The following is a 72089-nucleotide window of genomic DNA, read 5'->3' as shown; positions in this document are numbered from 1 at the left end:
TCTAAATATACCATCATGTCATCTGCAAAGAGTGATAGTTTGATTTCCTCATTTCCTACTCTAATTCCTTGAATCTCTTTCTCGGCTCTTATTGCCGAGGCTAACGTTTCTAGTACTATATTGAATAGTAATGGTGATAGTGGACAACCTTGTTTCACTCCTGATCTTACTGGGAAAGGTTCCACTTTGTTTCTATTGCATATTATGCTTACTGACCGTCTTAAATATATGCTCCTGATTATTCTAAGGAATAATTCATTTATTCCTATACTCTCAAGTGTTTTTAGTAGGAATGGATGTTGGATTTTGTCAAATGCTTTTTCTGCATCTATTGAGATGATCATATGGTTTTTATTAATTTGATTATTAATATGGTTAATTATACTAATTTTTTTCCTAATATTAAACCAGCCCTGCATTCCTGGTATGAATCCTACTTGATCATAGTGTATTATCCTGGGGATGATTTTCTGAAGTCTTTTTGCTAATATCTTATTTAAGATTTTAGCATCAATATTCATTAAGGAAATTGGTCTATAATTTTCTTTCTCAGTTTTCGATCTACCTGGTTTAGGTATCAGTACCATGTCTGTGTCATAAAAGGAGTTTGGTAGGACTCCTTCATTCCCTATTTTTTCAAATAGTTTATATAGCATTGGGGCTAATTGTTCTTTAAATGTTTGGTAGAATTCACATGTAAATCCATCTGGTCCTGGGGATTTTTTCCTGGGGAGTTGATTAATAGCTTGTTCTATTTCTTTTTCTGAAATGGGACTATTTAAGCAATTTATCTCCTCCTCTGTTACTCTAGGGAGCCTATATTTTTGGAGGAAGTCATCCATTTCACTTAAATTATCAAATTTATTGGCATAAAGTTGGGCAAAGTAACTCCTTATTATTTCTCTAATTTCCTCTTCATTGGTGGAAAGATCCCCCTTTTCATTTGTAAGACTAACAATTTGATTTTCCTCTTTCTTTTTTATGATCAGATTTACCAAAGGTTTATCTATTTTATTGGCTTTTTCATAAAACCAACTCTTGGTTTTATTTATTAATTCAATAGTTTTTTTACTTTCAATATTATTGATTTCTCCTTTTAATTTTTGTATTTCAAGTTTAATTTCTGGTTGGGGGTTTTTAATTTGGTCTTTTTTTAGCCTTTTAAGTTGTAAGCCCAATTCGTTAATCTTCTCTTTCTCTATTTTCTTCAAATAAGCCTCTAAAGATATAAAATTTCCCCTTATTACTGCTTTAGCTGCATCCCACAGATTTTGGTATGATGTCTCATCATTGTCATTATCTTGGGTGAAATTATTAATTGTTTCTATAATTTGCTGTTTCACCCAATCACTCTTTAAGATGAGATTATTTAGTTTCCAATTACTTTTTGGTCTATTTATCCCTAACTTTTTACTGAATGTAGCTTTTGTTGCATTGTGGTCTGAGAAGAAGGCATTTATTATTTCTGCCTTCCTACATTTAATTTTGAGATCTTTATGTCCTAATATATGGTCAATTTTTGTATAGGATCCATGAACTGCTGAGAAGAAAGTATATTCCTTCCTATTGCCATTCAGTTTTCTCCAAAGGTCTATCATACCTAGTTTTTCTAATGTTCTATTTACTTTTTAAATTTCTTTCTTGTTTGTTTTGTGGTTTGATTTGTCTAAATCTGAGAGTGCAAGGTTGAGATCTCCCACTATTATAGTTTTACTGTCTATTTCTTCTTGCAACTCTCTTAACTTTTCCTTTAGAAAGTTAGATGCTATACCACTTGGTGCATATATGTTTAGTATCGATATGGCTTCATTATTTATACTACCTTTCAACAGGATATAGTTTCCTTCCTTATCTCTTTTAATTAGATCAACTTCTGCTTTTCCTTGATCTGAGCTAAGGATAGCTACCCCTGCTTTTTTGGCTTTACCTGAAGCATAATAGATTCTGCTCCAACCTTTTACCTTTACTCTATATGTATCTCCCTGCTTTAAGTGTGTTTCCTGTAAACAACATATTGTAGTGTTCTGATTTTTGATCCAGTCTGCTATCCGTCTCTGTTTGATGGGAGCATTCATTCCATTCACATTGAGAGTTAAAATTACTAATTCTGTATTTCCTGCCATCATATTATCCCCAGATTATGCTTTTTCCCTTGACCCCCCTGAACCCGTTCCCCAATATTTAATTTATAGACCCCCCTTGTGACGTGCAGCCCTCCCTTTTTTTTTTAGTATCCCTCCCCCCTCCCTCCATGTCCCTTCCCTTATTCCCCTTTTCCTTTTCCCTTTTCCTCTCCCCCCTTTTAATAAGGTGAGAGAGAATTCTCTGAAAAACAAATATGACAATTATTTACTCTTTGAGCCTCTTCTGATGAGAGTAAGATTTACACAATGATTCTCCCCCTCTCTAAATTCCCTCAGATATGGTGTATTTTCTATGCCTCTTCCTGGGATGTACTTTCCCTCTTTTTATCACTCCCTCCCCTTTTTCTGATACTACCACCTTCCCCTTACTACACTCCCTCCTTTTTTTTTTCTTTTATATCAGTAAAATAAAATTATCCATGCGTACTTTCTATATACCCACAACAGAGATATAGTTCTCAAGGGTTCTGTATACCTTTTTCTGTTTCTCTTCAGTCTTGTGGATGTAGATCAAATTTTTTGTTTAAGTCTGGTTTTTTTCTTAGAAACATATGGAATTCCTCTATTTCATTGAATGACCATCTTCTTCCATGAAAAAAGATGCTAAACTTAGCTGGGTAGTTTATTCTTGGTTGCAATCCTTGATCTTTTGCCTTTCGGAATATCAGGTTCCAGGCCCTTCTATCTTTTAATGTGGAGGCAGCCAGATCTTATGTGACCCTTATTGTGGCAGCTTGGTATTTAAATTGTTTTTTTCTAGCTGCTTGCAGGATTTTCTCCTTTGTGTGGTAATTCTGCAGCTTAGCCACAATATTCCGTGGTGTTCTTTTTTTAGGGTCTATTTCAGAAGGAGTTCGATGAATTCTTTCAACATCTACTTTCCCCTCTGTTTCTATTATCTCTGGACAGTTCTCTTTGATAATATCCTGTAAAATAGAATCTAGGCTCTTTTTTTGGTCATAGTTTTTGGGAAGTCCAATGATCCGCAGATTATCTCTCCTAGATCTATTTTCCAGGTCTATAGATTTTCCCAGTAAGTATTTGATGTTATTCTCCAGCTTTTCATTTTTTTTTTTTTTAATTTTGTTTGACTGATTCTTGGGTTCTCAATGAATTATTCATTTCTATTTGTTCCATTCTGACTTTTAAGGAGTTATTTTCTTCATTCACAGTTTTTAGTTCTTTTTGTAAATGCCCAATTTCATTTTTAAATTAGTTATTTTGTGCTATTGAATTTTTTTCCATTTCCCTAATTTTTTTTTGAGAATTATTTTCTTTTTCAAATTCAGAAATCCTATTTTCTTGGGACTTTTTTATCTTCTCCAATTCAGAAATCCTATTTTCTTGAGACTTTTTTATCTTCTCCAATTCAGAAATCCTATTTTCCTGTGATTTTTTTTACCTTTTCTAATTCACTAATTTTGTTTCCCTGCATCTCCTGTGAATTCTTTATTTTTTCCAACTCCAATTTCATAGCTTCTCTTTCCTTTCCCCATTTTCCTTCAAACTCTCTTAACTTTTTAATAGTCTCTTCAAGGAGAGAGTTATGTGATGGGGGGCAGGAATCGTTCCCCTTTAGGTTGTTATCTGCTGACTCTCTGCTGTTAACTTCCTCGGGGTTGGATACCCGCTCTTTGTGTAGAAGGAATCTATGGTTTTTTTGGGCTTTTTGCTCATAATTTAAAAATTTTTTGGGGTCTGTCCCTGGGGTAGGAAATTATTTATTTACTTCTTTACCAGCTTCCTCCCAGACGGGATGGATGCAGCGGCCCCTGTGCCTGAGCTAAGAGAGAGCTCTGGGAGAGAGTTCCCCACCCCTCCCTGGAAGTGCCTCAGAGGTGACTAGCACTGCTGTGCTTTGAGGGCGCTGTGTTTTAGTGGCTTCCCTGAGGTTCGAGACTGAACAGTAAAGGCGACTCAAAGCCTAACCTATGCGTCCCGGTGGGGCGTGGATGTCTGCAGCAGGTGACGTGAAAAGCCCCTGTGCTCAAACTGGAAGTGTCTGCCAGAAACCGCGGTCCCTAGTTCAAAGGTTCCGCTATTCTGGGTCTTCAGTTCCACAGCCTCCAGCCGAGCCAGGCACTATGAGTTACTGCCCCGCCCACTCTTCAATCTCTTAACTACCCTGAGGTAAAAGCCTGGATTGCCTATGTTGGCCACACCCACAGTGCCGAGATCTGCTGAGTGACCCCCGGGATCCGGGAAGATCCAATCTGGTTTAAAATTTTAAAGTGGCTTGATTTCTCTTCTGAACTGTTGTATTATAAGCAGAGAAGATCTAACAGCCTGTGTCAGATTCTTCTATCTCAGTGGCTTCTCTGATCCCAGAGCCCTCCCCAGTGTGAGTGGAGCAGTGTGCCACTACCCCACCGTCTGTGCTGACCTCTCTTCTTCCTCCCCTGGGAGCCGACCTTTCCTGTTGAAACTCCAGATTCTCTTCAGCTGGTAAGTCGTGCTTCCAGTCCTTGTGGATTCTTTCAGTCCAACGCTATTTCTGAGGCTGATTATATCTAGTTGGTTGTGAGGGAAGAAAGGAGCTTACACAGTTGCGTGTATCTTCTCCGCCATCTTGGCTCCGCCCCCTATCCCATGCATTCTTAACTTACAGAGGTGAGGTGAGAGGCATTTTCACATGTTTCAGTAGATAGAATGACAAATTTGAAATTGATGATCTGGAGATAAACCTCAGCTCTTCTACTTGACACCTGAGTTACCTTAAGCAAGCTCTATCTCAACAAAATTCAGCTTTCTCTTCTATAAAAGAAGAAGATCAAACTAAATTTTCCCTAAGTTCTGTTCTGCTATAATGTGCCACTAAATATTTACCAACTAGCTTTCCATGAAAAAAAATCAAGCCACATACTTTTAAACTTTATTTGCTTTATTAATAATTCTCTATTACTTTCCCAAGTCCAGAAATTTTTTTAAATGTGGATCTGTAACATTTACAGGGATTAAATGCTATACTTGCCTCTTGATAGGCAGTTCAAGCTGTCTTTAGCATACTTCTACTTCTATCCCTAACTCTTTTTTTTTTTTAAAGCAGAGGTTGAACAAAATCATTGTTTAGATCTTTTCCAGTTCTAAATCTTAAGATCTTACTTGTTTTTACTAAATTGGACCTTCCTTTTGGTCTTGTACCTCATTCACAAGATAGAGAAATGGAATGTAAATTGGACCCCTGATGATTGTGTAGCAACAGACAGCAGCCAAAGGTTATTGTCCCAGTTCTGCTATGGTACAAATCCAAAAGTTTTCTGTATTTTGAATGGAATCTGATTCTCCAAATTCATGGGATTATTATACATATAAATATCATTAATATAGTAATTATGATAATATTTTGGTCAAACATTCCAAATCTCACATATCTGCCTAACACACTTTATTGGCTCAACAATATTAACCACAATACCAGTACTAAAAGTCTGACTGAAAGTCATAGAGTCATAGAATATGGATCTTAAAAATAATCTTAGAAAGAAATATAGAAAGGAAGAAGAAAGGAAGGAGGGAGGGAAGGAAGGAAGGAAGAAAGAAAGAAAAAAGAAAGAAAGAAAGAGAGAGAGAGAGAGAGAGAGAGAGAGAGAGAGAGAGAGAGAGAGAGAGAGAGAGAGGGTGGGAGGCAGGGAGGAAGGGAAGGAAGGAGGGTAAGAAGGAGGGAACAAAGGAGGGAAAGAAAAAAAGGGAATGAAGGAGGGAATGAAGGAGGGAAGGAAAGAGGGAAAAAGAACAAAAAAAGAAGAAAGAAAAGAAGGAAGGAAGGAAAAAGGGAGGGAGGTGTAAAGTCCAAGTTAGCTCCCTGGAGGCCTCAGGATCAGCCAGGATCAGGATAAGCAAAATTCCTTGGTCTTTAGGGGGAGAAGTGAAGGAGATGGAGAAAACTTCCACAAGTTTGCCACCAACCTTCCTTTTCCTGATGCTGCTGTAAAGTGTGTCTGGCTTGTCTCACACCACCTCCTAATCCAGTGGTCCTCAAACTTTTTAAATAGGGGCCAGTTCACTGTCCCTCAGACTATTGGAGGGCCAGACTATAGTAAAAACAAAAACTATGAACCTCAGCCCAGTGCCGGAAGTATGTATTGCTAATGTGAGTTTAGGTTGAATGTTACTTCCAGTCTGATTTTGCCATAACCTGACGGGTTGCATAAACATCCTCAGGGGGCCACATCTGGCCTGTGGGCAGTAGTTTGAGGACCCCTGTTCTAATCCTTCCTACCATTATCTGTATACAACAAAACATCTAGCCAGCAGGGAACAGTGAGAAAGAGCATTTTTCCAAACATATGCTAATCTAATCATTGTTCAAAAGGTTATTACCCTTAAGTGCTCTGTTGTCTATAGCACACCTATTCATAGTTTAAGCCTTTTACATGAAGGAGGGAAAGAAGGAAGGAAAAGGAAAGAAAGGAAGGAAGAGAAGGAAAAAAATAACTTAAGCATCTATTATGCTCCAGGCATAACCCTGAGAGTTAAGTGCTATTGGCATCCTCATTTTCCAGTTAACAAAACTTAGACAAACAGAGATTAGATAACTTTGTCAATGTCCATAAATCAGTATGAGTCTGAAGTCAAATTTGAACTCAGGTCTTCCTGATTCTAGCTCAGCACTCTATCCTTTGCATCACTCTGTACAAATGCATTCAAAGAGTACCAAGATTGAAGATAATGGAGAATAAGCATTATTATGCTTATGTACAGCATTGTTGAAGTGTTTTGAATTTCAATGTTTTGGGGTCAGTTGAAAAAAAAATTATATTTTAGAAAATCAAGTCTTTTGGGAACTAATTCCTAGACTGAGAAGAAAGCCATAGGAACATAAAATGTCAGAGCTAGAAGCGATCTTAGATTCCAATTAGTTCAGCTTCTTCATTTTACAGATTAAGAAATTGAGACTCATAAACATGAAGTGATTTGACCCAGATTGCCTGGCTAGAGAGTGGCAGTCACTTAGATTTGACCCTAAGATTTATATTATCTCACAGATTATTTTTTTTTCCCCCTGAATTGTTTTCTGAATGAGAAAGTTGTAGATATAGGATGAATCAAACTACCTACTCCTCTCTGTACTGGAAGATAAAGAGAGCAGATATTTCAACAATTCAGAGGCCAAGTATTCTTCTGATCCAGGAGTTTTATGATCTTTCCTGGAATTCTGGATGCTTTCTTGTTTCACCAATTAATCAGGAGTTCCTCTAGAAAGAATTTACTCTGTTCTCCACTCAAACTATTCTCCATCTGAGCCGAGGATGTTCATGTTGATAAATTGATTCAGGCTGTGGCAAAAATTTGAAATGTGGAATCAGGGCTACTGGGCTGGCAGGAATCCCCTCTTATTTTACAGATTAAGAACCTGGAGCTCCTATCTGAGGTCCCTCACAAAAAGTGACTAATGATTCTGCAGCCAAAGTTTGAACCAAGGCCTAGTGACTTTGAATTGAGTGTTCTTTCCCAATACACAGCAGTCCTCCCTAGTAGTGTGTTATTAAATATTTAAGAACATGATCTTTTGAATGAAAATGTATATACAATTCAGAAAGGCCTGGAGAATCTTACATGAACTGATGCTGAGTGAAATGAGCAGGACCAGGAAATCATTATATACTTCAAAAACAATACTATATGATGATCAATTCTGATGGACATAGCCATCTTCAACAATGAAATGAATCAAATCAGTTCCAATAGAGCAGTGATGAACTGCCCAGCAAAAGTACTCTGGGAGATGACTATGAACCACTACATAGAATTCCCAATATCCCTATTTTTGTCCGCCTGCATTTTTTATTTCCTTCACAGGTTAATTGTACACTATTTCAAAGTCCAATTCTTTTCGTACAGCAAAATAACTGTTTTGACATGTATACATATATTTATTTAATTTATACTTTAACATGTTATATATGTTAAAGTATAAATTAAATAAATATATGTATTGGTCAATCTGCCATCTGGGGGAGGAGGCTGGGGGGAAGGAGGGGAAAAATTGGAACAAAAGACTTGGCAATTGTCAATGCTATAAAATTACCCATACATATATCTTGTAAATAAAAAGCTATAATAATAAAAAAGAGAAAAAAAGAAAATGTGTATACAATCTACTTTTATATTTATTCTATATTATTAAATTTTATCCATCACTTCCTTAAATGAAGGCCATCTACAAACCAAATTGAGTCTTGATTTGTCTCATTTATTTCTAATATTTAAATGAAAACATTGAATTAATATATATATATATCACACTTTATTTTTTTTTATTGTTTTAACATGTTTCATCAATAAAATAAGCACAGAAATTAATCAGTGATAAATATCAAAGATTAGAGTACTATTGGAAAAAATACCTTGAATTATGTCTTTCCATTGTATCAATGATTTTATCAATATAGATATATTTTTCAGAAGTACTATACAATGTGCAAGAGGCTTCTTCATGGCCTTTTATTTATTGATTTTCACATTGAAAATTTAAGCAAGCAAACTTGTTCCAATTCTTGTTGGAATACCCTTAATACTTAATACTTAAGACCTCAGTATCCTCAAAGTTTCCTTATATATAGGTTTCCAAACTTGTCCAACATGTCTAAATATTTTGTTTCCCATCAGCTTATTCATTTTATTTTGACTCCTTAAAATTTATGCCCTTATAATGGGTACCTTCTGGCAGCCAACTCCATTCCTTCCACTTTTTTTATTTTCTTTTTTAAGAAATTGTCCTCCTTTACCACATTAGATTGTAAGCTTCTTGAGGACAGGAACTATCTTTTTCTCATTTATATTCTGATCCTTTAGCTTAATAAATGATTATTGATTATTGATTATCTACTATTTCTGGCTCTTCTTTTGGGGCCTAAACAAAATGCTTCACATGACAATTCTTCAAATACTCGAAGAAAGTTATCAGGTCCCTCTTTAAATATTTTTATTTTCCCCCATATAATTTAATATTTCTCCCCCAAAAACTCTAATTCTCTTTCAGACTTCTCTCTTTCTATTGAGGGCACTCAATAGAATGGCATACCTCTGATTTTTCAGGCTTGCAACTTTGGGGTCTTCTTTGATTTGTTACTCTTCCTCAATTCTCCCAGCCAATCAATCAATTTCCTTACCAAATCAACTTATTTATCTTTCATAAATCTCTCCTTCCTTCTTCACATACAACAACCCTACCTCCCACCCCAGTTCTGGCTCTCTTAGAATCACTATATGTCAAGAGTCTCCTAATTGGTCTTCTTGTTGGTAGTTTTCTCTCTTCTCCAATCTATCCTTCATGCAGCTGCCATAAAGAAGCTTGAAGTTCAAGTCTTTTGTCAACTGTCATGGATGATAATAAGCTTTCATTCCTAAAAAAAACCATCATTTTTATATAAATATTTTTCTTGTCAGACCCCACCCATATTTTATACAGTTGAGTTTTTGAACCCAAGAGTAAGGCTTCATCCTTCCAGCCTGTTGAGATCTTTTTGAATCCCAATTCTGCCTTATAAGTTGTTAAACCCTACCACCTTCCTATCATCTTTAAATCTGATAAGTATGGCATGGGGTTTAGTTGTTGTTTTTTTTTTTTTTTTTTTTTTTTTTTTCCTGAGGCATTGATATAGTTCCATTGACTTTGGTTTATTGAACAGATATAGGCTTTTTTTTTTTTTTTAATCTCTCTAGCCTGTTGAAAAATATTCAGAATACAATTCTTACATATAAATCATTAACTGGCCCTATCAACTTCCTGTTATTTTCAAAGTGGATAAACATGCTGTACTTTCTAATTCATTCATTTAAGACTTTAATAAACACATTGATCAATCCCATGGATATCATTCCATATTATAAGTGTCATCATTAATCCCGTTTAGATTCCTTCAGAAAATATGGACTAAGCAATAAGAATGGCCTAGAAGATTTAAATAGAGTTCAGATGATAATGAAGACCTGGAGCTGATTAAAGTATTCTATGAAGTGCTTGATTTTAGTACTTAGGGCAGAGGCACATGTTTTAGAGTAGAGATATTTGAGATTTAGCAGTCTGGATTATTTAAAAAGATCCTCCAAACATAGGACTTTGGGATAAAAAAATCAAAGAATCTGCATTTAGATGACATCTCCATTTGCTATCTCTCTGACTTTGCTAAGCCCCTTCTTATCTCTGAGACTCAGTTTCTCCACTAAAAAATGAACAGATTGGACTGGATGAATTCTAAATTCTCTTCTAACTCTAAATCTGTGATCCTAAAATGACTAATTATTGATTCTGTGACTTTTTACCTCTGCAGAAGCCAGCTTTATTTAAGTATTTCTATTTCTATAAAAGCTGTCCTTTATCAATCTTGATAAAACTGCAATTTCTTACCACAAATTGCCCCATTTTCTTTAGTAAGCACCAAGGGTTCTGCTTTCTGGTAGCCAGGAAAGTGCTATCCAACTACAGAAACAACATAAAACTTAGAAACTCTTAAGTGATCCTGCAATGGTCTTTGCAATGACCTGTTCTTTTCCTCTTACTTCAGTAACCACAAGATAAACCAACTTTGGTACTCAGGAAAGTCTGAACCCCAGCAGACATCCTGAGGCTGACTGACACCATAACATGTTTCTGTTTCCATTTTTAATTAGCATGTTACAGCATTCACAAAACCCAAGCATTTTTGATAAAGTTTTCAAGAGCCACATCCCAAACCGAACACTTTGCCTCATAAAGCTATAAGCCTTACCTGCCAAACAAAAATGCACAAAAAATTATCATTATTCCATAATACCTCTATGTATTTCAGTTTTCATATCAATGAAATGAGTGGTTTAATTTATATCAGGGTTCTTAGCCATTTTGTGTGTCATGGACTACTTTGACAATGTGGTGAAGTCTTTGAACCACTTTTTGAAATAATATTCTTTAGTGCTTTATGCATTGATAAATACTGAAAGACAGCTATTTTTTAAGTTTGTCAACTGCAGATTAAGAACCCCTGGACCAGATAATTATCTCTAAGATCTTGTCCTACTTTTATCAGCCTAGGACTGGGCACTTAGCTATCATGCTAACATGTTCTTTTCTTTTCTTTTCTTTTCTTTTTCTTTTCTGAGGCAATTGGGTTTAAGTGACTTGCCCAGGGTCACACAGCTAGGGCATGTTAAGTATCTGAGACCAAATTTGAACTCAGATCCTCCTGATTTCAGGGCTGGTGCTCTATTCACTGCACCACCTAGCCCCTATGTTGTTTCTTTAAGGCTCTCATCTTAAGGACTGTTATTTTTATCCTATGTCCTCCCAAAAAAAGACAATTTTCTGTCTGGACAATTCACCCTCCGTTCAGCTTTATGAGAAAAATATGAAATTTACATTATAGTTTGACTAAAGGTAAGTGACAAGTACTTTAACCAAATCAACAATGAGTTCAGTCCAAGTCAAATTAGTGAAGCCAATCTCCTTACTACCCTTTTCTAAAATAATCATTCTATTACCATCCAGCACTAAAAAGTTTACCAAAACTGTTCCAAAAGACAGCAAAACCCACAAACCAAATTCTCTAGATATTTTAGGATACAATTTCTTTTTGACTTACCAGAGGAATTAGACTTAAAAAGACTAGACTATGAAGATCTTAGCAGCAAATAGGGAAACTGAGCCCACTTAGAAGATATACTGATATCTATTTCTTTAGCCAAGATTCATGATGAAATAGTCATTATTTATAAGTACTTTCTATATTGTGGCATAAAAAGCAATAGACTGATATTCCAATCCCAGCATTGGCACTTATTAGTTCTGTAACCTTGTATAAATTATGTTATCTCTATGAGTGAATCTTAATTTCTCCATATTAAAAAGGAAGATAATATCCCTTGTTTTTACTTTGAACATATTGATGTTTTAAGAATCAAAGGAAATATTGGCTATGAAAGGACAATGTAAAATGTAAAATGTCATGTTAATATAAGAGTAGCTTCTGGAGATCCTTCAATCTGACCCCCACTCAGCTAGATCAAGGTACATGGTACTCTTAGGATAATCATCTATTCAAACCAATGATCCTTCTACTACTTTTTTTTTTTTTTTTAAATAAGATTAAGAGGCATAATCATGAATTCAAAGCAAAGATATTTCTTGGACTGAATTACAAATCAATAAAAGGAAGCAACATATTAGCTTTTTGTACCATCAATTACTGTTTCTATTTCTTAGGGAACATCTGATTTGCATTATATTTAATTATCTCCACAACCCAAAAGGAGAGGAATATATCAGATAAAATGATAGGAAAACTTGATTACAGCATAGGTTTTTCCACATAGAAGTTAGACTGTAACAGCAACAAGTTCCATCCATTTTTCCAAGAATAGACGTGAAGGTACTGACCTATCTGGTCAGGGAAATACTGAGTGTCATTATCTGCCATTTTTGTTACTATCATGATCAAATCCTAATTGGGATGCTAGCGATTATTACACAGCTACCATTTTTTTTTTCTTCCTTTCCCATTTCTTTAAATCGGTATCTCATACTTGAGATTTCACAAAACAAGAAATGCTGAGAGTTGAAAGGGACCTTAACATTCATTTAATTCAACTCATACATGAAAAGAAAAGAATCACAATATGTCAGATAAGTTACTGTTCAGCCTCTGCATAAAGGAACAAATGGAAAGGTCCAAAAGGAAAACTTCCTATGGTTGGAAACTCCTTTTAATATAACATCATTCTAAATTCTATAGTGATAGTTCCAAAGAGAACATGAAGCCCATGTCCAAGACATGTCTTCATGACATGTCATTGGGGTAGGGAGATGAAGAGGGAGAGGGAGGGAGACAGAGAGAGATGGAGGGGGGGGGGTGCGGGGGGAGACAGATACAGAGAGAGACAGAGAAAGAGACAAAGAGACAGAGAAAGACAGCGATATAGACAGAAACAGAGACACAGAGAGAGAGATAGAAAGGAAGACAGAGACAAAGAAACAGAGGCAGGCAGAGACAAAGATAGAGAGACAGAAGACAAGACAAAGAGAGAAACAGAGAAGTGGAGAGAAAGAGCAAGAGCGAGAGCAAGAGAGAGCAAGCAATACCTCTTCTTTCACTTTCTACTATACAAGGGGCAGTGAGGCTAAACTAGCCAACCTAGGCTCTGAAACAGGGGCTTACAACAAAACCTAACACCACACTACACAAATAAGATCAAGCACAATTATCATTAGTATTCTATAACTAAAGGATAATTCTTATATACTTCATAGAAAGGCAGAGTAGTGAAGTAGATAATGATGGATCTAGAGTCAGGAAGACTTAGTTTCCCTGATTAGCTTCTATGGAGATGGAAAATTCATTCAGCCTCTCTAGATCTTAATTTCCTTACATATAAAATAGACTAAGATACTTCTTTTACCTATCTCATGGCATTGCCAATACTGGAAGTATTATATTATATTGGTATTATTTATATAAGGCATTAAATGTTAATTGTCAAGGAGGATGTGTTTTTAATGACTGTCAGTGACATGTCAATGGCAAAGCTCTATTTAGACCAACCAGGCTAGAAAGACTTAGTGATCCTCAGACCAGATTAGATGAGTTTCAAGAGAGTCATCTGATGAGATCTGAATAGAGTACCATTTAGTTGGAGGGAGATTTAACTCTGAGTAGATGTTAATATTCATGCCAATGAAATTCAGCATCTTTTTTCCAATTATTAACATATTCTCAGTATTTTGTTTGGCATTTTGCTTCACCTCCACCTTCTGGCTTCCCTGGTTACCTTCATAACTCAGCTTGCATATCACCTCCTGCAGAAGACCTTTCCCACTTCCCTATCCCACTTCTCTCTCCACATGCTTGAAAACTCCATTTCTTTCTCTTTTAGGGAATTGCCTTCTATGTATACTTTATATATCTTTTATGTACATATTCATTTCTGTTTTTCCCCCTTTAGAATGTGAGCTTTTTGAGGATAGTTTTTAACTTATTGCCTTTCTTTTTAATCCTGTAACTTAGCATAATGCCAGAAATAGATCAAGCACAATACACACTGGTTGACTGGTTAAAATCCTGAAAGATATAGAAGTGTCTAATAATAGAAAGGGAAAAGAACCATATGAAAAGAGAAGAGAAAAAAGTAGTAGAGAAATGGGAGTACAATTACCCTTTAAAATATTCATAGTCAATCACCCCCCAAGTGAAATGTATTGTTTTATAATAATTTTTCCAAAAAGGTTTTTAAAAAGGAGAACAAAGGAGGAAAGTGAGAAAAAAAAAAAAAAAAAAAAAAAGGAAGAAGGGGTGGGAGTTAACCAGGTTGAAAATTTTGTTGTTATTCAGTCATGCTCAAATCTCTGTGACACCATTTCAGATCTTCTTGGCAAAGATACTGCAGCAGTTTGCCATTTTACTCCAACTCCTTTTACAAATGAGGAAACTGAGATAAACAAGGTTAAGTGATTTAAGATCCCATAGCCTGTTAATGTCTAAGGCCAGAATTGAACTCAGGAACTCAGTAACTTAGATGCCCTAAGTTATTAGTACTTATAATTAATTGAAATGGGCAATTTTGACATCTCAAAAGCTAGATTTAATAAAATTATGAATTTCTACTTCAAGATGACATAAATAATCAATATTTTTTCTGTCCTAGGCAGCTGTAACCCTTGCCATAAAGTCACACTCTTAAATCAAATCCAAGGGGAAAAAAGAAAATAGCAAGAATTTTATCAAAAATATTTTATTTACAAAAAGAATCAATTTTACTATACATCCTATACTGGAAATATATTGAATAATTGCTAAAATAAATACAGGCAATTAATTCAACCATTTTATAGAATGAAAGAATTTGACATTTGAATGTTATCAAAGCTTAATTTAGAACATAAATAGTTAAAAAGGTAAAATCAAGTTTTAATCTAGTTATATTTTTGAATGGCTGTGTTGTTTTCTCACAGGCTCATTGAGCATTGTTTTTCAAATAATTGTGAACCTTGAATTAAGACAAACCAGAAGGCAGTGAGCATGTGCAGCTCTCTAGAGCAGAATTTCATGTGGGTGCCCGCATAAAAAAGAAGCAGAAAAGATAGCTAATTCATTAAAAAAAGGTTTCTGCTTTAACACAGGGCTTTTTAATGTCATAATACAAAGAATGGCTACTTGGTCTATGGGTTCCAAACACATGTTTAGCCCAAATCTACACAGCACAAAGTACAAGAAAAGATTTGCAATGCTAGTTACCATTTTGGATAGCTGAGGTGCCAAAGTGGAGCTCTGTGTGTGTGTGTGTGTGTGTGTGTATGTGTGTGTGTTTTAGGGGTTGGTAGAAGGTGGGGACCCAGAATATCCAGTTTGGTTTTTTATATGCTCAGTTTCAAGAAATAGGTACTAGCCTTCTCCTTTCCTTGTACTGTGTAGGTATGTCAGGAGAGGGAAAGTTGAGGTAATCTTGTATAATCCATAACCAAATACTTTTGGAGGGAAATTTTATTATTCAAAAGAATATTGAACAATAGGCTCAATAAGACCACTATATTGCGCCCAACTCTTTTTTGATTTTGACCAATGAGGCTGATTTTATCCTCTGTCTACACAGGCAAAGTCAAGTGGAAATTGAACAGTTATCTGATTGGAAATATATGATATGTCAGGAGCCAAATGACTACTTTAGCTCATCACTTTTTATGTGGTCTGTGTAAATATTAGCTATAGGTCCAAAGGATATTAAACTTTATCCCCTATGCATATTAAACCCACAAAAACACACACATTCTGAGCAGTGATGTGTCTCTAGCATTGGCTTTTGAGAACCAGTGTTCCTTTTAACTCAATTATGACAAAATTGCACTTACTTACCCCTTTGGCCTTGATTTAAAATGACATATTTTTGGATACATACAAAAATATGATTTTTTTCCATAAAAATTGGATAATTTTATTAGTTTTTTTTAAATAGAACGGAAGTCCAAAGGTAAAAGACAGAAATCTAAATTGCCTTCTCATAGAAATAACTGTTCAATTTTAAAAGGCAGAGAGAAATGTTTTATTATTTCTATCATGAACAGCATCAGCCAACAAAGCTTCACATTTTGGGCAGTTTGTTTTTTGTTTTTTTGTTTTTTGTTTTTTAAGCATGAATTCTTTCAAAATCTGTTTAAAAAGAAGTATAAGTGGGTTTTGGCAGAAAAATAGAATAAGGAATATGCAAAAAATTGTGTTGGAAAAGTCATCATACAAAACACAGACACACAATACAATAGTAGAAAAATACAGCCAAGCCATTGGGCTTTCAGATTATCCTTTGGCATTGTATTTGGCAGACTAAGACAGAAGACCTTTTCCAAAAAAAAAAAAAAAAGTCTTTTTAAAAAATCTATCAAAACAGTCCATAAATTAGATTGTAAAGTTGAAAGAACTTTTCCTTGAGATTTCCAATGCTTTTCTTGCTTGAGAACCCACATAAGCATGACTAGTGAGGTATATGAGGCAAACACTATCAGGCATATGCACAGTAGGAAAAAAGTGCATAAAGAATTCATCTTGTTTTCATAAAAATAACAGGTTAAATCTGAGTTTATCCTTGTGTGATCTATCATTTTACTTTGGCAAAATCAAAATAAACCCATAGAAATTGAATGTTCAAGTTCCAGCAGCAGTGAATTTCCCTTGGTGACATTACCCAATGCCCCCAGTTCGTTACAGTCCCTATAGAAGATGACAAAAGTGTTGTGTGTATGTGTGTGTGTTTGCAAACTTTAGGAAAAGTAAACTCATACATCAAGCACCATGTCATATTGTTGCTCCTTCTTCCGCCTGCCACACTTGCTGATGAGAACCACATACAGAGTCAATAGCATAACCCAATAGCATGCATAGACTAATGAACCAATGATAAGAACTGTCTGTTTAGAATCACTAAATTCCTTTTTTGACTCCCTATAAATGGTGAAAATTACACCACCCAAAAGGATTGTAAACCAAATGGACACTGGGATGAGTCCAATGAAGTTAACAACAATAGTTTTCCTTCCTGATGTGCCCCACCCTGCCTTGTTTATTGTGGCAATGGCAAAAATTTTTGCTGGGAGTAAACTTGACATGTATAATACTGAATATAAGGACATGAAAACCATGACGATATTCCCTCTTAGGCAGCTGGCAAAAGAAGCCTTGATGAGGCCCACAAACTGGACAGTTAATAGAAAAAGGAGAATGTTCCAAATTTTCCCTCTGTAGAAGAGCTGGATAACTGTGGCAATGAGGAAGAAAGGAAAGAATCCAGTGATAACAGCTTCATAGGTCATCCACAAATGATGTTTATGGAACCACATGGCATTGTACAGCCACTCCCGAAAGTATGACTTGCTCCATCGGGTCTGCTGGTTCAGCCATCTCAGGTACTCTATTGGTGTTTCTGTAAGGCACTTAGATCTGGCAGTATATTTTGTGGCATATCCCAGACTTAGTACTCGATTAGTCAGATGTCTGTCATCTCCAAAGCTACATTGGTTGCCCATGAATTCTTGATTGTACCAGTCTTCTACAAAGTCATGAAGCAAAGAGTTTCTGTACATTCCCAGGGGTCCACTGATGCACTGCACACAGCCAAAATAGGATTGACAAGCTCTTTCTATGTTAAAAGCCATCCAGTATCTCACACTGCTAAGGAATGAGATCCAAGAATCATATTTGTTTAAAATCTGCAATTAGAAAAAGAAAGATTAAGCAGCTTTAAAAAGAATATATGCAAAGCTCAGTACCCAGGTCTAAATCTAATGAATACCTTCTTACTATCTTCAACCCTTGATGAGCTCAATAGGTTTTTCATTTACCCCTTCCTAAATTTCTATACTAATATCTTCTCCTGATTTTCTTGCTTTTCTGAACATCACAGTAAGATGTCTTTTGGAAAATAGTTCTTTTAATAATCTTTTTTATTGTGATTTCCTGAGTCCAATCTTTAGTCTCTTATTCTTCTCTCCCTCAATTCTATAACTTAATATGGAAGACCTGAAGCCTGATTCACTCCAGCTCTCCTCAATTTCCAAATTATTTTAAAATGTCTTACTGCCTCCTCTCTCCCATACTTCTCCCAGAGGTTGTCACTTTCAATATAAACAATTGTTTGCCCAAAAAGGCAAGATCTTGAAATAACTTTGTGTATTTTAAAGATAAAGCAACTATAGCAGAATGCTTCAGAGGACTCTCAAATCCATTCCATTCATCCTTCACTTAGATCATAGATTCTCTCCCTTGTGGATATTTGACTGCCTATATTTTCTCTTCTGAGTCTTACTTGACATTCTATTATCACCATAAGCTTATAGATTTCCTTTCTTATATGCTTCTATTGTTGATTTGAGTTTCCCAAAGGTCCTTTTGAGCTCTCCCACTGCTCATTCCCTGCCACATTCCAACCACTTCTTTTGCCTTTTGTTCTGTCGCTAAAAAGAACAACTGTTTTCTTTCACTATTGTCTTGTACCTTATATGCCATTTTCTTTTCCACTCTTTTAATAGTGATTTCCTCTTATTTTTTTTTATTTTATGAGCACTTCCTCCTCTTTTAAAATCCATTATTAATGTTTTTTCCCAACCTGAAAAACTTAATCAAAATAATGGGAACCCCCATTATTATTTTTTTTTCCTTTATGTCTAGTGTGGCATATGGATATACTCCTTACTTTTTGTTTGGATTTCTGTTTTAGCAAAGATTAGACATGTTTTCCTCTTAGAAGCATCATTTGCACAAGGATACAAGATGTATACTTACTATCACTTAGCTGTCTTCATGATCTACACATGCAAAATGCATTTTTCAGAAATGACTGACATGCTGAGCTGCTTTGATTTACTGTAGTTACTTATTAGAGCGATGGGACACAATTTTTTGTGGGGTCAGTGTGTAAAACATTGTGAAAGAGATGAAAAGTAATTCAAAAGGGGACACAAACAATATAAAATATGTAGATGTACATAAAATATACATAAATTTGGAAATTTGAAAATACTGGTAATGGATTAATTGTTTATTGCCACCTGATTGAATTCAATATACTTTTTTTTTTAATTGAATTATATGTACTATTTTCTTGTTTTCATGTTTAAATATCTGCTGGTTACAAGTATATAATAAAAAACTTAAAACATATACATATATTTATATATGTATTCACACACACACACACATACACAAAATCAACTCCTTGGCTTCCTACAGGCAGCCTTTATGGAACTGCATAGAATTATTTTAAGCATTGGTTTGAACTTCTGATTTCAGCTATGTGGTAATTTCTGGTGTGGAAACTTCTTCCACAATTAGTTTGGCAACTCTTCTGTAACTTAAGAATCTTAGCAAGTTGCCTAGGGCACTAAGAGATTAAATAATTTCCCTGGGTTCACACAACTAGTACTTTTTAAAGATCATCCTTGAACTCTGTTCTTCTTGAATTCAAGGCTAGCCTTTTATCCACTATGTCATATTATCTCTCATTTTAGAACAATAAGTATACATTTATAATAGGAAATTTCTCTTTAAATATGGAATGTTTTGGGGGCAGCTAGGTGGTGCAGTGGATAGAGCACCAGCCTTGAATTCAGGAGGACCTGAGTTCAAATTTGGTCTCAGACACTTAACACTTCCTAGCTAGCTGTGTGACCCTGGGCAAGTCACTTAACCCCAGCCTCAAAAAAAAAAAAAAAAAAATATATATATATATATATATATATACATATATATATATATATGGAATGTTTTAGAAATTAAATTCCAAGAGAATTCAATTTCAGGTATTTTAAGGGATCCAGAAAGCATATACTATAGTATAATCTTGTTTTATTCAAGTCAAATATTAGTTATATTCACCTGCACATCTCCACCAACACCTCCAACCATAGGGTCTTCCTCCAAGACCTTGACCATTTCCACAGATGAGGCTGGGTCAAGCATGGTGTCTGAATCACACACCTGACAATAGAAAGTACAATAGAAAGAAGGATGAATGAGGAGAAGGAAACTTGGAAAAATATCCAAAGAGAAAAGCTTTGGCTCATTTATACTTTGATATTACATGCTTTCTCCAACTATTTTCAAGCTTCTTGCTGAGATTTTGGGTGCCACAACTCTGGCATCTCAAAAACCCTCTTGTTAATGTGTTTTAGTTAATGTATTTAGAGATCTGCTGGATGGGATGGCTGGAATCTTGGAATGACTTAGGATGCTGTTATCTGTGTTGAAATAACTTCTGGGGATGTTTTGCAAGTTCTTATGAAGTCCCAGAGGGGGGAAAGCACATGTACAGATAGAAAAGAGTATGTGAAATACAATAGTGGAGTTTGCTCCATATTCTTTAGTACATAGAAATAAGGAACATGCCTCTAAAGATATTGACTGGTTCAAGTGTCACTCAAAAGAAAACCATGTTTGATAGTAAAACAAATAAATCTATTCTGGTTAGAAGATTAATATTATTTTTTGAATCTCATAATATCCTACCTACTTCAGTGCTGTTCTATGGATTCCTAGTTAATCTCCTTATATAAAAACATCTATTTGTCATCATAAGGAGATTGAGACACTAATGTCCCCCAAATTCTCTCTTCTCATATATTAGATGTGCTCCTTACTTTTTGTTTCGGCTTTCTGTTTTAGCAAAAATTAGGCATTTTTCCCTCTTAGAAGCATCATTTGTACAAGGATTAAGTCTCTCTTCTCTTAAAGTACAGTTCTTGATGTTCAGATGGAAAATGATCACTTATTAGGAATCTAAGTATATCAGATTTCTCAAGCATCCAGGCTAATGTTTCTGTCTGGCCACATGACAGGTACTTTATAAATATTTATGAATTGAGGAACTGATTTTTAATCCAAAAGTTCCATTCTTAACAATGCCTCAAATCATTTTGTGAATATAAAGAAGGCTATAGTGGGGGATTAGAAAAATATGTTCTAATGGAAAAAGCAAAAACAAGATATCTCTACCTTATAAACAGTCTCTTCAAACACAAGCCCTATATCTGAAGAGAGGAAGGAAACAAACACTGCAAACCTGCCTTGTTCTCATTCATGCCTACCAATATGTAGATAATAAAAATAAATAAAATAAATAAATAAAAATAAAAATAACATATATGTGTATATAAATGCATGTAGGAACAGATTATATATATATTTCTATATATATATATATATGTAACTGCTCTTCCCTTTATACATCTTTTGAAAAAAATCACAAATAGCATAATTTTAAATCAATAAATGTTTCATGATGAATTCTTTTATAAAATGAGTTATCTATTTTGGGAATAAATGCACATGTTCAAGTAAAAACCCTTAAAAGGGTGGTTTGTCTCTACATTGGATGGATGACTGGTTTCCTTGTACTCTCTGATTTTAGAATAGAGAAATGAAAGATAGACAATATTTTAGACTGGGAACTCTAACATGATTACTAGTAACAAAATTTCATGGATGTCTTATATCTAAGTTGGCATTCTAAACATTTTAGGAAAAGGGGACCAGGTGGTTTTCCCAAGCTGGATGCCCACTCCTTTTAAGGGGTGTCAGTCACTGGTCACGCACAAGTGCTACAAGCTGGGCAGAAGGCCTAAGAGGAGGGCAGCAAAAGGTGAAGGCACAGTTCCAAAACCACCTTCAAAATCCAGCATCTGGATGCATTAGTGACACACCCACTGGTATTGACTTAAGCCAGGAAAGGTAAAATTGAGCTAAAATAAGGCTAAGGACAACAGGAAAGAGCAATCCAAAATTAATGTTCAAATTGCCATAAAAGTTTGTGAATGTGAGCAAGTTAAAACTGCCTCTTATAAAAAGCTAAATTTAAAGGAAAGCTATACGGTTCTAAGATGTTGAATATCCCCAGCCTCCTCCCAGTTTCCAAAAGCAGAGTGCCAAAAATTCTATGAGAAAATTCTCATGATTTTTTTCAGCCATAACCGAAAAGTAAAACTATCAAAGATCCCCTGGGAAAGAGTTTGCCACTAAGAGATCTGGGACATTGGAAGAAGCCACTCAAAATCTCAGATTTTATACTAGTTGCTTTAAACTCAACTCACATATTTATGTTCACCTCCCAGAACTAATTTTCTTTTATTTGTCCCATTCCTACCTAAAGCCTTTAATCTCATTACAGAAGCAACTAAATAATTACTCAAATTTATGTAGCTCTTGTGAGGTCAGTAGTTCTTTTGTTCTTTTCCCCATTTTATAGATCAAGAAACGGAATCTCAAAAAATGAATTGACAAAGTAAGTTACACAGAAAGTAAGATTTGAAACCCAGATATCCTGATGTCAATTCTCATGATAACCTCTCAGAAAAAGTGGCTTCATATGACTTGGATTGCTATGGGCCTAAGACTCTTGCCCTAGAAAACTCCAAATTTATATTTATCACCTAATTTAACAGAATGAAGATGTATGGCGTTGTGCAAGTATAAAGAGAAAAAAATGGTAACACTAGCTGTTTAGGGGGAAAAACAAAAAACAAAAAACAAAAAAACCTGACCCTTTCTATATAGGGAATTTTATTTGACTTAAACAGTCAAAATCATTCAGTACTTAATATCTATTCAGCATATGGTGTCATAGAGTTTACAAGAAATCAGAGGAAAGGGGAGGGCTGTCCTTAAAGACTCTACTATCTTGTAGAATAGGGTAAAATATATAGTTGAAGCATGGAAATAATCAAAATACATCTAAAATTTCATAAGATTCAAAGTGATCAGTGGCCTTTGTGATTTATCTCACTTGTATCAAACTCAAGTAGACATGGATCCTTACAGTTACAAATGGATTCTTGTAGACTTAAAAGTCAGAACTAATACTATCTCTGTTATATTCTAATTTTTATTTTGTTAAAAATTTCCAATCACATTTTAGTCTTATTCCAGTGTGTGGGGATGATGACTAGCCTTAAATATGACATCTCCAATATAATTCAATTGTTTCATTTTACAGATGAGGAAACTGAGGTTTACAGAAGAACTAGTAACTTAGTTCCAATTCACATAGGAAGCAAGTAATTGGCAAAGTCTGAGTTTGAATTCAAGGCTTCTGACCACTATAACACTGAACAAAACTATTTTGACCCTTGTTAATAAAGTATTACTGGTTATATTGAGGTTTTTTGTTTTTTGTTTTTTAAATAATCAGAAAATAACTAATAAATCCAGTGGGGTTTACATAAATAGGGAGAGCACTGGGTTTTGGATCAAGAAAAATTGGGTTCCAATTCTGCCCACAACAATTTTTTTGTTGTTTTAGTGCTGTTTGGTTCTTTGTGACTCCATTTGAAATTTTCTTGGCTGACAAGGTTTGTCTTTCCTTTTCTAGCTCATTTTACAGATGAGGAACCTGGAGCAAACAGATTGATTATTTGACTTGATGGCCCTTTTAGAAACCTAACATGACTGACTACTTGCCTAAGGTTACAATCAGAACAACTCCCTGTGTAGTTGGGTCCTTCCTTAGACCTCTTATCCTATTTCAAAATTGAAGGATACTGAGAAAAGAAGATTATTTATCATGGAGCCTTTAAAGTTTATCTGGACCCTATCCAGAAACATGAATCCCTTTACAACCGTCTACTTTAACTGTTTTCCCATGATTTTGCTTATCCTCAAATTTTCTAAAGGTATGAATTTGTACAAAGGGAAGTTAGGGGTAAAAACAAACAAATGGATTTTAAGACAGAGAACATTTTAAGAGATATCCCTCAAACTGTGCACTAATTAAAACATCATGAATATTTTGAGGTTTGAGGTTTCTTCCAAGAATTATGGAATGGATAGAATTATAAAACTCCCTAAATGACTCCTTCATACTTAATCTATTCTCATCTAGACATTTGCCACCTGTGAATACCTAAGACATATACTAGAGTCAGTGGAGTGGGAAATCCCCCAAAGTTCTCTGTAATACTATCCTGTTAGTGATTTAGTTTTTATCTATGAGACAGAGCTTAGTGAATTGGACATAAAGAGCTATTCTCAAAGACAGGAAGACTAGATTAGGTCAAGTATTCAATAAATATTCATTTAATGTCTTCTATGCATAAACCCTGCAATCAAGTCCCATCTCTGACACTATGAGATCCTGTCACTTAACCTCTTACCTAAGACAAGGTCCAATCTTCATAAAGAGATAGAATTTCCTCACTTGGAAATTCTCTATAACCTATGAAATTATAAAGCCAGTCCCTCTTCCTCACCCTTATAGATTTGATATTTAATAATGTAACAAAAATTTAATGTAATACTTTAAGCATCAAAATAAACATTTAAGATTCATTTAGTCTATTACCTTGTTTTAAGTCATGTTAGCCAGTCCTGTTGGAAAACATCTCTAAAATAATCTAAGTCAAACCTGGGTAGCTCATTGGGAAGGATTTGAATTTAGATCTTTCTAAAGCAATCTAAGTCTCTATTCACAATACTACTTAGCTGCCTCTCTAGGAAGATGAAAGTTAAGTTCTGACTCTGACACATATTCCTTATGGCACCTGAGGCAAGTCACTTTATTCTTAAAACCTGAAACAACCATAAATTTGAGAAGAGACACTGATTTGCTTTGATAAACAAGATTCTCTCATGGGAAATTTCCTACAGGAAGAAATTAGAGATCTCAATCTAGCACACACACACACACACACACACACACACACACAGATATACACATACATATAAACAAACATATTCACATATATATAGACATACACATATCATCATCAAGATTATTACTTGAATTTCATTTTAAAATATCCTGCTGTTTCAAAAGAAAGCATTAACTTAGCCAGGTTGATTATGTCACAATGGGCAGGGCCCCAGTTCTGTTATTCCCAAGTCTGATCACTGCCTTAGCAGAAAATCAGCCCTTTCACGTTTTCAAAAGTTTGTATTTTTTTTCCTGGACAGGCACCGTGTAGGTTGTCAAGGATACAAGCAAAATCCAAAGTCAAAATTATAAGAGGAGAGGTTCCAATGAAAATAAGAGCTGCTTAAAGCAGTTAGGAATCACTCCTATAAGATTTAGTTAGAGTTAAAAGCAGAGGAAGAGGTCATTTTGTCCTGTTCCCTACAGGGGGACTTCATGAAGTACCCAAATTATTAGAACTTTGATACTAATAAGCTACACACCCATGAGCAAGACATATCCTCTAAAAGGAAAATTACTTTTATAAGCCTCAGATTCTTCATCTGAAAAATGGGGATAATGATACCTCATAGTGTTGTTTGCAAAGTATTTAATTAAACCTTAACTCATTACAGAAAAAAGATTATAATATTATTCTTGCTATAACTATTAATTACAATTAACATTAATATCATACTTTAGTGGCAACAACCCTTATTTTGCTGTGAATATCATACATATCATAATTTTTTACAACAATGAGCAAGGAAAGAAAGTAGGAGAAAACATTCTTATGATATTTCAAAGGAGGAAGACCAAAACTCTGTTCTTTGGCACTGACTAGCTCTGTGACCCTAAAGAAGTAACTTAACTCTTTGCCTCAGTTTCCTCATTTGCAAAATGAATTAAAAAAATGAAATGACAAAGCACCCTAGTATCTTCTTTGCCAAGGAAACCACAAATGAGACCACAAAGATTTGAACACAATTGGAACAAATGAACAATAACGACAAAAATTAAGAAGTTTGAATCACTTAGCCAAATTTCCCAAACTTCTCAAAGCCATCTAAAATGAGCTAATCCTTATAATGTACTTTAATGTTTACAAAACTCTTTATTTATGTTTCTCATTAGATCTCCATAATGCCCTATTGGATTAGTGATATTTTCACCATTTTATAGATGAGAAGACTGAGACCAGATATGGACTCAGGATGTTCTGGGCAAGTCCAACATTCTCCTCTCTGCTACCTAGGTACCCAAATCTCCTATCTTAAAAAGAAAGAAACTGAGGCATTAATTAATGATAGAACCCAGTGAGGTTACCTGAGTCTCAGATATTGAGTTCTACTGAATCAGGTCACCTAGGCTTTCCTCTATACCATGTTGATAATCAAGTTACCTTGGAGAACAATGAAAGAAGGTTTTTTTATAGAATTATCAAAAATGTCAGTAGTATCTAATATCACTTTTTTGTTTCTTTTGTTTTTACTTTTTTTTTACATTTACTTTTATAAGATTTTGATTTTCAGGGTTTTTTTTCCCTCTCTTCTCCTCAAGATGGCAAGCTATATGATATAGCTCTATCACTCTTTAAAGTAGTATCACTATTTAAAGGAGAATTGAGTCAAGCCAGACAGGAAAAAAAAAAAAAAATTAAATCCAAAACTTCATACATTTCAAGATATTAAGAATATTTTGTGATAGCAAAGAACTAGATATAAAGTGGGTGCCTATTCATTGGTAAATTATAGCCACTCATATTATTAACCAACTGTAACTACTATAACTAATAATTGTAATAAAATTAATTACTAATTAATTTCAACCATAAAATTCTTTTAAAAAAATTTATCAGGATGTATGTAATATAATAGTTAGAGAGTGCTTGACTTGAAGCCCAAAAGATTCCTCTTTATGATTCCTCCTCAAATCCAGCCTCAGATACGTAATAGCTGTGTCACCCTGAGCAGCTCATTTAACCCTGTTTTCCTCAGTTTCCTCATCTATAAAGTGAACTGGAGAAGGAAATGGTAAACTATCCTGCAATGAAGCAATTCAACGATAATAAGAAAAAAAAAAGAAAAAGTAAAACTAAAAGACTCATAGGCAGATCTGTATAAATTATCGCAGAACCAGAAGAAAACATAAATACAATAATTTACAAACAACACTTTAAAAAATGAAATGCAATTTAATTACAATGACCAATATTGGCCCTAAAGAAAAGCTATAGCTAGTTGGGGTGGAAGGTCAGAATATGATGTGGATGGTTACATACATGGTCAGGGCAATTTTCTATGTCCACTGGTTTCTTGTTACCAGGGAAGGCTCACTGGGAGGATGGATAGGTGAGTAAGGCCCAAAATGAGTGTAATATAAAAACAAAAAGACACCAATAATATTGCAAAACTAAATAAAGAAAAATAAAGAAAATGACAGCAGAGCAATAGTCCTGTTAATTTTTACTTTGCAGGAACTTTTCTGTTCTTATTTTTAAAATCTAGGAAAAGCTACCACTTGAAAATTCATGGGATATCTTCATTATCATATAAGAATATTTATGACAATACCAAGACCCAGTAAAAGTTTTAGTAAGAGATAAGGACTGATGTACAGATGGAGGGATCCCACCCTACAGTGTATGCTCAGGGAATAATAAAGTTCATGGGGTAATTATTTGTGTGGACATGAATCTCATCATGAAAGTTTTCAAAGGTCAGGCTGTTGGGAATGAGGTAATGCTGTTATTAGAATGAAGTAAACACCATTTTGGCTTTTTGCAAATGGGTGTTTTTCTTTTCTTTTTTTTTTCTTTTTTTTCCTTTCTTCTCATCTGCTCTGCCCCCCACCCCCACCCCTGCAATCTCTAAATTGTACTCTCCTCTATCTCACTCATCTTTGTGCAAAATGTTTTTAAAGGCCACACAGTGCCTTCCTTTTTGGCTGGCTGGTGGAATAGAACAGAATCCTAATAGCTTTGTACCAGGGGCAGCCAGTATAAGAGACTATTTGCTTAGAGGGTTGGAGGTTTTGAAAAGTTGTGGAAAATGACCTTGAATTTGACTTGGCTAAAGAGAGAGGGTGGGGAAAGGGAGGGAGGGGCAGAAAAAAAGGTCTCATGTTCAAAATAGTCTTGATTTCTAACCAATCATATGGCACAAATGAAGGATTTTCATAGATACTTTCTAACAGCTTTGCAGTAGTTTTTTTTTTTTTTAAACATGCTTTCAACAGTCATGCTGTTTTCAAACAGACTGAAAGAAACACTGTGTTCAGAAGGCCCTAGGATGGTCTATAGCATACTGCAGGAGAGATACAAAAGTGGCTTTATTTAAATGGATGTTTGCATTGGAATGAGTCTAGAAGACGTACCTGCACATAATCCACACTCCTCCCCAGTGCTTTGAATGCTGTGTACATTACTTCTCTTTTTCCACCCCATTTTTGCATGATGCAAACACTTTTGTTGGACAAGACCAGTTGGGTTATGTACTGTGAGCTCTCTTTATGTGACTCGTCCGTCTCACCAGGGCCCTTTGTGTGGAAGTTATTCTTCCAGATGTAAGTGGCCGCAGTGTCCCTGCCCATGACGTCTCTGAAGATCTCCAGCATATACAGGTCATCATCTGAATTGCCATCAATGACCATGACCACCTTAATCCCAGGATAGGTTAGCCTTTTCACAGAAAGTAAACATTTTCTTAAGTAATCAGGGTCTTCTTGGTATGCAGCAATGCAAAGAGCCACAGATTTGTTCAACTTAATAGGAGTTTCTAGTGATCTTCTCATTTTCCTGTGCTCTAGAAAGGCAAATAGGCTTTGGATGATAAGATGTGAAGCTAAGAAAGCACCATAGAGTCCAAAAGAGAAATAATAATTTTCTGTTTGGAAAAACTGGTAGCCAACAATATAAGCAGCTGTGATCCCCAGGAGGAGGGAGACTCCAAAAAGGGTAGTTCCAATTATTCTCAGGATACAGATAAACCTCTCACAATGCATCTGCAATAGAATAAAATAAACAGAGTGAACCAGAGCTTGGCAAATGTCTTGCCATACATTTTGGGGTTATTCCTAGAAAGATACATTTAAGAAATTTTCATTTTCACATGCCCATTAGAGCTTAGAAGGTCTGGCCATATGTGCCCATGTGATATCTAGTTAAATGATATCAAAAGCAAACTGGGAAAAGTTATTGATAAGCAAGATGTATTCTCCTCCTCTTTTGTCTGAATAAGCTTCCTGAGGAAGGGACTATTCTTTTCAATATTTGTATTCTCATATCTCAGCACTGTGTCTGGCAATAAAGTATTTAATTTAAGTACCTATTTATGCCAGGAATTGTACTAGGCATTGGGAACATAGTAAGCATCAATGAATTTCCATTTTAATGGAGAGGAAATGGTTTGCAATTATATAAACATCTACAGCATAAAGAAATAAAACTTATGCAAAGAAGTTAAATACAAAGTATTTGAGGGGAAAAGCCAGTAGCCATTGGAGGAATCAAGAAATTAAATCCAATAACTACATACTCCAATATTTCCCAAAACATGAGCAAAATAAGGAGAGATAAAGGGGTGGAACTGATAATTCATTATATGTATACAATATATAAACACACATGTGTATGCATGTATTTGTATATATATATTATGTGTGTATAAATTTACACTTAGAAGCAATCTATAGATCTAGAGACTTATGATGCTTCATTGATGTTTGACCAAGATGCAGTCACATAACCTCTCTGATATTTCAGTTAGCATCCAGCTAGCACCAAGGGCTTCACACAGTAGGTTCTTGATAAGCATTTTTCTTTTTTTGTTGAGACAATCAGGTTTAATGACCTTCCCAGGATTACAGAGCTAGAACAAGCACTTATCAAACTTCACAGACCTGACCATTCTGTATACCTTTCCATTCAATAAAGTTCAGTGATTCCCTACCACTTCCAAGATTAAATACACAATTTCTTAACCTAGCTACTCCTCTAGTGTTCTTACACCTTAAACCACCCCATTTTCCAATCCCACTAAACCCTCCTCTCTTCCACATGCATCTTCTTCCATATAGTGAAACTACCCTCCTCATTGTTCTTGGCACAAGTCAAACCACTTCCACACTCTAAGCATTTTCACTAATTGTTCACACCTGGAATACTCTCATTCCTCACCTCTGGGTTTTCAATTCTTTCAAATCATCTATTAGAAACCTTTCCTGATCCCCTTAATGCAAATATCTTCCTTATGCTAATTATCTCCAATTCATCCTGTCAATATATTATATTTAATTCCTGTTCTTTCCCATTAGACTGGGAGCTGGGTCTCTGTGAGTGTACGGTTTGTCTTCTGCTGTTTTTTTTTTTTTTTTTCTTTTTGTTTGTTTGTTTTTTTAGTGTACTGAATATCTAAGCACAGTGCTTGACATCTTTATTGCTGTTGAATCATTTCAGCCATGTTCACCTTTTCATGATCCCATTTTGGGCTTTTCTTGGGTGGTTTTTCATTTCCCTAGCCAGGTAATTTTACAGATAAGAAAACTGAGGCAAACAGAATTAAGTGGCTTGCTCAGGGTCTTGAAGTTAGTTGGCTGGATTTGAACACATGTCTTCCTGACTCCATGATCAGCACTCTATCCACTGTTCCATGTAGCTGCTAATCACTTAATATTTGCTGTTTGTTTAACACCATTTGGGTATAAGATTCTGTTGTGATGGCTCTTCCATCTCTCTACTCTCTCTCTCTTCTATCCTCAATGTGTACCATGCCCAAACACACCTAGAGACAGGGAGACCAATTTAGAAATAATTGTAATAGTTCAGGGATGATGGGATGAAGAACTCAACTAGCATGGTAAGCAGGTGAGTGGAGACAGATGTGGACATTGTGGTAAGATTTGGCAAATAATTAATTATGAAGGAAGAGTTAAAGATTATTTAAATGGTATGTCTGAGTAACTAGAGAGATGGTGTTCTCAAAAAATTAGGGAAGTTTAGAGAAAGGATAGATATACAAATTCACGTTATTTTTGCCTTTCATTAACCTGATTCTCTGAATTTTTATAATCAACATAGTCTATACCAGGAAATTCAGCCCTTCATTAAGAATTGCTTCTTCTGATGTCAATTTCTATTCCCCTTAGTCTAGACTCTCAAATGAGCCTATTAGCTCTTTGACATCTGCATACTCCATGGTATGTAAAACAGTGGTAGGGCTAGAGGAAGTAGTTATTCAGTACCTGTTTGTGTTACAAAGGATTATTTTTACTATTGAGATAATTTTTTAGATGGAAGAAGGTTCTTCCTCAAGGTTTCCAAAAACATTGGAAGTAGCTTATGTGTCATAATCTAGAGTAATGGAAGATATGTTAAAAGAAAATCTAATAGCATGCCTATAATTGTTCTCTCATTTGACATTTACACAATACTTTAATGTCTTCTAAATAATTTAAATATTTTACCTATTTTGATACTCATAGCAAGCTTGTGAGATAGGAATAATTATTTAGGAATAATTATCCATATTTTACATGTAAAGAAAGAGGTTCAGAGAGTTTAAGTGAATTTCCCATTATTGCATAAGTAGTGACTGAGGCAGGACTCAACCACAAATTTTTCTGATCTAATTAGAGTACTCTGTCTCCCCTATGTATTTCTTCCTTAATTCCTAGAACCCCTAATAAGACTTCTAAATGACACAGAGAGCAGAGAGCTAGATGAGGAATCCAGGAATCTTGAGTTCAAATCTTACCTCAGATAGTTACTAGCTATGTGATTTTGGACAAGTAACTTTATCTCAGCATACCTCAATTTCTTAAACTGCAAAATGAAGATAAGAACAGTACCAAGCTCCCACACTTGTGATGATCAAATGAGATAATATTTGATAACACATAGTAAATGCTATATAAGTCATCTATCATTATCAACAGCAGTATTACTATTATTATTACTTAATCTTCACCCACCTGAGGGGATAATTATAGCAAAGCTTCATATACTATGAATTGTGACCCCATACGTGTGGGGGTCACAAAATTATGATTTATTATCAATAAATAAATGTTTGATTTGTATGTCTATTTCATATATCTACATATCTAGGGTCATATAAAAATTTCTCATGCAAAAAAGGGGTCTTGAGTGGAAAAAAGTTTAAGAAGCCTTAAATTATAACACCTATCTCACAGGGCAGGTATGGCAGTAGTAAGAATTAAATGAGATAACCTAGGTAAAGTATTTGAAAATCTTAAACATTAGCTTTTTAATTAAAGTTCATTCTAATTTTTCTTACCTTCTCCAACTGCACCTGCACCCTCCATAAGACTAAAGGGGAAGAAGATGAAGAAAAAAATAGTATAATTTCCTTGGGTATAAAAAATTATAACCAGAAATTCAATTCCTCCATCTCACAAATGATGGAAACAAGAGAATTAATTTTCCCAAAGTTATATGGTTATTAATAGAAGAATCAAGAGTAGATTCCTGACTGGAAACTGATTGGATGCTCATCAGTTGGAAAATGGCTGAATAAGTTATGGTATATGAATATTATGGAATATTACTACTCTATAAGAAACAATCTGCAGAAAGATTTCAGAAAGGTCTGGAGAGGCTTGCATGAACTGAAGCTAAGTTAAGCAAGTAGAAACAAGAGAGCATTGTACACAGCAAAAAGAAGATTATGCAACGATTAATTCTAATGGATTTGGCTCAACAATAAGATGATTCAGGCCAATTCCAATAGACTTGTGATGGAGAAAGCCATTTACATCCAGAGAGAGGACTATGGGGACTGAATGTGGATCACAACATAATATTTTCATTCTTTGTTGTTGTTTGCTTGCTTTTTGTTTTCTTTCTCATTTTCCCTCTTTTGATATGATTTTTCTTGTGCAGCACAATAATTGTGGACATATGTATAAAAGAATTGCACATGTTTAACATATATTGGATTATTTGCTGTCTAGGAGAAGGGAAGGGGGGGAAAGGGAGGGAGAGAAAAAAATGAAACAAGGTTTTGCAATGGTGAATGCTAAAAACTATCTTTGCATGTATTTTGAAAATAAAAAGTCATTATTTAAAAAAAAAAAAAAAGAAAAAAAGAATCAAGAGTAGATTCCTGGTGCCTTGACATCCAATCAAGCTTTGGATTCATTTAACCAGGTTACCTCCTCACCTCTTCCCTCTCCTCACTTTCAAAAGAGCTTTTGGCTTTCATTCATGGCAGGAGAGAACTTATGACATCACTGGAAACCAGAGCAGTGAAATGAATTGGAGAAATGCTAAACATTTAGCGCCAGACCTGCAAGCATGGTATCTCCTCATAAACAAAGCTGGGCAGTTGGCATGCTGGCAGTTCCCAAGGGCTCTGTGAACCAGGCCCATAAGGACCCCATGAGCACAGTCTCAGTCTCAGAACTTTTCATTTCAAAGAAATGAGTCATTCTCACAACTGTGAAAAAAATCCAACCCAATTCAGACACTTTGCCAGGGAGGAGCTTAAGTGTGTGTGGGTGTGTTTAACAAGTGCCAAGGGCAGTCGCTGGAGCTCCTCTTCTTGGCTTTCCTATTCACATTTTCCTTGTATTTATCAGTGTAAGAAGACATGATGGGCTTCATCACAATACATGCTGAAACTGAAACACGGCCTTCTGACCTTGGTAAGGCCTCTAATCATCCCATTGAAATTATCATGGGAAAAGCTACTAGGAAATGGGAGACAAGTCACTGATATCAATCATTTGTGCTGCACGTGAAATGCTGATGCTAACACAGCATCTTCACTTCAACATAGAGGATCTGAGAGAGAGGATAAGGGTTCACTACCTACTTCATGGAGCCTATATTGATCCTCCTAAATAACCAACTTTTTTTTTTTTCCTTAGATTTAGGAAGAGCTGAGTTCAAATTCGGCCTCAGATACTTGTCAGTTGTATGACCCTAAGCAAGTCACTTGACTACCTCAATTTACTAAATTGTAAATTGGGGAATCATAGGACTTACCTCATAGGATTGAGAGGATCAAATGAAATATTATTTTTAAAAATAAAGCTTAATAGTGCCTGTGAAAGGAAGGAACATGAGCCAGGTCCTTGTCAAATGGAAAGCTTTCAAGACTGGACTCTAGGCAACCTTGCTTTCTTGAAGAAATGTGTAATTCTAAAAAAAGTGATTGTTTTTTGTTTTTTTTGTTTTTTTTGGCAAAGCAAATCATGAAGCCATCAAAAATAGGGTGTAATTGTGATTAGAGACAAAGCACCTATGCAGATTAAAAAATGAATCCTTACCCTATTGTTGTTATTATTATAAAATTGCTTTCCAAATACGTAGGCTATAGATACAAATATATTATAAACTCCTTGAGATTTTATAGGTCTTATAATTTATTTTATATTTACTTTAGCCCATCATGGTTCTATTCACAATATAGGTGTTCAGTGAATATTTGTTGTATATCAATAAATGACTGGGACTGGGAAGGAGTTTTAAACTACAATAGAAAGTTCAAGTCCCAATTTAAAGAAAAATGAACTTGCCACAGAACCTGATGAACAAAAGGAAGAGGGAAAGGTGGGAAGTGGAAAAGGAAGAAAAAGGGAAAAGACAAGAAAGAAAAAGAGGATATTTAGAATATTAGATCACCAAATTTTTCATACTAGTATTTATTTAAATAGTATTTATAGTTATAAAATAAGTTTTCAAAAGTTATAAAATAAGTTTTCAATTATTTTATTTAATCCTTGAAGCATACGAGTAAGTTAGGTACAAGAGTTGTTCTCTACATTTTATAGATAGGTAAACTCTAGCCCTATTATATTGTATGGAAATTCTTGACTCTCAAAGTACTTTCAGTGAGGTAGTATAACTTAAATTTGTAGTCAGGAGACCTGATGTCAAAGCCCATCTCTGATATTTATAATATATATGACATGACCCAAATCATTTTACTTCTCGGAAATACAAATTGTTTATTTGTAAATTGGGGGTAATAATAGACTATTCCATATACTTTAGAGGCTTGCTCTGCTGCTCGGACAAAATATATAAAATGTTTTGTATGGCTCAAAGTATAGACATAGATGGATTCTTTCTTACATCTATAATTTGTTGAAAGGGAAGGATTTAGTTGATCTTGAAGCACTGTTATTAAATCACAATGCCTTTCAATTTGACTACCAAGCTTCTTGGATAAAAAAGGCCTTTTACCCCTTTTTCCTGTAATTTGTTATTTTTTAAAAGATCAATTCTTAACTCCATCTAATTCCCTCAGAAATTATTGTTTGTTTAAATTAGGATAGGAAGGAAATTATTTCTTCTTCTTATAAATGAAATGATTTTGGTCTGATCTGTCCATGATCTCACACATAGAAAGCAGGAGTCTGCATTGTAAACTCCACACTTGGTCTCCACAGCCAGCACTCTTTCCCTTATGCTCCATGGCCTCTTTATAGTATTAAGTATTCATACAGCAGGTACTCCATAAATGTTCAATTCCTCCCTTCTCTGTTCTGATCTATAACTTTACTATAAGTGTTCCCCAAAGTCAGTAGCTTTGCCTAATTAATGGCTGTAATTTTTCAGCTAACTATCAATTATGTGATTCAAGGACAGTAGCCAATTGCCAATCACAGATGAACTTCTTGATTTCTTAGAAAACATTTCATTGCCTCCCTTTTTTATTCAATAAATGCTTATTGAATGCCAACTATACACAAAGTTTTCCAAACAGAGAAGAATGAATGAGAGGACAATGCTTAATCTCAAGGATTTTACAATTTAGTAATGATGCAAGACAATATTAAACTAATGCATAAAACATGAGAATATGAAAAAGTACTCTGCGGTTTAAACAGGAAGACTTTTAACTATCTTGGAGTATCAAAGAAGGCTTTTCAAAGGAAGTAAAGTTTGAAATGGTCCTTGAATAGGCAAAATTGTGAAAAGCAGGAATTGATGGTCAAAAAAAAAATCTCAAGGGAAAGGATCACCATGTTTAAAAATATGAAGTCAGGAAAGCATTAAGTGTGTGTGTGTGTGTGTGTGTGTGTGTGTGTGTGTGTGTGTGTGTGTGTGTGTGAGAGAGAGAGAGAGAGAGAGAGAGAGAGAGAGAGAGAGAGAGAGAGCAAATAGTCCAGTCATCTTATTGTTATGCTTGGTATATAACTGTTACAGTAAAAATCTCAAGACAACTTTCTAAAGTAAGTTTTCCTACTGTATATATAGGAAGAGAAATAGTGGAATATTGAGAAAATAGGTATGATCAAGGATAAGTCATTGGCCTTGATTCAATAGGAAATGGGGAGCTATTGAAAATTTTTGAGTAAAGGATATAATGATCATGACTGTCCTTCAAGAAGATTATTCTAACAATGTTGTATAGAAATATAGTAGAGAGCCAGACAAAGATACTATAGGAAAAAAAAAGATATTAGGAGACCACTGCAATGCTCTGATTATAAGAAAGTAAAGATCTGATTAAAATAGTCCAAGTGAGGATAGAAAGAGAGAGATGACATTACAGATCCAATAGAGAGGTAGAATGATAGGACTTCAGCAATGATTAGGTCTGAGCAGCTAGATGACACAATGGATATTGCTGGATTTGAGTTAATGAAAAAAAAAAAAAATGAGTTCAAATCTTCCCTTAGCCATCCAATGGCTTTGTGATTCTAGGGCAAGGCATATAAATTCCCCCGGCTTTAAAAGGAGGAATAATAATAGCAACTGTCCCAAAGGATTTACACAGGAACCAAACAATATTAACATATGTAAAACACTTAGCATTATCTCAAGTATATAAAGTATACATTATATAAATGCTAGCTATTATCACCACATGGAACTGAGGGGAAAAACAATGCTTTCAGAATTTAGGATTAAATAATTAGGTGATAGCAGAAATGATAGCTATTTTATCTTGAAGTTCTTTTAGTTGTGATGGAACAGGTCCATAATCCACACAAATGAAGAGCAGGGCAATATTAGATTTCACATTCTTGGAATATTGAGGACACATGAATGTTCCTTATATTTATATGTCCATCTGCTATAAATCACATCTTGCTGCCTCTCATTTTTCATATTGTACAATAAGAAACTTCCAATCCACTAGAATGGGAATCAGAAGATCTGGATCCTAATTCTTGTCCTGTCATTAAAAAGCCTAATAATCTTAAGTCTGCTACTTGAATTGCACTGAGAAGATTTTCCTTTAATATGCAGAAATGAAATTACATCCTACTATTCTTGTCCACATACAAAAAATAAGTGGTTGTTTTATCCACTTACACAATTTTTCATAAAACACTAAATACCAACATTCCTGGACAATTCTTTTAAAGTCTATGAAAAAATGAAAATTTTCACATGATGATGATAATGAATAGTTCAAATCAGTCTCAAATTTATCTAGTCCCATAAAGGGACTTTTCTGAAAACTCAGTATCCTCAAACAAAAAGGAGATAAAAAGATAGAAAACTAGATAGGTAGATACATGGATAGATAGATGAAGAATGGGATGAGTTTGTATGAAATGACCTCTAAAGTCTCTTCCAACTAAACACTTCTGTAAACTTGATGAATTCTTTACATGTCATCCAGCTTGGTTGTTGTTCAGTTCATGTTCATGATCCCATTTAGGATTTTCTTGACAAAGATACTGAGATTGAGATCATTACCATTTCCTTCTCTAACTCATTTTATAGATGAGAAAACTGAGGAATACAAATTTAAGTGACCTGCTCAGGGTTACATAGCAAGACAGAGTCGGAAGCTAGATTTGAAGTCATAAAGATGAGCTGAAACTAAGCCCAGCTGCTTAGTAGGTATACATAATTAGAAAAGCCTCTTTAAATATCCCAAGTCTACATCCTCCTACTCTAACCTATTTCAACAAAGAATGTGGAATTGAGATAAATCATTAGGAGTATGTCTATTCCTCCTATGGCTAAAGCCTGAGTACCGAGCCCTAATTCTACAAGAAGAAGTAGCATTTGTCTACTATTTTTATGAGTTAATAGGATATAGATTTAGTCAGTCAGCCAACAAGTACAAATCTTAGTATTACAAATACAGACCTCAAAATAACTTTATAGAACTTAACTTTATACCCTAATGTTTTTCTTCAGCTATAAAAGTTATTTTTTTATCAATCTGTACAATAGTCCAAAACATTAAATAGAAAAGAATAATAGTAGGATAATGACATGACATAACTAAACCATTTCTATTGAATTCTACAAAAAGAGATGATAATATGATAGTCCTTTTTTCTTATCTATTTTCCCCATCAAAATTTACCTGACTTTTTAGAATCCAGTTTCATAGGGAGTTTGGTGATAACTTGGAAAATTTATTAATCTTCAGCTATTTGCATATGTGAATCTCTTAGTATTCCCCATACTCAGTAGCATGCAAAATTTTTGAGGACAGTGTTTGTTTTTTGTTTCTTGACATGGTATTCCTAGCTTGCACAATGCAGAAATAGCCACTTAATAATTTTATAATTGGCTGAATTATGTAAAAGATATAATGTGTACATATTTCCCCTTTGCAGGTATCATAGAATAGTGGTTCTCAAAGGGGAGCATGGCGCCCTTTTCAGGAGGTCCATGAGGTCAAATGTTATTGTCACAAAAGTGGTAAGATTTTTTAATTTAAAATACAGTAAGTAGCAATAGCAATAACATATACAAACAGAAGCTCCTTGGGGTCCTCAATAATTTTGGGGATCATAAAGTTTCCCAGTATCAAAAAGTTTTAGAATCTCTGTCATATACCATTGATTTAGATCTAGAAGATAATCTAGTCTATCCTTTTTACTTTTTATGAGGAAACATTTTTTCAAAATAGATTTAATAAGCATCTACTATCAGACATAGTGATAAGCTTTTTTTTTTTTTATTACAAATATTTCATTTTATTCTCAAAACCAGGGAGGTAGATGATATTATCAGCCCTATTTAATAGGTAAGGGAGGGCAATGAGGTAAATCAGTGGACAGAATCCTAGGTCTTGGGTTAGGAAGTCTCCTTTTTATAAGTTCAAATACAGCCCAGATACTTACTGTCTTACTCTAGGCAAGTCACTTAACCCTGTTTATCTCACTTTCCTCATCTATAAAATTAGCTGAAGAAAAGGTAAAACACTCCAGTATTTTTTGCCAAGAAAAATCCAAATCAGGTGGAGAAGAATTTGACAAAACTGAAAAATGACTGATAATATGAAATACATAAGGAAACTAAGGCAATTAGAAGTTGTGACTTGCCTAGAATCTCATGACTACTAAGGGTCTAAGACAGAAATTGAACTTTGGTATTTCTAACTCCAAGACCAAAGCTATATTCACTGCAACACCAAGAGCTTTGGTTATTATACACTTGCCACAAGGGAAACAGAGTGGGATACAAATACAAAACCTGAGAGTCTCTACCTACAGGAGCTTACATTCTAAAATAGACAGACAATACACCTAGGAGAGTGATGGCCAGGCAGGGGCACTTTAGTGTGTAAAGTTACTGGAAGAGTGAATAGAGCAAAAGTTGAACAGAACAAAAGGTCTATTAGGAACATTGCCAGAGTTTACTTTGATGGTGGTTGCTGAACTGGAAGGAGAGGACATGATGAACACTTGTCAGAAAAGAGATGGGATGAAAATTCTGGAGCTGAAAAAGTGATAATCCCCTGGTCTTAGTCTCTGCCTGGGGTGGACATGTTATCCAATATATTGAGACTCAGAGAAGTTAATTGATTTGCTTATGATCACACAGCTAATAAAGCGTAAGGGTAGGATTCAGTACCAAGTCATTTGATCAAGAATTCTTTCAATTACATTAGGATACTTTCATGTTTGCAATTTAAGGGCAAGGGGTAAGGAAACAAGCATTTATTAAGCACTTAATTATTTGCCAGTCATTGTACCAAGTGCTTTAGAAATATTACCTCATTTGATAATGGTTTCATTGCCTTAACTCAAATCAATGTCTAATGGGAAAATTTAAGCACCCTGGCATGTTAAGTTGAATTAACATAATAAATATAATTTAATATATCTGAGGATAGGTGTCTCAGATCATTGAGTGGGAGGGTGGAGAGGAATCAAATATTTATCATATTCGCTCAGTAACATAGCTCAAGCATATGACAACACTATATCTTTAGACATCTTTGGACATATTTTAGATATCTTTAAAAGTCTAAGCTTTCAGGTAGGTTCTCTTCTTCATGATCATGCTGTCTTTGGCACTAATATGTTTGGCACTAATATTTGGCCAAAGGTCAAATTAAATATATTTCAAAGAAAGACACTGGCTACAACATTTGCATAGATGCATATTTATGATGTGAGGTTCTGAAATATCTGACAACATTGGCTATCTGACTAAAGGCTGAGAATAGAGGAAGAACTATTAAACAAATGAAGTGCCCTCAAAATGCTCCATAAATGGAAAACATTCAATATCACTGTTCCTTTCAGACTCAAATGATTAGTTGTAATTACTAAAACAACAACTTTGATCTAAAACATTTTTAAAAATAGTTTTAAATGATTTAAAATAGTATTAATCCCATTTTATAGCTGGGAAAATTGAGACTCAGAAAGGACAATTGGCTTGCCAAAAGCTGTATATGGCTTATAAATTGGGTGTTCTAATTCTCAAGTCCAGTGCCACTTGTATGCTAGCATCTCTGCCCTTAACAAATTCCCTCTTTTGCATGATATTCTGTCCACCACTATTTCAGGTTTATCATTTAATCTCCATTTCCATTATTTTCTCTGAATCTAATACCTTATCACTAGTCACAACATCCAAGTTTTTTTTTTTTCTTGACTGAAGCTTCGTTTTTGCTGATGCACTTTGTACATTCTCAAAGATTAATCTTTGAGATTAATTATTATTTTTCATTATTCCTATTTCTCATCTGGCTAGACTACTTTGAGACTTTTCTGACTTCCCCACCCAGACCCCTTCTCCCATAGGGTATCTTCTCTCCTACCCAAATAGCCCAATTTTCAAGCTTCCTTTTGTGCATTGTCTTCTCCCATTAGACTTTAAATTCCACAAGTATAGAGGTTGTCTTTTTTTTTTCAAATTCATATCCTAAGTACCTAGCACAGTGCTTAACACATGTTTAATAAATCTTGTTTGATGGAATGGTCATTTATATTCCACTGCCACCATCCCAACCCTTTACATGAATCTTTGATCTACAAGTTGTTGGGTTGTTTTTTTTTTTTTTTTTAGCAAGTTTTTTTTTTAAATCTACACCTGTCTTTTAAAACAGTTTATCTTTTGTTTTTACACCTTCATTTCTGAATATATTTATTCTCTTCCATCTAGAAAGCCATCCCTTGTGACAAAAGAAAAATATATATTCTGCAAAACTAATCAACATAGCAACCTAGCCTAATAGCATATGACATTAACAACACTCATAGTTCCTTACCTCTGTAAAGAATGAATGCTGTGAATTTCTTTGACGTTCTACTCTAATGGTTTAGTTTTATCTCCCCACACTCTCCAAGCCCAAACCAATCTCATGAGTACAAAATCTTAGAAAGACGGGAGGAATCTCAGAGGCCATTTGGTACAACTCCTTATCTGATTCAGGAATTCCCTCCCCAACATCTCTGGCATTTGTTCCCCTCTTTGAAATGCCTTCTTTTCTCCCTTTTCTCACCCAAGTCCTAACCAATTCTCCTAAACTCAATTCAAATCCTCCAATAACTCAGACCTTGCTTAAATTCTATCTAGCCCTAACACTCTATCATTCTTTAATTCTAGAGAATTCTCTAATTCTAGAGCATATTTTATTCTCTTCTTAGAGGCTCAATGCTTTTGCCTTTATGTCAACACCATACAACTGAAGATTTCAATTATCTAATTTCTTTAGGCATGAATTTTGCCTCCCCTACAAGGTTGTCAGCACGTGAACATACTTACTTTGTATCTCTTTCATGGCTTGCTGGCAGTAGGGTACATACTCAATAAGGACTTGTTTTCTTGATTTAATTACAGGACATCTGAGGTAAAGGTAATGAAGTTGCAGATATGTAGTGCAGCTTGTGCAAGATGCAAGGAGTAGGAAGAATTAAAACATATCAAAGTATTTCTAACAAGTTCCCAGTAGAAGTGTTGTCCCTCACATGGCTGCTGGACCTTCCGGGTATGGCCATTCATGGTATGGCCATTCATGGTCATGTGTATCCACTAAGAGCTACACAGAAAAACTGTGAACAAATAAGTCTGAGTGAATGGAATGGGAGGACTGTCCAAGGTAACTATTTACGCATCAGAGTAAGATAAGGCAGAACTTGTGAGGAAGCAGGAAGCCCGTTTATGTCTAGGCTTTTCTTAAGTACTCAAATTGAGACATCTTGTGGTTGATGAAGACAGATGTTGAGTAAAGGATATGAACTTCAGTAATTTACAAGTTACCTATATTCTATATTTAATTAAGGCTTTTTTGAGCAAAGGAAAAGAGAAAATCATGATTGCTTCAGATAGTTAGACAATTTGTGGTTACAAAACAAAGGAAGAGAGGAAATGGGCAACATGCCTCCTTACATAAATCCTACAAGGCAGCTTTCAAAATGGAGACAATTTAAGATCATCATTCAGTAGTACATGACTCTTCTATGATCCTATTTGGATTTTTCTTGGCAAAGATTCTGAGGTGGCTTTGCCATTTCCCTCTCTAGCTTATTTTACCAGATGAGGAAACTGAGACAGAGTTAAGTGACTTACCCAGGATGACACAGCTAATGAGTGTTTGAGGCCAGATTTGAAATTAGGAAGATAGTCTTCCTAATTCCAGGTCTGGCACACTATTCTTTATACTACTTGCCTGCCCCTGTTTTATATTCACACATGAACATACATAGATATAGATAGACAAATAGATAGGTAGACAGATATAGATATAGGTATCCATACATACATTTATGAGATCCCTTCCACCTCTACAAGTACAGGTGAGGAACCTGAAACAAAGTGATTTATTTAGTACTGGAAGCTCCTATTGAGGAACTTTCTAAAAGTGCAGATAGACATCTGCACTGTAAATTCTTGTCTTTTAGAGTTACCTATTAGCATTGAGAGGTTAAATGATTTGCCACACGTCAGAATGGAGAATTCAATACAGATCTTCCTAAGTTCAAGCCATCTTTCTCTCCCTCCCACCCTCCTTCTTTTTCTGTCTCTCTTTCTCTCCATGTGTTTGTTTCTCATTCCATACATATTTAAATTAGTTTATACTGTGTGTAAATGTACAAATATAAGTATGTATATAAAACAGCTAATAGCTCACATTGTTATCACAATAATGTTTGCTTTTAAACTCTTGGAGAAACATTTACGTAGATATCAATATATGTCCATATCTGTACATACATATAGATGACATACATAGTATATTAAAATTTTCAAATTGTCTAACATACATGACCTCATTTTAACATTAGGAAAATGAGTCTTCCTAACTCCAGGTCTGGCACTTTATTCATAATTATTTATGACCCTATGAGGAAAGTATTATAGGCTTTTTTGTCTTGATTTTATAAATAGGAAAACTGAGGGTTAGAAAGGTGAAGTGAACAAGATAGGAGGTTGCTCAAGTCAGATAAGGTTAGATCTGGATAATATCCTAAGGAAAGTCAGAGAGAGTTCTATGGAACATTGAACAATTCACAATTTCTCCAGTTATTTTAATCTATAAAATATTACTAATAACCCCAAAGGATTGTTGTGAAGGAATATGATTTGTTTTTAAACCTTAAAGTTTTATTTAAATGTAAGCACATAACTACTGCCACTACTACCAACTACCATCACCAGCACCATCACTTCCATTACTGCTAGGTCAGAAGATTCCTTTGCAAACTTCTGGAGAAGGAAATATGCTGTGGAAATATATACTGATACACTTTGAAAATTGGCTCCGTTGACCAGACAATGGATGATGAAATTTCAGGATTATTGCCTAATGTTTTCTCTCATCTGTTTGAGAATTTTCAAAGGGAACCCTGTCCTTTAACATTATAAATAAGATTTGAGTATTTCAGTGTCTGGCTATTAAATGAACCCAGCTTTTGTTTTATTAATGCCTCTATATACTTCAAATAACATTGTTAACATCTCTGACATTAACTAGTTGTTTCTTTCAGTGCAAATCATTTAACTTCGTTTCAGGTTCTTCACCCATACATGTAGAGGTGGAAGGGATTTCATAAATCATTTAATCCAATCTCCTCTATTAGTACCTGAAAAAAACAACAACTGAGGCTCATGGAAACTTGCAGCTAATTTTTGCAGTGGATAGCACACTGGACCTAGAGGAAGGAAGACTTGAAATCAAATCTTGCCTCAGCTATGTGACTCTGGGAAAAAATACTTAACCTCTTCTTCACTTTGTCAAATATGCCACCTGTAAAATGGAGATAATAGCACCTACTTTCCATGTGAAAATAAAGTGAGATAATATTTACAAAATGTCTTTCAAAACTTAGTGTTATCTATGTAAATATTAGCTATAATCATCATAATCATTATTAATATTACCTTAAATTCCCAGGTCACATAGATAAGTAATAAAGAGATAGTACTTTAAGGTTTACAAAATACTTTATGTGTATGGATGGATCAGCTAGGTGGCACATATATATACCTTGCAATAGTTCTAGAAAATAGGGGTTATTCACTCCATTTACAACTTACTCAGGATCACACAGCTATTAAGTAATTAAGATGGCATTAGAACTAGAGACACTTTTTGGTTACAGAGCAAGGATTTAAAACCAGTTCTTTTGATAGGGGAAAACTTTGGTACAATGAATTAAAATAAGTATTGGCTCTAAAATCAGAAGAATGGGATTCAAATTTTGTCTTTTATCACTCACTCACTGTCATCTATGAAATTGAGGTGGGGGAAGAGATTGACTAGGTAACCTCTGAGGTTCCTCCTTCCTCTCAATCTATAGCTCTATTATCCTAAAGGACCTACGTCCACATCTTGCCTCTGTAGCTGATTACCTGTAGGACCTGGACCAAATCATAACTTTTCTGGGTCTCAGTTTCCAAAACTATAAAAGGAGGAGTAATTTGCTTTTTGAGTAACTGTACTATATTACCTTCTGGCTTTTAATCTATGATCCTATGTCTTCCTCCAAATGCAGCTCTCTTTTCACTAAAGGATGATGGATAGGAATTTGTTGAAGTTTAGTTGCTTTTGGTCTTGTTTGACTTTTTGTGACCCCATATGGGGTTTTCTTGGCAAAGATACAGGGCAGTTTTGCCATTTCTTTCTCCAGCTCATTCTACAGATGAGGAAACCAGAGGCAAATCTATTTAAGTGACTTGACCAGGATCATACTGCTAGTAAATATCTGAGGACAAATTTGAACTCAAGAAAAGAGTCTTCTTGACAATAGGCGCAACTCCCTATACATACCGCATATATCAATAAAATGAGATAATGGATATGAAATGCTTTACAAACTTTAAGTAGATATACAAATATAATCTGACTTTATTCACAGGATAATAGTGTAGTTCAAAGTGTACTTTATTTTTGTAAAGAAGGTGTCAGGGGGAAGCTAGGTGGTGCAGTGGATAGAGCACCAGCCCTGAATTCAGGAGGACAGAAGTTCAAATCTGGTTTTAAGACTTCCTAGCTGTGTGATCCTGGGCAAGTCACTTAACCCCAGCCTCAGGGGAAAAAAAAAAGGTATCAGAATATATCACCCTGAGACAAAGTATTTCAAAGGAAATAGTACTTCACAAGCTGGAAGAGACATTGAGAAAGGTATTCCAATCCCTTCATTTTACAGAGGAAGGAAGATATAAATAGAGAAGTGGAATGTTTTTTTCTAAAATCGCACAACTAATTAGAGATAGAGACAAATGCTGATTCAGGATTGGGACATGGATGCTTTGCCTTTGAATCTTTTTTCCACTGCTTTAACCAAAGGATTTTCATAACAAAGATTCTCTTATTGTTATCATTAGACATATACTAAGATGGACACATTTCTCTCTGTGTGTATGTGTATGTGTTCATTTTTTAAGACTAACTTATTTTAATAATGCATATGATATAATGTATATATTTTAATTAGTTCATGCTAATGATGAATATACATATCTATTAAAGGATTAAAGGAAAATTACTGGGGAATCTATTGAGTCAAAGGTTTGCATGAATAACTACAATTCTTGAAACACAGGACTTTTTTCTCTGTTATCTTGTGAGTTTCTTGGGGACATTGAGCCTCCCCAACAACAACAAAAAGGCATGAAATAGACTTGTGAACATTTAAACCAGGAAACTTTCAAAGATAAGAGATTATTTGATTGATTCTTTAGTGCAAAATTTGAAGTAAAATTTGAATGATTTAAAAATCATATGCAGCCATCACCAATCACTCGTCCTCCCCTCCCCCCCACACCCTTTTAGTTTGCATTCTAGCTGGCTGAAGCTTACATTGAACTTATTTTAAAAGATGAAATTTTAAACTGACATTTTGGGCTTGAGTTTGCCTTGAATCTAGAGTGCTTTAATCTTAAAAGGGTCATTTGAAAATCGTAATCTCTATTAATACCTTCAAAGATACTCTCTCTGATTTTAGGGCAGATGGAAACCTTAGACACAGTCTTGAAATAACTAATGGAAATTGGAAGTTAATCTCTCGGAAGCTAACCTAAAAGAAATTTAATTGCATTTCAAAAAAACAAAAACAAAAACAAATTCTTCTCTAAAACTTTAGAACCAGTCTCTTCCACTTTTTGAGAAGCGTCTTTTCACTCACCCAATTCTGGGAAAGCCCCTTTTACCGAATCGGGAGCCTTCTGAACTATTGTGTCACATCTCTCCCCCCTCCCATGTGACGTCAAAGGCATTCCCTGCCCTGCCACGTGGGTTTTGTAGGGGAAGGAGGATATCTGAAACTGAGCTTCCCCATTCGCCCGCAGCTGCTGGGAGACACCACCGACTATTGCTCAGTATCCGGCTCCGTGGGTAATTGAAAGGAGAGGAAGAGCTGAGGAATCTCCACACCAACCCCCAAAGGCTCCAAATTTTAGACTTGGTCGGCTGCCTAAACCCTGTCCCTTAGTCCGGGAGGCATTCCATGGCGCACCTATTTCTCAGTCAGGGCGTAAGAGATGGGGGTAGTTGGCAACCTCAGTAGTGTAACATGAGCCAACTTTTTTAAGCCCTCCTCCCATCTCCCTTCTCCACCCAGTCACAATCCCCCCCTCTCAAGCCCTAATTATCTTTTCAGCGCGACTTTCCCTCGGGGTCGTTTCTGGGTTCCAAGAAAGTCTCTCAACGCTCACACAAACCCACTTTTCAGACCCGCCCTCCTGCTTCTAGGGACGCCTTTTGGAGAGCGCTCTCCTCTTAATGCGGCTGGGCGGGAACCAGCGTGACGAATTCAGTTTAAAGGTGTGGATAAATCCCGACTCAGTCTCACAATCTTGCTCCCAAGGGTCCACCCCCCACTACCCCCCAGGTCTGGTGCCCTCGACCTTCGTTACCAAATCCCGAGCCCCAACAATTCCCGCAAACCCAAACCGTGGAGTATCAGAGAGCAAACTAGACCACGGAGCTCAGTTTATAGGGAGGTGGGTTCTCTTTGGAAGTTGCCTCCACCACTTTCCTCCCCTCCTCCCACAACCCCCCCAATCAATACTTAATCTCTGGGCACAGTGGGGATGTTCTAAGGACGGACCCAATTAACTGAGAGGTGTCGGCCCAGCCAACTAGCTCATCCTCCCACCTCCTCCTTTCCCCTCTAAGGGTGCTTAGCCAGATGTGCATTAGCAGAAAGAACAGATGCTCCAAAAGAAAGCTTCACAGAGAAGGGCTGGGCTGAGTCCCCGCGCTCTCAAGCCGGGAAGGTTATATGTAAGGGTTGTGAGGGAGGAGAGTCTAGGGGAAGGAGAGTGGGAGTGGCTGCGTCCCCGCCGGATCGCGCATTACCGCGAACATTCGAGGTGGCACTAGGGCCCTCCCTCGCTGGGATCCCTTCTCCTTCGAGTGAAGGACCAAGATTTCTTAACCCTTTATTTTCCGCAAAGAAAAGAAGTGAGCGGAGCAAGAAGAAAACTAATGACAGAGTTAAGATATTTATCGATGTACAGATACGTGAGAGGAGTAGAAAATTGAGAATTGAGAAAATAAAGAATTGAAAAGACAATGGGATGAGAGAAAAAGCTGTCAATAGGCGCTTTTCTCTCTTCCTGGGATTTTTGATTTTCTAAACTGTAAGTCATTCCAAAGCTCCCATGAGACAAAGATAGGAAACTCCATCCTGAGACATGCAGCGCTCTCTCTCTCTCTCTCTCTCTCTCTCTCTCTCTCTCTCTCTCTCTCTCTCTCTCTCTCTCTCTCTCTCTCTCTCTCTCTCACCTGCACCTCCTTAAAAAGGGAATTTATCTAAGGGAACTCAGATTTAGTGGGGGGAGAAAAGATGATTTGCTCAACCTAAAATACTTTTTTTTTTAAGTTACCTGAAATTTTTTGGTTACAAACTTTGAAACACCAACCTTTTCTTAAGGATATTTTTAAAATAAACATACAGATATTTCTATACATGCATACCTTTCCACCTATCTCTGATTTCATACCTGTCCTATGCACTGAAATGCCACCATAAATAACTTACCTTGTTCAGCTTTTGGTCATAAAGGTCTTCTTCAGCCCGCTGTGTGGTCCCAATGTGTTGGTAGTGAGTTCCCAAAATTGAGGTAAAAGGAGATCAGTTGAATTTGTGACGGCCGGCCAAAAAAATTAAAAAAATAAAAAATAACATTAAAAAGAGGGGTTCTATGAAAATCCCAAGATGGACTGTTCTCCCCACTTTTAGTGGATTTTGTAATTATTATTTTGTGTACTTATTTAAATTCAGAGTCGGGTCTCAAAGTCTCGATGTATATTGTTTGTGTCCTTGAAATAAATTACTAATTTCCCCCCTCTTGCTCCCGGCTCTGTATATGAGAAAGTGTCCTTTCAGTTTCAAAAGCTGCTCTCATGAAGAGTCAGCAGAAGTCTTCCCAAGATGTGCAGTATCAGGAGAAAGTCTTCTTTGGCTGATGCCGGCCAGTTCAAGTCCCTAGTTCAATGAGCTTCTCAGAGTAGGGGCTGGGTAATTTTTTCCAGACGTCTTGACTTTTTCTTTCCTGCTATTGCCTTTCTGCCTTCTCCAACTTAAGGGGGTCTTTAAACAAGTGAGACTTGCTGGTTGTTTTAATAGGGCGGAGGATGGGGGTGGGGGTGAGGGGAGTGGAGAAAGGAGGTGTGTTGGGGGAGGGCGGGTGGGGAAGGGAGGGGAGGGGAGGGAAGAAAGAGAAGGCAAGAAAGGAAAGAGGAAGGAGAGAGGGAGGAGAAGAGAGGACAGAGGAGGGAGGAGAGAGAGAGAGAGAGAGAGAGAGAGAGAGAGAGAGAGAGAGAGAGAGAGAGAGAGAGAGAGAGAGAGAGAGAGAGAGAGAGAGAGAGAGAGAGATTCACAGAAAGTCACTGTCTTAGGTTTGGGGCTAATTCAAACGCCAATGATTTTTTTTTTTAATTGAATTGCAAAAGTTTGCAGAGAAATGCTATGCACATATGTTAGCACTACCTGATTTCTTTTTCATGTACAACAATCTGAACTTTAAAAAAAAAAGCACATTTTAGCAGTTTCTGAACTTCATGGACCATTTCTCTATGATATTTTAAGGGGAGGGAGGGGGAAGAGGGGAATGATGCCATTCATAGATTTCGGCTGAATTGAATGGGATATATATATATATATATATATATATATATATATATATATATATATATATGTGTGTGTGTGTGTGTGTGTGTGTGTGTGTGTGTGTGTGTGTGTGTGTGTGTGTATGTATGGACAATATCTATAATTTGTGCTTATATATGCATATATAAATTTTTCTTTGTATTTATAATTTATATGTTAAGGGTCAGAAGATAAGGAAGTGACAATAAATTTTTAATACCAAACCTTGTATTTCTGCCTGCTTCTCCCTCAGTCTCCCCTTACCCCTACACTGCACTCCCACCCCCACTTCTTTTCCCTGATAGATACTAGAATCCAAATTCGGGACGAGGGAAAGTCCCTCCCCCTTTCCGGAATTAGCGGAGTTGAGCGGGTTAAGAAAGTCAGAATTATGATCAGCTAAGTACAACACTTTGTTAAATCTCGCCTTCTCTCCGAGTAAAAACGTTAAAATAGAGAGTTTTTTAAATGCCTCTACAAAAGGAAAAGGAATGGTCTGTCAGCCTAAAGACAATCACCGCAATTGCTGCGAAAATCTCATTAACTGCCCTGGGTTTCCTGAATGCCTTCCTCGAATATTAGCAGCCAAGAGGCTGGGTGCTGGTATCTGCAAATACTGCAACAGTCTCCCCAACCAATGCCCCAATCCTGAAGACTTCCCTGGCGTGGTCACTGCCCCACCCCGCCCCCTACTTCTTCCATTCAGTCTCGTGCTGACTCCAAAAGACCAGAAGATGGCACTGTTTAGGAAATAATGAGGGTGAAATCTCAATTAACTCCACGAGCTCTGGATGACGCTCCAGTTGACTCATAGTAGGAACCGCTCGAAGGGACTGTGTGTGTGTGTGTGTGTGTGTGTGTGTGTGTGTGTGTGTGTGTGTGTGACGTTGGGATTCATGTGTGTGTCCACAAAGGTTTACCTGATTTCCTGAAATAATATGACAAGTGAGAAAAGCAAATCAAAATAATGGTAAGGATGCTTCATCATTTTTCACCAGAGTCTGGGTACTGGTTCTTCTTGAATGCAAGCCGACCAATCTCCGAGGAGGGGTCAGAGCCCGCTCCCTATTCAATTTGATATAAATAATCACACACAGTTCAGCCTGAAACAGAATTTTCCTTGGTACACTAAAGGGAACATTAATTACATGGGTCCTATGACTTCACCTGGTTCTACAGACACACGCAACCATTTGTCCCTGGCAAACTTCCTAAGATTGCTTTCATTTCAGCAGACAAATGACCTCATAAAGGTATTTTGTAAATTTCATAGGTTTCTTTCTCCTGAAACCAACCTGTAAAATTTTAGATAAAGCTTTTGGTAAGATACACTTTTTACTTTAGCTTAGTGTCCCTTTTAGTTTGTGTTACTTATTCTGGATACCTTTATACATTCTAAATGCATGAGATTTGCAAAAGTGGAGGGACTTCTTATGACTCAAAGATTTAGGTTCACATTCTGCCTGTGACACACTAGGGCTGCATGATTCTGAGTGAATCACAACTGTCTCCAGGAAACTGTCTCAAAATGAGAAGTTACAGAGGGGTTGCAGATCTGCATTGCTGAAGGAAGTTTCCATATCCAGAATTCCCCCACAAGAAAAAAATTGTAGTTCCAGAACAAATTATAAAAACGAATGAGAAAAAACTAAACTAAACTAAACAAAACAAAAAGGAGTGAGAAGCAAGAAAGAAGTACTGGGGAATCAGGAAGTCTTAGTTTTTTGTGACGTCTAATAATACCTAAATGGGTGATCTTTCCCTCATTTGTCTCTTTGGGCTTAAACACTCATCTCCAAAATAGGGATGGAAGATAGGGTAAAGAAGGGAAGTTAAATGAACTTCAAAGTCTACTCCAAGTCTAAAAATCTCTTATTTCTTCATTCAACATGATCATTTTACAATTCTGGAAACTGAAGCCTATATAAAGAACGTTATTAGGCAAAAATCACACAAATAGTAAGAAGCAGATCCTCTTCACCTAGACAAGTAAACTTGAATACTTTCTATGATGGGGAACTCACTATCCCCACAAAGTGGCTCATTTCCTGTCTGTATAGCTCTGATTTTGGACATTCTTCTTCATATTTTAACCACAATGTTCCTTTCTACAACTTACACTGCTTTACATTGATAGCAAATGAACTCTTGAAAGTTTTTTTTTTTTTAATATTAGCACAGTTGTCATTTTTATTATGTACACATTTACAAAGATTTTAATTGTTCTCTACTTCCAACTCTTCTTACCCCCAAGAAGTAAACAAATTTAAGTAATTAGACATTGAACTCTAATTTCTATATACCCTACCCATGTGCTAATTAAATAGGAACCAACTTTTGAAATGGACTTTTAGAAAACAATTGCCTTGGATAATTTGAAATCTGGAGTTCTTGAATGATCAAAAGATGCAATCATATGATTTTTAAAAAGAAGTGGTAAGATGGTAAAGTTAGGCAGAGGTTTTCCTATAAAATCTTGTGTTATCTCAGGCAATTTATCCTACAAAATCTATTTGAAGACTTCTGGTGGTAGAAATCAAGTACCTCTCTTGATAAGAAAAGAAAAAAAAATGAGTTGTTCAGGGTCACAAGCTGATCAGTGTCAGAACCATACCAGACAGTTTGACACAGTAGACAACTTAATTCATATCTCTGGGCTTTTGTATCCTTATTATAAATAACATAGCTATAAACATCTATCAACAAGTCATTATTCTTTCTTTCTGGTATGGCTTTACTACTTATGCCCAACAATTGGATTATCAGGTGAAAGGCCAGTTCCACAGATTTTCTAGTAAGGGATATTGCTGTATCTCTTCCAAGAAGATTGCATCAATGTACATTTCCATCAACAACATATTACCTCATGTCCATTTTCCATTTTCCATACCCCACATACACACACTCTTAATTTCTTAACTAGCTATCATTACAAGAAGAAAATAAAAATTAAATTGAAAATAAATTTGCTGCCACTAAATAATATACTGATTAAATTTGGCCTCAGAAAATGATAATATGCACCTCACTTTCATTGCTAAGGTAAAAAGACTATAGATGTGGAACATACTATGTACTGTCAGACATAATTGATATGTTGGTAAATTTTTACAGCTGTACTCCTTCTGCCCCTCTTTTGTAAATTCTTTCTTAAAAGATATAGCTTCCAGACTTGAATTCAGGAGGATGGGAGTTCAAATCTGGTCTCAGACACTTAACACTTCCTAGCTGTGTGACCCTGGGCAAGTCACTTAACCCCAGCCTCAGGAAAAACAAAAACAAAAACAAAAACAAAACAAAGAAAGGAACTGAAAGAAAAATTTTGAAAAATAAAAGTCATATTAAAAAAAAACCACGAATAAACTTTTTAAAAATTGTCTTATTATTACACATATCCAGTTGTTTTTTTTTTTTTTTTCAATTATGGGAGTTCTTTGAAATGACTTCATTCTTTTTTTTACCAACTAGAAAATAGTCATTAGAGTTTTTCATTTTACAAATTACTTCATAATTTTTCCTTCTTAAAGAATTTAAATAACTGGACCTGTATCCCAAAGAGATCATAAAAAAGGGAAAAGGACCTACATGTGCAAAAATGTTTCTAGCAACTCTTTTTATAGTGGCAAAGAACTAGAAACTGAGTGGATGTTTTTCAGATGGAGAATGGCTGAATAAGTTATGGTATATTGATGTTATGGAATATTATTTTTCTATAAGAAACTATTAGCAGGATAATTTCAGAAAGACATGGAGAGATTTACATAAATTTATGCTAAGTGAATTGAGTGGAATCAAGAGAATATTGTACACAGCAACGATGATTAATTCTGATGTTCACGGCTCTTTTCAACAGTGAGATGATTCAGTCCAGTTCCAATGGTCTTGTGATATAGAGAGCTATCTGCCTCCAAAGGGAAGGCTTTAGGGACTGAGTGTGGATCACAACATAAAATGTTCACTTTTTATTATTATTTGCTTGCATTTTGTTTTCTTTCTCCTTTTTTTTTTTTTTTTTTTTTTTTTTTTTTTTTTTTTTTTTACTTTTTGATGTGATTTTTCTTGTGCAGCATGATAAATGTGGAAATATACATATATAAGAATTTCACATATTTAATATATATTGGATTAATTGCCATCTAGGGGAGGGGGAGAGGAAAGGGAGAGAGAAAAAAAAATTTGGAACACAAGTTTATGCAAGGGTGAATGTTGAAAACTGTCTATACATATATTTTGAAAATAAAAAGCTTTAGAAGTAAAAAAAAAAAAATTAATTTAGATAACATGAGTAGATCATAGCATGTTAAAGTAGGAAGGGATTTTTCACCAGAGATGATATAGTTCAAACTCAAAAGGAAATATGAATCCCCTGCATAAAATCACCACCAATATCACTACCAGGTCTATTTCCAAAGATAATGATCATGGAAAAAAAAAAAAAAAGGCACTATATGGTCTTAAATATTTATAGTAACCCTTCTTTGTTATGGCAAAGAATCATTAATTGGTAAATAGTTGAATATGTGGTATATAATAGTTACGGAATACTACTGTGCTATTAGAAATGATGAGCTCAATAATCTTAGAAGAACATGGACAGACTGGCTCAAAATAATGAAGAGTGAAATGAGCAATGTATAAGTAACAGCAATTTTGTTTTAACAATAACCTTGAGTGACAGTCATTTTGACTATTATGAATACTCAAATTAACTACAAAGGACCTATGATGACACTATTTGAATCCAGAAAAAGAACTGATAAATAGAAGTATATATAGAATTATTTTAAATACATATGTATGTGTGTGTGTGTGTGTGTGTGTGTGTGTGTGTGTGTGTGTGTGTATACACTAGTTATCTCATTTCTGCATGAGCATCTGCTATGGAAAGAGTAGCCTTTGATAAGAGTTATCTAGCAATTTTGGCAGATGGAGATAGGTACTAACACTCAAAGTTACCTTTAAATATCAGAATGTTCTTCATCATATAACATCTACAGTTACTTAAAATAATTAGCTTGGCCAGTTAAAGTATAGAATTATATAATTTCAGAATTGAAGGGAATTTTGGAAGGTCTCTAATTTGTTCCTAAATATAAATCATGTCTATATCTAATATTCTTTTTCATTTTTTATTATTTAAAGTTTTTTATTTACAAAACATATGCATGGATAATTTTTCAACATTGACCCTTGCAAAATCATGTCTTCTAAATTTACCCTTCCTCCCCTCCTCTCTCTCCCCTAGATGGCAGGTAATCTAAAATATGTTAAATATATTAAAATATATGTTAAATCCAATATATGGATACATATTTATATAGTTATTTTGCTGCACAAGAAAAATCAGATTAACAACAACAACAACAACAACAAAAACTGAGAAAGAAAACAAAATGCAAGCAAACAACAACAGAAAGAGTGAAAATGTTATATTGTGAACCACACTCAGTTCCCAGAGTTCTCTCTCTGGATAGAGATAGCTCTATCACAAGATTATTGGAACTGATCTTAACCATCTCATTGTTGTAAAGAGCTATGTCCAGCAGAATTGATCATCATATAATCTTGTTGTTGCTGTGTACAATGATCTGGTTCTGCTCATTTTATTCAGCATCAGTTCATGTAAGTCTCCCCAAGCCTCTCTAAAACCATCCTGCTGATTATTTCTTATAGAACAATAATATTCCATAACATTCATATACCCTGATAATTTATTCAGCCATTCTCCAACTGATGGGTAACCACTCAGTTTCCAATTTCTTGCCACTACAAAAAGGGCTGCCACAAATATTTTTGCACATTTGAGTCCCTTTTCTTCTTTTAAAACCTCTCTGTGATATAAACCCAGTAGAAACTACTGGATTAAAGGGAATACAGTTTGATAACTTTTTGAGCATAGTTCCAAAATTGCTCTCCAGAATGGCTAGATCCATTCACAGTTCCATCAATAATTATAACTAATATTATTTTTTTTCCCCCTGAGGCTGGGGTTAAGGGACTTGCCCAGGGTCACACAGCTAGGAAGTCCTAAGTGCCTGACTGAGACCAGATTTGAACTCTGGTCCTCCTGAATTCAAGACTGGTGCTCTATCCACTGTGCCACCTAGCTGCCCTCTGACACTGCTCTCAGTGACACTTATCTAGTACCATCCTCTCTGTATATGTCTATATAATAGATCACTGGCTTCCCAGTAAAGAACCCTAGATCCATGTCTCATTTGTCTATGAGTTAAGGTCCTGGTCCAAATTTTCTGTATTTTCTCTAAATAATTAATATTATTGATTAAAATCCTTGCAAATTACACCCACTTAAAGTGAAATGGGCATTGTGTAGGAGGTGCTGCATCTCCTTTTCCTTGAAGTCTTCAAGAAAAGGTTCGATTGCCCTTTGTCAGAGAAAGGGAATTCTCGTTCAGTTAAATTTAAAAAAAAAAAAACAAAAAAACAAAAACAAAAAACAAACAAACAGATATAAAGCACTATTATGAAATCAAGACTGCCATAGAAATGTTTTAACACTTGGTCAAACTGGGATTCCTAGCTAAATAAACTAGAAACTTCCAAACACCAGAAATCTATGAAAAAAGTGTTCTATAGGTCAAACTAATGGATACAAATCTGAATCATGAGTTTATGGTTCTTCAAACTATGATACAGGGAATTGGAAATGTATCCTCATTAAAATTTACTACATGTACGGCTTGACTGGAACAGAACTTTTTGAAGGCTCAAAAATATTTAGTCAATTTAGAACATAGGGAATAATTTAAGAATGAGGAATTCGAGAGAATAGGGATTGAGAAAGTTACAACATCTGATTTAACAATACTACTATTATTTCTATTTTTCAAAGTGATCAGGCAAAAAAAGGGGGAAAAAAAAACCCTCTATGGTCTAAAATATTTAAAGCAGTTCTTTTTGTGGTGATAGAGAACTAGAAACTGAGGATGAATTGGGAATTGAGTATTAGGAAATTCCTGAATAAGTTGTGGTATATGATAGTGATGGAATACTACTGTACTATAAAATATGAATAAGTTGATTTTAGAAAAAATGTGGAAAGACTTGCATGAAATAATGAATTGTAAAGTGAGCAGAACCAAGAGAATGCTATATACAATAACAGCAATATTGTTTGAAGAGTAAATGTATTTACCTAACATGCTGAATTATATGAATGTTCAAATCAATTACAAAGTATCTATGAAGGAAGATGTCCCATGTTAAAAAAAAAAAAAAAAAAGAACTGATATATGGAATTATATAGATAAGTATATGTATATATGTATGTGTATACATATATTTGTGTACACATATATTTATTTGCATGTGTATATACATATATATACATACATATATATACATACATACATATATATGTGTGTGTGTATGTATATATATATATATATATATATATATATATATATATATATATATATATATATATATATATATATATATGTATACACATACAGACACCTATCTGTGTATATGCATACCAAAGGTTGTCCTTCTGTAGTATAAGGTTAGTAGGTATAGAGGGAAACAGTTTAGAACTAAAATGTAATCCAAAAATAGTTTTAAAAGAAGTTGGTACAATACATTTCTCCTCAAACCCAAGTAATGCAATTCTATCCTTGCCAAATATTATTTCCAGAACACATCTTAAAGGGAAAAATTGAGATAAAAGAAGGAAGAAAATTCATAAACATTAAAATAAGGAAAGTGATTTATTTATCTGCTAAAAGGAATAAAAATATTATGCAATAGAAATAATATTAGATTAAAATGGTTATAGATAGTCAACTATCTCAGTCTGAGATCTTATTTTTATTAACAGTAACCAGGTTCTAATTACTTTTATCTTTATGAACCTTAGTTTATCCATCTGTAAAATAAATCTAACTATATGTTTGCTACACAACTTTCCTCTTGATGTGAAATTCAATTAACATAACGTATGTAGTTGCTTTGTTTCCTATAAATGATTATGTCCCCTCTCCAAATTACTTTGTATCTACTATATTTTTATATACACACACATATTTGTATTAATGAATCTTTCTATGCATTATGTCTTTCTTCCAGAGAATACAAGTTACTTGAAGTTAAGTACTATTTCTTTTTTACCTTTATTCTCCAGTTCACAATAAGTTTTTGGATGAATGAACAAGTTACTAAATTAATGGAGTATCAGATGAATTTGAACCCTGATCTTCTGGACTCCAATTCCAATATTGCATAATTTTGTTAGGCAGCTAGGAGGTGCAGTAAATAGGGCACTAAGCCTAGGGTCAAGAAAACTCATCAAGCACTAAGTAGGTAGTGATGCTTAGCAAATCACTTCACTCTGTTTGCCTCAATTTCCTCATTTGAGAATTGAACTGGAGAAGGAAATGGCAAATCTTTCTAGTATCTTTGCCAATCCCCAAATGAGGTCACAAGATGTTAGATACATCTGAAAAAATGACTAAACCACATACTTTTGTCAAGATGATGCTATGAACCTGTAAATTCATTTATTCTATAAACATTTTCTTTCTTTTTTTTTTTTTTCTGGAGTAATCACAGTGAATGGGAGTGCTGTGAAGTTGATATAGGTTTTTAAATAAAAACTAATCTAGTCAACAGGCTTGTATGACTAACAAAAGGAGTGAACAACAAGTTCATGACAATGCAATTGCCACTTGAAGGAAAATACTGTATTACTATAGTCCTATAGTAATACAGTATATTTACAGTATATTCCTATACTCTTTCCATGACAAACTCTGATGATGTCCAATAAAAATATAAAGATGACTTTGAGACCCTAATTGTCAATGTACCAAAAGAAACCAAGCCTATAAATATGAATGACTTTAATGCTAGAGTAGGCTCAGACTACCAGACATGGCAGGGAGTCGTTGGGAAGAATAGAGTTGGTAACAACCATAGGAATGGTCACTTTCAAGTGAAGACTTGTGATCTATGATCTTCTCATCATGAACCTAAATACAATAAAACTTTAGGGATATACCCTCACAGGAAACATTGGACTATTATGTCATTGTAAAGAGAAGAGACAAGTCAGGATGTGATAGTGATGAAGGCAATGTAGGTTACAGAGTGCTGGACTGATCATAGATTTATCCTTTCCATGCTAAATATTCAAATTAAACAAAAGCAGCAATCTCAAGGCAAAATGACTGCCAGAAGACTTAATGTCAGCAAACTAGAGAACTTCTCTGAATGGAAACAATTTCTTGCTAACTTGGAGGGAAAGTTGAGCCAAAACAGAGTTGGCAACCATGGAGCAGAAAAGGAAATAGACAGCTTTCAGAGATTTGATATATAGCACTGCATTTGCTTATCTCAGTCAGAACACCCACAAACACAAATCTGGTTTGATAAAAAATGATAAGGAAATTCAGAAGCTGCTAAATGAAAAATGAGAACTCCATAGAGTGAGTTCATCCATCTCTAAGAAGACAATGTTGAGCTCCACCAAAAGTAAAGTAGATTTAAAGCTTAAAGAAATGCAAGATTCTTGGCTCAATAAGAAAGCAGATGAAACTCAATTTCATGTATACATTAATAATCCAAAGTGCTTTTATGATTCCCTTAAGGCTATTTATGAGCCAAAGATCCATGATGCACCTCAATGTGATAAAGTCTCATTGATTAGTAATAAGGACATGAACCTAGAAGGATGGACAGAACACTTTCATAGTGTTCTCAACAGACCACCATCAACATCAATGCTCAGGTCATTGATTTTAACTCAGGTTGAACTCAATCCCTCCCTAGTTGAAGTTCCAACTGGTGAAAAAGTTTGGATTACCATTAGACTCCTTTCTTGTGGCAAATCATCTGGTGCTGATTCTATTGCAGCTAAGATTTACAAGGGATATGTATATGAGGTTATTGATTTTACAAAACTTGATTGAAATTGTCCAGGTTATGTTATCCCCCAGGAGTTCAAGGATACCTCCATTGTCCATCTCTATAAAAGTAGAGGAAATAGATTCTCCTGTGACTATCATGGGGGGTCTCTCTCTTAGTCACTGCTAGGAAGATTCTTTCCTCCTTAATACTCTGATTCGTTATCTGAGAGCTTTAGAAAGTGACTTCAGAAAAGGCTGAGGAATAATATATATTGTGTTTGCTGCCCAACAACTCAAGGAGAAATGCCAGGAGCAGAATAAAACTCTGTACACATTTGTAGAACTGACTAAGAAGTTTGATACCATCAATTGTGAAGGCTTAAGGAAAATTATGTCAACATGTGGTTGCCTGTATAAGTTCATCAGTATTGTATGTCAATTTCATGACAACATGTTTTTCAAGATTCTGGATAATGGATGATGCTCTTTCACTTTCCCCATCACCAATGGAGTGAAGCCACATTGTATGTTTTCTCTCATGTTTTTAATATGATGTTTTCAGCTATATTGCCTTCAATGATGACAAAAAGGCATCAAGGTCAACTACTTAATTTATGGTAAATTATTGAATCTGAAAAGCGTGTAACTCAAGACTAAAGTGGAAAGAGTATTGGTGCATGATTTTTTTGTTTTTTCAGATGATTATGTGCTCAAGTCAGTTACTGCAGCTAAAAGTAACAAAGCATGGATTGATTCTCTGCTTCTTGTACTATTTTTGCTCTACCTTTCTTACTTGATTTTCAAAATTCTTTTTGAGTTCTTCCTTGGCCTGAGAACAATTCATATTTTCTTTGAAGGCTTTGGGTGTAGGAGCTTTGACTTAGTTATCTTCTGAGTGCGTGTTTTGTTCTCCCTTGTCATCATAGTAACTTTCTATGTCTAGAATCTTTTTTTGTCATTTGCTTATCTTTCTAGCCTATTACTTCACTCTTAACTCTGTTAAAGTAGGGTTCTGTTTCCATGGTGGAGAGTGCACTGACCAAAGCTTCAGAGGTATTGTATAGTTATTTTTGGAGATACTTAGAGAGATCTGTAAATTTTAAATTCTTCTAAGGTAGTACGATCTAAGGAACAGTGTGCTTACGACTCTCCTGGCCTGTGAGCCAGTTGCTTGTGAGCAACCACCAACACTCTTTTCTGCCTTGGAGTTTTGAGGATGGTTCCTACTTTACTGTGGCTGCAAACTCTGCTGTGCCAGTGCTCCTCCTCACTTAGGGACTGTCAGCCTGGACTGTAACCCAGATGAAAGTATGGGTAAAACAAGAGTCCTGCCTCAGTGCAAGCGACAAGATCATTGGAATCTCTTTCTAGCCATTATTGTCTGTTAGCTGAGAGTTCTAGAAGCTACTGCAACTATTAATGATTCAGTGACTCCTAAGGCTTGTTTCTGGTTTACTTGATCAAAACTGTGCTGGCATGGCTTGCACAGACTGTGATTCATTCTTACCTAGCTGTGACATACCTTTCCTGTTGACCTTCTAAGTTATCTTTTATGTCTGTGCATTGAAAGGTCTGGAAACCACCATCACTGCTGCCAATGATTCTCTGAGTCTGTTCTTGGCTTTCTGGGGCTGGAGTTGTATCAGCATGGTCTGCACTAGATAGTGGTCCACTTTCATCCTGGTGTGACAGATCTTTCCTGCTGACCTAAGTTGTCCTGAGCTGGAAAATTGTGTCATTCCATCTTTTTGTGTGTTCTGCTACTATCATATTTGTTTAGAGTTTGGGGGAGAACTTGGGCAAGTGCCTGCTTTTACTCCATCATCTTTGCTCTATGTCCTGCTTACACTAATTTTGGCCTAATAATTAATATCAAGGAAACGTAGATGCCCCGTCAGCCAGCATCACATCATTATATGTAGAACCATTGGTTTCAGGAAATGGGAAAAGTTTTAAATGCTGTGGATGATTCCATTTACTTTGGCAATATAATTTTCATGGATATACACATTGACAATAAACTTTAAACTCGCATTGTCGGAGTTAGTGCTGTGTTTGTGATTTTCCAAAGGAAAGTGTGAAGGAAAAGAGATATTACATTGATTACCAAAGTAAAGGTCTACAGAGACATTTTGATGTCCTCACTGTGAAATCTGGAGAGTATATCAGCACCATGTTAGTAAATCAAATACTTCCATCTGAATTGTCTCAGGAAGATTCTGGAGATCACCTGGCAGGATTAGGTAACAAACACTGAGATCCTTTCTCAAACTTAACTGCCAAGCATTCAAACTCTACTGCAACAAATAAAACTGTTGGACTAGTCACATTGTTCAGTGCCAAACATACACTTGCCTAAAAGATTATTTTATGGAGAATTCACATAGCACAAGCACTTACATGATAGTAAAAGCAAAATAAGAACACTCTCATGATCTCTCTTAAGAGTGTTAGGGTCAATTGAGTGATATGGGAGATACTGACACAGGACAATCTAATATAATATGCCAATATCAGAGATCATGCTGTGCTGTATGAGGAAAGTAGATTTAAAAAAAAAAAAATGAGATGTACAAATTTAGAGAACCCATGCCAAATTGTCCCATGGACTATTTTTGTCCAACCTATAGAACATTCCAACCTTGTATTGGTTTGATCAATCACATTTGAATGCATTGCAACTTGATTCTAACATAGTGATGTCATTTTGATCCTCTTTGAGAACCAAGGACAACAACTAAGTAGCTCTAAGTGCCAAGTACTATGCAACCAGAAGACAAAAGAACTCAGATGGTCTGTGTTAACTATCAATCCTATATTAAATTCCTTATAAATTATGCCATAGAGTCATAGAACATTAAAGGTGAAACAGACCTAGAAGAATATTATGTACAACTTTCTCATTTTAGAAGTGAAGAAATTGGCACATGAAGACTTTGAGCAACATGACCAAAACCACACAATTATTTAGTAGTCAGAATAAGAATTTAGGAAGAAAAGCTACTGACGAGGTTTAGAATGAAATTACGTTTAATTGAGGTCTAGTGGCAGGTTGGTGTACAGGGAGTCAAATAGAGCTCCCCTGAAACCCCTTTGGATTCGGTGCAAGAATACAGAGTTAAATGAAGTCTAGTGGCAGCATAGAGTCCCCTGTAAGGAATTTACAGACCCAAAAACCTAGATTGATAAAGGAGGTTTATTATGGGGTTTGGAAGTAAAGTTAAAGTCTAGTTAGTAAAAGGTGAAAGTAGAGATAAAAGGGCACCGGAATAGGATTCCAGTGGACAGAGACCTTTGGCATGCCAGGCATAAAGCTGCCTTGTTAGGAACCACTGGAAAGAGAGAGATTCAGCATAGCTCTTTTATAGTGAAAGATTTAGCTAAAGGGGCCTGTAGGTGGTATCCCAAGTTTAAACCCAAGCATTGTCAAATCTGGGTGGGGGTGAGAGCCTGGATCTCCTATTGGAATTCAAAAGAGTGCTTTTGACAGGATTTGTGAATCAAAGGTCCTAGCTTCTTGAATTGATAATGCATCTGCTAGGAGGGGCTGGGAATCAGAAAGAAATAAATCAATCTGAAAGGATTAGTTTCTTAAAGGGAGCACAACCCACATCACTACCAGTGTAGTACACTTTGAATCTTACAACTTGTTCTTCTAATCTGTTTTATGAGTTAGGCCAGGGTAATCATTCAACCCAAGCTTTCCATCAATTGCCTTATCTCTCATTTAAAATTAGAGGAAGTAGAGCTCTGAATTTTAAGGGTATTAAATGTTCTACTTATAATTACACTATTATAAATCAAAATGTCTCCTGTCTATTTTAACAAATTCTTAGAAATCATAATTTATTTTTATCAGATGTACTTTGTCACAACTTAAATTTAAAACACCCAATATTAAGATAAAATTTACTGTTTTGAAAACCAATTGCTTTGTTGTTAAGTCATTCAGTCATATCTGATCAATGGGGTTTTCTTAGCAAGTCTACTATTTTGATTTGCCATTTACATCTCCAATATGTCCCTATTTTACAGATAAAGAATTAGGGCAAATCAAGTTAAATGGCTTGCCTGGGGTCATAAAGCTAGTAGATCTTTGAGGCTGGATTTCAACTCAGATCTTCCTGATCCCAAGGTCAGTGTTCTTTTCACTGTGCCAACTAGCTATCCCAATGGTTGCCTCAGAGAAAGAAAAATTGAAGGAAGGAAAGAACGTTTTAAAGGTCTAAGGAGGTAAATAAGTTTATAAGCCCCACCCTACAACTAAACTATCTCTTTGATTTTGTGCTTAATGGTTAAAAAATAATAAAAAGAACACAAGCAAAGTGGATTATTAAAATCAGTTTAACACCAGTTTACTCACCCCAAGCCACAGTTCCTTTTTTTTTTTTTTCTATGATGATGAAACCAGAATACTTTCTTTTTTTTTCTCAAGAAGTTTACATTTTAACTGGGGAAACAACATAGTAATAAATGGGTACATACAAAGTAAATGAAAAGTACCCACATAACGAAAGGCAATGAATGTGTTTTATTATTTTTTTACAAATATACTAGCACTAGGAAAAAGCCTTTCAATTATATAATGCTTCATAGTATATACAAGACATTTTTTTTTAAAAATGACAATTTCATTCTCATAGCATGGAAGAACACATATCATCTTTTACGTGGGAAAACATATATTTAGAAAGATTAAATTTCTTGTCACCTATCCTAAATCTTATGTACATGGAATGATATAGGAAAGAAACAGTGAAGGTGGGGTATGATACATTAATTCCAAATTTGGACAATCCTCTTCCCTTTTTTCTACTTTGAGTTATAGTTTATGAGTCTATAAGAAACTATCAATGTCCCAACAAATATTTAAACTTTATGGTCTGATAATTGTTTTATTTAATATGTTCAGGTAAAGAAACCATGAATGTAATGGTCAGCCCCAGATAAGATATTCTAATGCTTTTGTAATTGAAATAGTCAATATTGAATAAACTTTTGCAATTATGAAACCAAGAACCAAGGAAACCAAACCTCATTTTTAAAAATGGACTTAAATTTTTTTTATTGTTCTCAGTGCATGTAAAATGAGTTATAAATTCTCTTTGCCTCTGCTTTATCCTCCCTGAGATAGGAAACAATTTGATAAAGGTTTTACATGTGCATTCATGAAAAACACATTTCTATAAATAACATTAATGTCATTTATATTGTGAAAGAAAACATACCCAAAACCCCACAAAAACAAATTGAAGAAAATATTATGCTCCAATTTGCATTGACTCCCATCAGTTTTTTGTTTTTGTTTTGTTTTGTTTTGTTTTGTTTTGTTTTGTTTTTCTGGAAGCAGATGACATTTTTCATCATGAATTCTTCGGAATTGTCTTATATCATTGTATTGCTGAGGATAATAGTTGTCTCATACTGTTGATCATTGCATAATACTGTTGCTGCTATGAACAATGTTCTGGGTTCTGCTCACTTCACTCTGAATTACTTCATGTAACTCTTTCAATGTTTTTTGGAAATCATTTTGCTCATCATTTCTCATAGCACAATAGCATTCCATTAAAATCATATACTACAACTTGTTCAGCAATTCCCTGATGTGCATATATATATATATATATATATATATATATATATATATATATTTATATATATCCCAATAATTTGCCTATTATTTGCCACTACAAAAAAGAGCTGCTATAAATATTTTTGTACAATTAGGCCCTTCCTCACCCTTTAAAAAAAATCTCTTTAGGATACAGACCTAGTAATAGTATTGATGATTCAAAAGATATTCATAGTTTTATAATCCTTTATAATACAGTTCCAAATCATTTTCTAAAATGGTTGGATCATTTCAAAGCTCCACCAACCATTTAGTAGTGTCCCAGTTTTTCCACATTCCCTCCAAAATTCATTATTTTTCTTTTCGGTCATATTAGCCAATCTGATAATTGTGGCTCAAGGCAGTTTTAATTTTAATTTCTATAATCAATGGTGATTTAGAGCATTATTTTAATCTGTAGATAGCTTTGATTTCTTTGTTTGAAAAGTGCCTGCTTGTGTCCTTTGATCATTTGTCACTGAGGAAATGACTTGTATTCTTATCAATCAGTTCTCTCCATATTTGAAAAATTAGGTCTTTATCAGAAACACTTGCTGTAAAAATTTCCCCCAGCTTTCTGCTTTCCTTCTAATCTTCAATGTGTCAGTTTTGTTTGTGCAAAATCTTGTTTAATTTGTTATCATCAAATTTATTTATTTTACATCTCATAATATACTCTATCTCTTATTTATTCATAAATTCTTCCCTTATTCTCATAAAAGATAATGCTTGCTGATACCTTTAGATAAATATTATTAATCATTTTAATTAAATTTCTATTCATTCCTATGTTCTCAAGTTCTAACAGACATGGAAACTGTATTTTTTCCAAAAAACTTTTCTAAATCTATTGAGATAATCATATAATTTCTCTTGGTTTTGTTGTTGATGTGATCAATTATATACATACGTGTATATATATATATATTTGTTTTCCTGATATTGAGTCAGTGCTGCATTCCTACTATAATTCCTAGTTCCTACCTGGTTATAGTATATGATACTTGTGATATATTGCTCTAATCTCATATTTACATCAATATTCATCTCTGTTTCTATGTCTGTCTGTCAGTTTCTCTCTTTCCATTCTGTCTTCACAATTGTTTTACTTCTGACCACTGCCTTCCCCAATCTGCCCTCCATTATATCAGTCTTTCCTCTCCCTTTTCATTCTCCTCACTTTCTACTTCCTTATAGAGCAAGATAGATTTGTATACCCAATTGAGTGTATATTTTCTTTGAGTCAGTTCTGATGAGTATACAGTTCAAGTGCTCACCTAACTCCATCCTCCCCCCCCCCCTATTGTATTCCTCTTCTAACCTCTTATCTATTTGAGGGAGGAATATATCATCCCCTCACAGAGAATTCATTCTTGAACCTTCAATCTATGTACATGCCTAAAGTTTTTAATTCTTATAAGTCTTTCCATGGAAGGATGTTAACAGTTAACTAATGAATCCCTTATGATTTCTCTTTACTTGTTTGACTTTTTATGCTTCTCTTGAGTCTTGTATTTGAAAATCAAAATTTTCTGTTTAGCTATGGGCTTTTCTTGGAAGTTCTCTATTTCATTAAACATTTATTTCTCCTTCCACCCCAATCACTGAAGGATTATGCTCAGTTTTAGGGAGGGTCATTCTTGGTTGCAATCCTAGATCCTTTGCCTTTCAGAATATTATTTTCTAAGCTCTCCAATTTAAACTAAATCCTGTTTAATCCTGACTGTGGTTCCATAATATTTAAATAATTTATTTCTAGCTGATTTTAGTATTTTCTCCAACTCCCTGTTGTTTATAGGAAACACATTTAAAGCAGGGTGATACATACAGACTAAAGGTAAAAGGCTTGAGCAGAATCTATTATGCTTCAGGTGAAGTCAAAAAAGCAGGGGTAGCCACCCTTATCTCAGATCAAGCAAAAGCAAAAACTGATCTAATTAAAAGAGATAAGGAAGAAAACTATATTTTGCTAAAGGGTAGCATAGACAATGAAGCAATATCAGTACTGAATATATATGCACCAAGTGGTGTCTCATCTAACTTCCTAAAGGAGAAGCAAAGAGAGTTGTAAGAACAAATAGATAGCAAAACTATAAAAGTGGGAGATCTCAATCTTGCATTCTCAGAATTAGATAAATCAAATCACAAAACAAATAAGAAATTCAAAGCTCTACTTCCTCTAATTTAAAATGAGAGGTCAGGCAACTGATGGAAAGCATGGGTTTAATGATTACTCTGGCCTAACTCATAAAACAGATTAGAAGAACAAGTTGTAAGATTCAAAGTGTACTACACTGGTAGTAATGTGGGTTGTGCTCCCTTTAAGAAATTAATCCCTTATGAATAGACAATTCTCAGATGATGAAATTGAAATTATATTCACTCATATGAAAGTGTTCCAAATCACTACTGATCAGAGAAATGCAAATTAAGACAACTCTGAGATACCACTACACACCTCTCAGATTGGCTAAGATGACAGGAACTAATAATGATGAATGTTGGAGGGGCTGTGGGAAAACTGGGACACTGATGCATTGTTGGTGGAGTTGTGAAAGAATCCAACCATTCTGGAGAGCAATATGGAATTATGCCCAAAAAGTTATCAAAATGTGCATACCCTTTGACCCAACAGTGCTACTAGTGGGCTTATATCCCAAGGAAATACTAAAGAAGGGAAAGGGACCTGTACGTGCCAAAATGTTTGTGGCAGCCCTTTTCATAGTGGCTAGAAACTGGAAAATGAATGGATGTCCATCAATTGGAGAATGGTTGGGTAAATTATGGCATATGAATGTTATGGAATATTATTGTTCTGTAAGAAATGACCAACAGGAGGAATACAGAGAGACTTGGAGAGACTTACATCAACTGATGCTGAGTGAAATGAATAGAACCAGAAGATCACTGTACACTTCAATGTTGTATGAAGATGTATTCTGATGGAAGTGAATATCTTCAAAATAAAGAAGATCCAACTCACTTGCAGTTGATCAATGATGGACAGAAACAACTACACCCAGAGAAGGAACACTGGGAAGTGAATGTAAATTGTTAGCACTACTGTCTATCTATCCAGGTTACTTACACCTTCGGAATCTAATACTTAATGTGCAACAAGAAAATGGGATTTACACACATATATTGTATCTAGGTTATATTGTAACACATGTAAAATGTATGGGATTGCCTGTCGTCTAGGGGAGGGAGTAGACGAAGGGAGGGGATAATTTGGAAAAATGAATACAAGGGATAATGTTACTAAAAAAATTACTCATGCATATATACTGTCATAAAATTATAATTATAAAATAAAAAAAAATGAACTGGAAAAAAAAAAAAAAGAAACTAATCCTTTCAGATTGATTTATTCCTTTCTGATTCCCAGCCCCTCCTAGCTGATGCATTATCAATTCAAGAAGCTAGAACCTTTGATTCACAAATCCTGTCAAAAGCACTCTTTTGAATTCCAATAGGAGATCCAGGGGAAAAGTTGGAACAGAAGGTTTTTCAAGGGTCAATGCTGAAAAACTACCCATGCATATATCTTGTAAATAAAAACCTATTAAAAAACTATTTACCTACCCATCTATCTCTTTTGACTCATTAATATCACCAATAGGCCTATACCTTAAAGATATCACGAAAAGAAGAGAAAAATGTGTGAAAATATTTTAAAACCTTTCTTTAATCACTCATTGAACTGGAAACAAAGGAGAATACATATCATTTGGGAAATGACTGAACAAAGTATATAGTTATAGCTATAGATTTATCTGTATTTATATCATGATTGTATGATGGAATATTACTATTATATAAGAAATTATAAAGGAAATGGTGTCAGAGAAACCTTGTATGAACTAATATATAGTGAAGGGAACAGAACCAAGAGAAAAATGCATAATATAATAGCAAAATTATAAAAGAAAAAAATAACTTTAAAAGATTTAAGAATTCTAGTCAATGCCATGATCTAGCACAAATCCTAAAGGATCAATGATGAAACATGCTGTACACATAGGATATGTTACTTAACCCTGTTAGCCTCAGTATCCTCATTTGTAAATTAAGCTCGAGAAAAATAACAAATTGCTCTAGTATTTTTGTCAAACAAACTCTTTATTGTGTCATGCAGAGTTCATGTGACAAAAATAATTGAACAATTTAAAGAAAACTAATTCTGATCTTTGATTAATCCCTTCTGGATCTTTTTCTCATCTATAAAATGAATGAATTGGATCAAATGTCTTTTCATTCCCCTTTTAGAGCTAATTCTGTGGTCATCTGTAAATTTATGATGAGGTGATATAGCATTTTACCCAGAAAATGTATGACAAAAAAAGGAGATGGGCTAATGACATATTAAGAATGATAAATGACCAGCTCATAGATCATGTCCATTGTTGGTATTAGCACAAAGGTATAGGACAGAGAATATCCACCATATAATTAGAGTAACCCTGTATGAAGTAACATGGATAGGAACTGAATAAGATAATTATTAACAATAGCTACACTATAATAATTATAAATAATAGCTACCATTTATGTAGTACTTTAAAATTTATAAGGTAGTTTCCAAATATTATTTCATTTTATCCCCACAACAACTCTAAAAATGGTGCTATCATTATCTCAGTTTACAGATGAGGAAAATGAGACTAAGAGATGTAGTTTTCTGGTTGGTTTTCTGGAGGTCTTTGGACCAACCTTCTTTTCAGCAGAATAATCACCAGTTTCTGCTGAATAATCACCATGAGAATAGCCAGGTGTTAAAGTCCAAAAGTATTTATTGTCTGCTTCACAGTCTTGTCTCCTTGCTTGGAGCCACTCTAGCTTTCTAGAGGTACTCTGGAATGTGTCTTGGTTTATGTGAGGGAAGCAGGAGGATCACCATGACGGTTTCTGTCTAGAAGTCTGTTTCAATCCGAGAGCTTGTGCTCCAGCCTCCAGTCCTCTGTCTTCTCTGGCTCATTCTCCGAGCCCCACTCTGGCTGAGTTTGTCCCAGTTTATATGCAGTATACTAAGTATAAACCAATCACTATATCACTAGGGAAACATTATTTGTTGTAAAATTAAATCAATCATACTAAACTAGAGAATCATTAATCACCAAGCTAAACTATATAACCATTGTTTTATCAATCCCACTTAGTTAACACCTTGTAAAAATCCTACTTTCAGAGTTCTGGCCCATTACAAAGATACTTTCCCAGTGTCACTACAGTGATTGAGCCTGACTTTGTACTTAGGTTTTGCTGATTTTATGTCCACAGATCTATCCTGTGCACCACAATATAATATGGATGGAGTGTGAACTGCACCATTAGAGGCAATGCTTACATGAGAAAAAAATAATGATTTCTTGAAATAATGAAGCATAGCTTAGGGATGGTAAGGGAAATAGGGCACACTGGGTTTTGTTTGTTTATTTGTTTGTTTTTTCCAAAAAAAAAAATAGTGAATTATAGATGCATAAACTTATAGAATATTGGGGCTGGAATGGATTTCCAGAGATTCTAAGGAATAAAAAACTTCTTGCTTTATAGATTTAATCATGAGATGTCCCTGACCTTAACCTCCTAGGACTTTACAATTTACTTAAGAAAATTATGAAAAAGAGTTAGATTCAAATTAGTGTAAATAATGAATCCTTTGAAACAGTAGCATGCCTTGAGTTCAACCTACATATTTCCATCAGTCTTTTAAAAACTAAAATACTTGTCGCTACTTCAAGAAATATATTTTTTCCACTGTACCAACTTTGAGGTAATATCTTACCTGTGATATTCTTTAAATAAAATAAGAGTAATTAATTGATCACAGTAATTATCCCCATTTTTTTAGCTTCTGCTTTTTACCAAGAAGGGTCTAGGGTTTGTGTAATTTCTGTCCAGAGGCCATTTATAGCATTTACCCTGTTCTTTTCATCACTGACAATCTAATTGGATTGAAATACTATTTATTTTCTATTTAATTCTGTGTTTAAAGCTGGAAAAGACCTTAGAAGGTATCTAGTCCAGTGGTTCTCAAACTTTTATTCCAATATGGCTTTATAATATTAAAAAAATTGAGGATCTCTACAAAGAAGTTTTGTTTGTGTGATTATTTTTATATTTATTTACCATGTTAGAAATAAAAGATAATTTTGAACTTGTGGAGCCTCTGATAAGGTTTGAAAGATCCCTAGAATTCTCTGGACTATACTTTGAGAAACATTGATATAGTGCGATATCTACATTTTTAAAAATGAACCAATTAGGAAACTGAGAGTCAAATATAACTGAAGGTTGCACCTACCCCAGGTAAACAGATTGTATCAGAAGGAAGATATGAAAATAGGTTCTCAGATCCAGAGCACATACTTTATGTTTCAAGATGGCTTTTCTTCCATCCCTCAGAAGTATCTTCAGAGCACTCATTCAATAGATTCTTCCTGTCTTCTTGAGAATTTAACAAATCTTCTCATTTCATTCTCTGTTCAGTATACTGTATAGAGAGAAGCCTAGCAAATCTTCAGGAGTCCATAAAGTCTAGAGATTTTGTTTCTGATTCACAAAGGAAACCCTTTTAATGTACTAATTGGATACAGAACAGGATGTAGATGGTTCTGAGGGAATTTGCTATGAGTTTTCACCAAATCTACCTACTCATAGGAAACATTGGTTAAGGGAGGAGGGGGCAGGAAGGGGAAAACTTAAAACTAAAAATGCAATGTAAAGAACTCTTTTGAAAGATTTACTCAGAATATTCTCTATTCCCCCTCCCCATCCATAATTTATTTACCCAGGAAAACTCTGCTCAGATGTAGCATCTGGTTTTCAGCGAACTCCTGCATTACACCCATATTTCCAGCTGAGCTGACTGATGTGGAAGGAGGTCAAGTGTCTTGCCTCAGGTCACACACAATGAGCCAGTGATTCAGGCCAGAATGCATCCAGGATTCTCCTCCTAGACCTTTTGGCTACTAGCAATCATTTGAAGAGCCCATCCTTGAGAAGAGGTCCTAAAATTAGACTGAAAGAAATATTGTCTTAGAATCTTAGAATATTGGAGCTAGAATCAAT

General features: G+C 35.0%; 1 protein-coding gene across 1 annotated transcript; it reads right to left on the bottom strand.

Moving 5' to 3' along the window:
- Positions 1–16127: 16127 nt before the first annotated feature.
- Positions 16128–48736, bottom strand: HAS2 (hyaluronan synthase 2). The gene is made up of 4 exons (XM_074266462.1): positions 48429–48736; positions 28134–28760; positions 19973–20074; positions 16128–17808 (listed from the first exon to the last, which is right to left on the bottom strand). Exons 2-4 carry the CDS (start codon positions 28758–28760, stop codon positions 16879–16881), a joined length of 1659 nt encoding a protein of 552 aa, XP_074122563.1. The 5' UTR covers positions 48429–48736; the 3' UTR covers positions 16128–16878.
- Between the last annotated feature and the right edge of the window lie 23353 nt (positions 48737–72089).

Source organism: Sminthopsis crassicaudata, chromosome 1 (genome assembly GCF_048593235.1).
Source record: "Sminthopsis crassicaudata isolate SCR6 chromosome 1, ASM4859323v1, whole genome shotgun sequence".
Taxonomy (NCBI): Eukaryota; Metazoa; Chordata; class Mammalia; order Dasyuromorphia; family Dasyuridae; genus Sminthopsis; species Sminthopsis crassicaudata.
The sequence above is the reverse complement of the archived record's forward strand: the minus strand, read 5'-3'. Positions and strand labels throughout refer to the sequence as shown.

Excerpts from the sequence above, each read along its gene's own strand:
- HAS2 (XM_074266462.1), bottom strand. The coding sequence starts at position 28,760 with ATGCATTGTGAGAGGTTTATCTGTATCCTGAGAATAATTGGAACTACC. Across the intron at positions 20,075-28,133 it reads GGAGTGTGGATTATGTGCAG|GTGTGTGATTCAGACACCAT; the intron begins GTACGTCTTCTA and ends TTCTATTGTCAG. Across the intron at positions 17,809-19,972 it reads GTGTTGGTGGAGATGTGCAG|ATTTTAAACAAATATGATTC; the intron begins GTGAATATAACT and ends TTCTAATTGCAG.